This window comes from Acinonyx jubatus, chromosome E3 (assembly GCF_027475565.1).
Source record: "Acinonyx jubatus isolate Ajub_Pintada_27869175 chromosome E3, VMU_Ajub_asm_v1.0, whole genome shotgun sequence".
Classification (NCBI taxonomy): Eukaryota; Metazoa; Chordata; class Mammalia; order Carnivora; family Felidae; genus Acinonyx; species Acinonyx jubatus.
The window spans coordinates 24,296,944-24,368,277 of NC_069398.1; the positions used below are offsets into that span (position 1 = coordinate 24,296,944).

General features: G+C 50.6%; 1 long non-coding RNA gene across 1 annotated transcript; it reads left to right on the plus strand.

The window, feature by feature from the left end:
- The first annotated feature begins 8,548 nt into the window (after nt 1-8,548).
- On the plus strand, nt 8,549-23,706 carry LOC113594590 (uncharacterized). Its single transcript, XR_003414992.2, has 5 exons — nt 8,549-9,223; nt 14,999-15,155; nt 17,410-17,544; nt 19,211-19,364; nt 23,436-23,706. It is a non-coding gene; the product is annotated as an uncharacterized LOC113594590 (long non-coding RNA).
- Nucleotides 23,707-71,334: the final 47,628 nt, after the last annotated feature.

Here is a 71,334-nt window from a genome sequence, read left to right on the forward strand (position 1 = left end):
TTCCTGCCCTGCACGCCCCGATCAGAATTCCTCTCAACCCCCACCTGCCCTTCAGCACCTATATTTCTGCCTTAGCACTGCCTGGGGCTGCTGGGATCAGCCCCGGGGGGGGGGGGGGGGGGGGGGGCAGTCGGCTTGGAGGGTTGCCATGGAGACAAGCCCCGCCCCAAGTAGGAGGTGGGCTTAGACAGTTTATGCTAATAGTTGCCATCCCTGGGTGGTTCTCATTGGCTCAGGGGCTGACGTCATCCCCGGTTCTCACAAAGCAGATCTTCTGACCCAAGCAGAGACCAGGACGCAGATACTGGGATCCGTGTTTGTAGATGAAGGAGTTGAGGCCGAGAGAGCGCGTGTTCCAGGACCCAGTTTCCACTACAGCGGGGACTCAGGTTTTTAAATTTGGACATCAGTGGTCTTTCATTCTTTTGCAAGGCCTCTCTAGACAGAATTCTAGAGTTTCTTCTGGTTTCTGTGAGTGCGGCTTGGAACGAGGCGTTTCTAGGGTAGTCGCTTGTTCTGTTGCCGGGCACCCCTTGTTGGCATTCTAATGCCAACTGTCTTTGTCACCGGCGGGAAGGTAGGCGGCTGGAAATGCTCTGGAGGGTTGAGGGCCCCGTGTCATTTGTTTTGCTAATGGGGCTGTTGTATTCTAGGGGCTGCTTCATCCTGACATAATAGGCGAGAGATTAAAATTGATTTCCAAGCCGACACTGTCAGGGAACAGGTCTGAACTGTCTTTTGGGATCTAATCTCTCTGTCCACTTCCGCAGAGAGGTTGGATGTCGTTTAAAAAGATGTCAACAAGTTTGTCCTTGATGGATGAGCTGACGTAACAAGAGCCTCACGCTCCGTATGGGCCGCGGGGTGATCAGCGCCTGAAGAAACCTGTGCCACTCTGGTCGCATTAGTAGGAGCACGGTGCCGGTCCAGGGAGGTGATGGGCTGCGGGGCTCACCGGCCTGCTTTAGCGGGTGCCCACGGGGGGATGTTAACACGATAATGTCCATTTAGAGGAGGGTAACAAACGCTGTGAAGGATCTGGAATTTGACGTGATGAATGTTTGAGAGGCAGTTAATGAGTCTGCATCTGGGAGGACCGAAGAACAATTATGTCCTCTTTGAAGTTTGGAAGGCCTGTCTTGAAGCTGAGCGTTGTGGATTTTATTCCGTGTGTCTTTAGGAGGCTATGGGTGGAAATCACCGGAAGGCAGACTGTTTTTCATACAAGGAAAAGGTTTCTAACTGTCAGGACTTCCTGACATTGAAGTATTTGGCTTGAGGGGGATTGAGGCCTTCGTCCATGGGGACCGTGTGGAGTCCCTTTCTTTGCTCATCCCCCTCCACAGGGGCACGCAACAGAGAGAGCCTCTTTGTATCAGGGAATTCACTTGGGCCTCATCTACCTACACCCTCTCTGGCTTTCCTTGGGCATCAGCCCCCGTGGTTCTCAGCAATCCCATCCTGGCTGCTGTTGAGTCTCTTTGATAGCTATCCCTTTTGTAGGCCAGTGAGTTCTAGAAGTGGGTGCCTGAGGGCTGCTGCCAGCTCCACAAGGCCATCCGGGACTCAAGCACTCATCCTTCTGCCCCAACAGCCTCAGAGCCTGACTTCTACCTCATGGTCAGAGACGGGTCCTTGGGGCTCCAGCCATCACATCTGCATCCCAGGCAGCAGAAAAAAAAATAAAAAAACTGACAGGTTCCTTATGTTTTTGTTCTATCTCCTTAACCAAATCTTAAAAAGCTGGAAGAAGCACTCTTTTGGCCAGATTCAAAGCTGCCTTGAAAAGAAATGGAGATACAGAGACAGCAACTGACATAAATCTGCCGTGGTTCCCAAATTTCCCAGAACCCTCTGCTGGCGTCCATCATTCCCCATGGATGGCTCCACCTGGCTGTCTCACCAGCACCCCAGAGCCTCCCCACTATGCTACTCCCTTAGGCCCCTCTACTTGCCTCTTTCCCAAACTGAAGCCCGGTTGCCATAGTGATGCTTCCCTCGCTCTTCCCGGAACTGAATCGCTTAGCAGGCCTAGATGCGTCCTGGATTTATCCACTTCTCCCTGTCTCTTCTGCCTCTTCGTCCACACCGCCACCACCTCTGGTCTGGATTCCTGGAAAAACCTGTTCGTGACCCTCCCTGCTTAAACGGAAAATGGTAGGAGAAAGGTCCTTGCTGACCTTTCCATGGAAAGCTTCCTCCTTCCCTCCTCCCCCTCCTTCTTGAGCTGCCTCGACCCAGTTTTTAGCCTTTGCTTTCTCTTGTCTGTGAACATCATCTCTGGCTTTCCTTTTGTTGTTGTTGTTGTTTCCATGTTTATTTATATTTGAGAGAGAGAGAGAGACAAGGCATGAGCGGGGAGGGGCAGAGAGAGAGGGAGACACAGAATCCGAAGCAGGCTCCAGGCTCCGAGCCGTCAGCACAGAGCCCGACGCGGGGCTGGAACCCACGAACCGTGAGATCGTGACCTGGCTGAAGTCGGACGCTTAACCGACTGAGCCACCCAGGGGCCGCTCTGGCTTTTCTTTTGAGTATTACACCTCTTCCCCCCTCTTTCCTCTGTTGGTCTGACTCAGCCCTATGACTCATTCGTTAGGTCTCCCAGTGAACGTCACTTTCTATTTTTTTCCTGGGCTAATGTGTATTGAACCCTTACTACAAGCACGGCCGGGTGGTTAGCATTTATATGGATTTTCTCATTTGGGTTTTCTCCAGGACCCTGAGAGGTGGGAACTATTCTTTTTGTCACTTTACATACGTGGACATTTGAGATGTAGGTCACGTAGGTGACCAGAAGTCGAGCCTGGGGACATCGGACATCTTTCTGCTCCTCGGCACCTTCGTGGATCCTTCCATCCCTGGAAGGTGGCAGCGCTGTGACCTCGGGGTTCCCGAAGCGTCCCAGATACAGGATTCGGTGCATGTGTGTCCATACAGAGCTGGTTGTGGGGACCAGACAGCCTTGGTTCTTATCTGCGCCTCGCCATTTTTTGTGACCCGGGGCAATTATCCAACCGTTCTTGGCTTGTGTGAAATGTGGGAAGAGCGTACATTCTCTGTTTTTTTTTAATGTTTGTTTATTTTTGAGAGAGACAGAGACAGAGAGAGAACGAGCCGGGGAGGGGCAGAGAGAGAGAGAGAGAGAGAGAATCCCAAGCAGGCTCCGCACTGTCAGCAGGAAGCCCGATGCAGGGGTCGAACTCACAAACCATGAGACTATGGCCTGAGCTGAAACTAAGAGTCAGACGCTTAGCCGACGGAGCCATCCAGACGCCTCATGAAAGGCAAGTATCTAATATTTAAACGAATGACTAACTATCATTTAAATGAATAAGTAAGCGAATGAATGTAGTGTACCTATCGCACAGTTAACTCCCCCTTTATTTGAATTTTTTTTAATGTTTTTATTTATTTTTGAGACAGAGACAGAGCATGAGCAGGGGAGGGGCCGAGAGAGAGGGAGACACAGAATCCGAAGCAGGCTCCAGGCTCTGAGCTGTCAGCACACAGCCCGACGGGGGGCTCGAACTCACGGACTGTGAGATCATGACCTGAGCCGAAGTCGGATGCTCAACCAACTGAGCCACCCAGGTGCCCCACTCCCCCTTTATTTGAAGGGCGGATGTCTGCTGGTTGGAGCTGACAGATAGCAATCTCTCCTTCTCTCCAGGACAGCATGCTGTTCTCCTGTGTCTGTGCCTGGTGGTGATCCATCATTCCCTACAGGGACCCTGGTCATCCACTTCCTCAGTTACTCAGTAAAGTCCCTCCCCTAAGAGCAGAGGATTGGTTAAGGAAAAGATATGAGACCAGAATTGTCCAATCAGACTGAAGCCGAGGACATTTGCTCTAGACGGATGGAAGGAAGGCTGTCCCCACTGGAAGGGCAAGGAAGCTACTCACATTGTCCAACAACCACAGATCCTGGGCTTCCCACCCAGAAGAAGGAATTAAAATGCCAGTCTGCAGTCTCACAGGGAAAGAGGGGGTGATTGGCACGAAGTGTTCTAAGTCCGTCTCCCTGTTTAGGAGGAGGGTAGAGATACTGAATAACTTGAGGTCTCGGTTAGCCAAGGAGGCACGTTAAAATTTTGACCCCTGAACACCTAGAAATTGCATATGTCACTGCTAAGTATCAGAGGGAAGTAAAAGTATAAAGGATAACTGATTAGTCTCAGGATGCGGGAATGGAAATGTGAAAAAAGCATAAAAACAGTGAGAAAGCACAGAATAGTAAAAACTGAAGGCATAAAAATCGGTTTGCACATTTGCTGTAAGTGGACTCAACTCCTAAGTTGAGAGGCAGACGCTGAGTTGAGATCGAATGAAAAAAGAAAAATCAATCTGAGTGCACAATACAGGAGACGTACCCAGAACGTAAAGACACGGAGACATCGAAAGTATTCGGATGGAAGAGCGACGAGCCAGCTGCTAAACAAGACAACGTTGTCACATTCACATTGGACAACTGCTTTCCAAGGAAAGGAGAAGAATTAGGCATAATGATGCGGTCTCCGTGATGTGAAAAGTAACCATTCTTTGGAAATACGTGACGATTTTAAGCTTGAAGTGATGATACAGTCTCAAACAATACACAGGGAAAACTTGATTGAATTATATGGAGAATTGGACAAATCCATAATGATTCTGGGAGATTTTGCCTCACTGTCAGTATCAGATCCAATAGACTGAAACATAGAAAGACATAGATTATTTAAACATCTTTTGGGACGCCTGGGTGGCCCAGTCGGTTAAGCGTCCGACTTCGGCTCAGGTCGTGATCTCACGATGCGTGGGTTCGAGCCCACGAACGTTAAAAGGATTTTAAAAAATAAACATCTTTTGAAACTCTCTAAGATACAAAAAGCATACTCTGTACCCAGTAATTAGTGAATATATATTTATTTCTAGTATACGTGGCCACATTTGCAAAAATTGACCATTGATTAACCCATAAGACAAATTTAAGAAAATATGGAAGAATAACATACAGACCGCAATTTCTATCTACAATACAATTAAATGAGAGGATGGCCGCACAAGGGGCATGCGTTGTTCCAAGACCGCAACCCGAGAGGAGGATCCTTTCTGTCCCTGGTGTAAGAATCACGGGTGACAGGCCTAGAGAGGTCTCGCTTTTGTGGCTGGTTTCATTCTGTCGGTGCCAGCAACAGGCTAGACCTAATACGTGCTGGTGTCTACCTAGGGGTTGATCGTTGTCATTCACTTTTTTTTTTTAAGTTTATTTATTTATTTTGAGAGAGAGAAAGAGAGCGCACATGAGCTGGGAAGGGGCAGAGAGAGAGAGAGAATTCCAAGCAGGCTCTGCACTGTCCGAAAGAGCCCCACTCGGGGCTCGAACTCAACAAACCGTGAGAACACAACCTGAGCCGAAATCAAGAGTTGGACTCTTTTTTTTTAACGTTCTCTTTTAACGTTTATTCATTTTTGAGAGACAGAGACAGTGCAAATGGGGGAGGGGTGGGGGGGGATACAGAATCTGAAGCAGGCTCCAGGCTCTGAGCGGTCAGCACAGAGCCCAACACGGGGCTTGAACTCATGGACCTCGAGATCATGACCCGACCGAAGTTGGACGCTCAACCGACTGAGCCACCCAGGTGCCCCTGTCATTCTCTTTGTGAAGAGAATCCAGGAGGAGGAGGAGGAGGAAGGCGGGGCCGTAGCCTGGCACTATGACATTGGAGAGGAAGAGCTGAGATTCCAAAAATTCACCCAAAGCACATGAATTCCTATAGTTTCTGCCCTTGCACGACTGAGGCGTGAACAGGAGCCCTACCCAAAATACAGAAACCCCCGGAGTTAAATTTGCAGAAAACAGGCAGGAGTTGAACTTACTCAGAATAAGTCCTCGGGAAATATCAAGCCCACAAAACAAACGGACTGAAAGTTTTCCCCTTGTTACCAAGCTGGTCTAGCATCATTCGGCAGGAATCAGAACAGGCCTGGACGCTGCTTGGGAAGCACAGAAGGGCTTCCTCTGGTGGCCCTGGGTGTGACGGGAAAGCTGGCCCTGCTTTTCCTTTGGGGGAGGGACAGGCAGTCTTGTACACCTGCTTCAGGGTCCGGGATTCAGGACTTTCTAAAAAAACGTGAAAGCCTTGAGGGGCTTCCCTGATGCGGCCTCCGTGAATCCCCATAATTATGGCAAAGAGGTTTTCAAAACAAAACCTTATTTTAACGCACCATGTAAACATATTTTATTTCCACGCATAATATCACCTATTACCGTGCACAGGCTAACATGCTTCGAGAAGATGTGTTACAGAAAAAGTGAAGTTTGGAGATCCTGGCCGTAATGTGTGTGTGTGTGTGTGTGTGTGTGTGTGTGTGTGTGTGTGTGTGATGGTGTGTGTAAAAATGGACTCTCTTTACAGCCTTGCCTTTCCTTTAAAAACAGGGTGTTCTCTGCGTGCATCAATCTCTGCTCCTACTTGGTGATCCCTGAAGTAAAAAAAAAAGCCCTTGGGGTGCCTGGGGGGCTCAGTCAGTTAAGCATCCAATTCTTGGTTTCGGCTCAGGTCATGATCTCGCGGTTTGTGAGTTTGAGCCCCGCGTTGGGCTCTGCGCTGACAGCTCAGAGCGTGGAGCCTGCTTCCGATTCTGTGTCCCCCTCTCTCTCTGTCGCCCCCCCACTCATGGTCTGTCTCTCTCTGTCTCAGAAATAAATTAAGCATAAAAAAGAAAAAGATGCAATATCAGTATCCATTCTTTTTTCCTTTTAGATCGGCTTTTTTTTTTAAGAGCAGTTTTATGTTCATGGCAAAAATGAGCGGAAAGCCAGAGTTCTCCTATGCCCCCCAGTCTCCCACCCCCACACCTGGCGCCCCCACGAGGAACATCTTGCACTAGACTGGTACGTTTGTGGCAGCCGAGGAGCCTACGTTGGCCCATCATCACCCCACCATAGCTGACACTGTGGTCCACTCTTGGTGGGGTCCGTCCTGTGGGTTTGCGCAAACGGGCACCGATGGGTATCCACCGTTGAAGTATCGTGAGACGAGTTGCACTGCCCTGAAAATCCTCTGCTGTGTCTGTTCACCCCTGCCCGCCACCCACCCCCTGGCGACCACTGATCATTTTACTGCCTCCCTAGCGTCGCCTTTTCCAGAAGGTCACGTAGCTGGTAAAATACAGTGGGTAGCCTTCCTCGATTGGCTTCGTTCCCTTAGGAATATGCCTCTAAGACGGTTTCATTTTTAGAAGTTCTTAAAATGTCCTTCTCACCCCCCAGCCTGGGGGAGGGGGCGGGCTTCCTCCAATTCTTACATTTCTTTGTCTCATTCCCACCCCTACCCCCCCATCTCAGGACTTCAGTCTGTAGTTCCTCGTTATTATTATTATTTTTAATGTTTATTTCTTCATTTTGGAGAAAGAGAGATAGAGAAGGAGTGGGGAAAGGGCAGAGAGAACGGTTAGACAGAATCCCGAGCAGGTTCCGCACTGTCAGCACGGAGCCCGGACGCGGGGCTCGAACCCACGAACCGCGAGATCATGACCTGAGCCGAAATCAGCAGTCGGACTCTGAACTGACTGAGCCACCCAGGCGCCCCACGACAGGCTCGTTCTTTTTTCCTCGGTTATGCACAGGTCTGCCTGCAGCCAGAGCTATGTCCTTGGGGAGGGATTCTGTGAACACAAAACTCTCATCTGTGCACCCTCCACAACTGCTCGATGCGGGGGAGAGTTGGGAACTGACACTTGTCTGACCTGCCCTTCCCCTGCCCTTGCCCCGTGACCTTCAAGAGCTCTCTGTTGTCCAATGGAAAAAAACAACAGCACCTTAGTTAGGCTTTCCCGGCACTCATGACGGGCTTTCAACCAGCCCTGCTAATAACCTCATTCGCTTCCTTCCTTTCCGTGGAAGCCAACCAAATCGGGTCGCTCGGTGTGCTTCCTCGCTCGGCATCTTTGCTCACACTTTCCTTTCTGTCCGGGATGCTCTTACCGGCCATCTGTGCCATCAGAAGCCACCTACACCCGTGTCACGGCTCAGATGCCCCCTTTCTGCACAGCCTTCCCTTCTCACTTCAGGGAGCGATCCCCTTTTCCTTTTCTTAAAAGAAGGGTGTTTCGTTTTTATTTTTGTCCTCGATGTGTTCCAATGCATAATTGCGTGTAAGGATCCCCTGCCTCTGAGATCGAAGGCTCCCGAGGAGAGAGCTACGACGTCTTGTTCACCTTGGGTATCTTTTAGAGGCGAGTAATATGTATTTAAACGGAGCACCTCGTAAGATTGACGGAAGGCACACTGAGCCCCAGAGGAGTGGAAGGCGGGTTTGGAGGCTCTTGGGGGAGCAGAAGTGGTCGGAACATGCGGCATCAGCCCTGGTGGGTGACGGCAAGACAAGTGAATAATACAGTCACCTGGGGCAGTGGGGGGCAGCCCCAGGGGAAGAGGAGAGGTTGACAGCAGCCTTCTCCAGCTTTACAATGTTGTCTCGGGCTGGCCCCGAGTGCGGGCACGGGGAATTCTGCTGGGGAGAGCGAGGGAATTTGCTGGAAGCCCGTGTTACAGCTCATAACACTACATCTGAGTCTTTGGCGGAAAGTAGCCCGTTACCATTTCCCTTGGGTGGCTCAGAGTCACAGCATTGTGGAATGTTAGAACTGGAAGGAAATTGACAGAGGATGTTGCCAAGCCCCTCAGGGTTATGGGCAGGGAAATTCAGACCCAGAAAGGTTAAACCGCTCTCCCAAGGTTACACAGAGGTACGTAGCAGAGCCTCAGTGCCCGTCACTTGCCTGCGTTTAGGCTTCCATTACCCAAAATCGAAGATGAAGACACACTGATTGCCCAGAGCTTGGTTGTTTTGGCCACTCGGTGACGTTTACTGTCTCGTCCTATGAGCGTCGTCTTTTAAAATCTGTGCCGGAAGAGGGTAGGTGCGTTGCGGGGAACCATGACGTCTTTCTTTCGCAGGAGACCGAGGACGGGGAGGTGGTGATTCCAAGGATCATTCCTCCTGACACTGGGTTCCGGGAAGAAAGCTGGATGTGGACACTGTCTAGGCGGGTGACACCTGCGACTATGATTTCCGGTCCATTCCGAGGGCCTCTGGGCTTGGCATGAAGAACAGTCTACGAAGGTGGGACTATCCAGGACTGCCGAGGAGGGCGGCTTTAGAATGAACGTGGAGGGGGGTGGGAAATCTCATCCCCATGGAAACAGCAATGGTGGCCTTGGATCGTGAGCAGAGCCCAGGTAATTAAGCGGATCAGAGATTAAAATAGAGCCACACAGGGATCCGCCTAATGGGTCGGAAGGGGCTCGGGATGAGAATGTGGTCATGGCCTAAGACCACATCCCAAAGAAACAGCTGTGTGAACCGGTTGACCTTCGAGGCCACTTTGAAAGTCGTGGCCCCGGATCGCACACCCCTGTGCACGGACGCACAGCCCAAGTGTGTTCACGACGAGGGCACTGCCTGCGTTTAACCAAACTCCCCATTTAGCTGCTGAGGACTGTGGGGTATACTCCACGTTTCGTACCCTAACTCTCCTCGGATAACCGGAGGACCCCTAAAACTAGTGGGTACCAGATATCTAGAACCTTCGGTTTGATTTGCAAATAGGTGCCTGGTTGGGGTCTGGGGCATCGTCCTCTGTACCTGCCCTCCGTCCCACTTCTGAGCGGAAACTCCTGAACTCTGTGTCTCACTCAACCTTCAAACCAAGTTGGTAACAAGGCAAACAAAACAAAATCCTTGCTGTAAAACACCTACCCACCCCCATTTTATTTGACCTTATTTTAAATGTTTATTTATTTATTTTGAGAGCGAAGGTGAGAGAGAGGGAGAGTGCACATGAGCGGGGGAGGGGCAGAGAGAGAGGGAGAGAGAGAACCCCAAACAGGCTCTGAGCTGTCAACCTGGAGCCCCACGTGGGGCTCAAACTTGCGAACCGTGAGATCATGACCTGAGCCGAAGTCAAGTGTCGGTCGCTTCACCGACGGAGTCACCCAGGCACCCCCCCCCCCATTCATCCCCATTTTAAAACATGTAGTTTGGATTTGGAAGTCAGCTGGCATCGAACAGCTCTTGGTCAAGTTGTCCAACTAGAATGGTAACTAGAAATCATCGGATTCTAGTTGTAACGAATCTAGAGCATATGCAAATTGAAAAAAAAAAAAAAACCCACAGAACAGAGATTTGTGTGGATCCGAATAAATTGATTAGCAGCAACAGGTAAGCCAATTCTCCTTACCTGCACCTTGCATTTTGGAAAAAAAAGAAAAAGAAAGGATGATGAATTTGCATGTCTTGTACGAAACCAACAAAGACCCTGCTTGTGACGAGGGGACTTACTTCTCACAAAAAGAAGGGGGAAATTAGAACATCACTGAACAAAAGCCCGATGATATTGGTTTCACACCAAGGTTCCAGTGCAAATCAAAGGTGTATTCCAATTTAATTAATATTACAAACAATTAGGGGATTTTATTAGCAAATGCTATTTGTGGAAACTCGTACAAATGAAAACAACTTTCTAGATCTCCGGGAGTATGTTTGAGACTCTCGCATTTCCTGGTTTTTAGAAAGTCTTTCGGGGAGCAAAAAAAGAGAAAGAAACTAGATTTTTTTTTTCATTTCAATGCTGCCTGATGCTCTCAGGGCTGTAACATGAATATCTCAGATATCTGCCGTGAAAGCTGACTTTTGGTTAGAGAACTATCTCTCCCTCCGAACAATTTTTCCGCGCCCCGCCTACCCGCCCCGCTTTTCTCTTTATTAGAATGTTAACCTGCAGCTTTCGGGGGGGGGGGGGGTGTTGTTGTCTTTTTTCCTTATCCGCATTTACATAAGTTGCTTCTAAAGTCAGAGAAAAACACAAGCCGCTCAACTATCTTGACATCTTACCAGCAGGAGAGCGCAGAAGTCGCCAGAATGAGCAGGCTCCCCGCTTTCCCTGCTTTTCAGCGACGCACATGCTCTGTGTCGTCTGCACGGACCCAGGCCTCTCCACCCAGGGGGCCGCCCTTCGCTGAATGTTCTGCTCAGGGTCACGCAAGGGTGGCCATGTCTTTGCGTGGCCTGCACAGTGTCTCAGACATCAGCCTAGATCCCAGAAAATTCCAAATCGAGGGCTGGTCGTTCAAATATCCAATTTGGAGCCGCGTTCCTGGGTCGCAACACGCGTTTTCTCCGGAGTTTCCCTGCTGCTTGTTGTTCTAGGCCGGGGGGGGGGGGGGGGTTCTCGAAGGGTGGTGGGGGCCCAGCAGCATCCGGGCATTTGTCAGCCATGCTGATTCCCAGGCCCCAGGCCCACTGAATCAGAATCTCCGGGGTGGGGGCCTGTGTTTTAAGAAGGCCGGCATGTGGTAACCACCCATTTAATGTTTATAAGAACCCTGTTCTACCAGGGAGGAAGATGAGACTCAGAAAAAGCCAGCAATTTTCCCGAGGCTTCCATAGCTAGGGACTGGGGGAGCTGGGAAGCCAGATCAGGCGGCTCAGCCTGGTCTGTGCCCCCGAGCACGCGGCAGGACGCCTCTTTGCTGGGCAGGTGCCCGCGATAGTCTGGAGACAGTATTCGGCCTCCCCAGGTTTGGCCTTGGGACTTCCGGTATCTGGCTCCTGTTCACCTTCTGGATGGTTCGATTACGAGACATTTTGGGTGACCCGTCACCTTTTCTATCCCCAACAAGGTGCCCGAGGGAGGACCGGAGGCACATTCTGTGGGCATCTTCCGTGATGTAAAGGCTCGTTCACAGGGTGACCTGGGCTTTGTTGGCCCCTGCAACACAACTCTTGCCTGGATAGGGACCCTTGCTTGCCAAGATCCTAGTCTCTCTCTCACCCCTGCCATTTGGCTGTCTGGGTCACCAGCATTTGCTGGCTCTTTACTTACTGTGATGTGTGCTGCGGTCACACTCTGTCGCCCTCTGAATTTCCCTTTCAGCCGAGAGAGGGAGTGTTCTCTCTCGCCCATTCCTGTATTTCTCAGCCGACCACCTTCATGCAGGGGAGGTTCGTGGTTAACCAAGAGGGACTGAGAGCCAAGTGGTTCTGCCGCTCCTAGCCATGTGACTGTTCTTGGGGACGCTGTTTAACCTCTCTGTGACTCAGTTTCCTCATCTGTAAAATGGGGTGATATTAGCAACCGTCTCCCGTGTTTGTTATGACTCAAGTCCAGAGTCGTCCACGGTTTTGCTGGCCCCCGTAGCCCCGGCGGTGTTTAGGGGCATTGTGTCCCCGCCGTTTAGTCCGTCAAGGTTGTGATTTAAGTGAACGTGGGGGCAACGCGTGGGATGTCACGGAAATCCCCTTTCCCGGTGACCTCATGTGACGCAGTTGGGAGGCTGCTTCTTTGTGAACTCTTCTTCTTGGGGTTGGTTTTGTTTGACCACAGATCTCCACCGCAGGCGGGTGGGAGGCTGGACCCACAGGTAGGGGTCAGAGATGGCTGCGTCAATGTCATGTTGGCAGAAGAGCCTAGAAGGCGGCCAGCGCCAATTGGGGTTTATGTTTAAAGACCAGGCTCTCCGCTGCTCTCTGTGTCTGCCTCCCACGCCTTCACTCCCACCGTCCCTACTAATAAGACAAACCCGGGGGCTCGCTCTGAGCCAGGCATTGTTCTCGAAGGGGCACAAGGGACCCTGCCGTGGGCAGGTGTCGTGGAGGAGAGGCGAAGCCAGCAGAAAGGGACTCCCAGAAATGAGCCGCCCCTGACGTTGTGTTTCTGGGACTGTGGAAGTGATCTCCCCTGCACCTGTGACTCAGGCTGAGCCTGTGTGACAGTGGGGACGGGCGATGGCTCCCGGGCTGCCTGGCTCCCAGGAGGGTCCGTTTGTGTCCTGTGTCACATGTAGGCAGTTACAGGGATGGGTAAAGTCGACCAGGTATGTCCAAATATGCCTGCCTGCTTGTATCTCCTCCTTCCTGGTCCTCCCCGACCCTCCTCCCGGGTGTCTGGAAACTCTGTGCCCCCGACCTGCACTTACGTGTGCTTGGCACAGAATCAGCCCCTGTCACGGTCCTCTGTTTTGGGAACCACAGTGTGTCCTCCATAAAGAAACCAATTCCAGCCCCTAGGGACGGGACGTGGGGGGCAGACACTGGGGAGGAGCCCTCCTGGGACCCCAGAACTCACACCAGTGGGTGGCCTTTTCTTCCTGTAGAGAGGAGACCAGCCCCTTCCCTTCCCCTCAAAGTCTGCTGGAAAGTCCTGCCCTTGAAACCCTCCCTCCCACCCCCTACCCCGCCGCCTGCCTGCCGAGCTCGCTTCCCCTCCCCAGACCCCGGTAGAGCAAGGACGGGGACCTGATGAAAGACCTCATCGCGGTAGCCGGGCCATCGGGTGTTCATCATCTCGTGACACAGGCGTACCGAAACGGAACATTCCCGTATTTTAAACTTGCAGAGAATCGTGCTTTAATATAATTATTTTTGAAAGATTCTTCACCAGAAAGGCTAATAACAGCACCCGGAAGCGGACAGCCTCTGATCCTTGACCTCATTGATATGTAAAGTGCCCTGTGCCCGCACCTTGGGGTGTGTGGCCACTTCCCCAGGCAACTGAGTCCCCTTGGTGCCTGCTTTACCGGGCAGGTGCGTCTGGTCACCTGCAGTTCCCAGGCTCCTCCCTGAGAAGGCGCCCTCCCCGGGACGCCCGCCAGCCCAGCCCGTCTCTAGCTTCTCCAACAGGACAGCAGGAAACCAGAGCAACAGGACGTGACATTTTTCAAGCCCGGGACCCTGGGCCAGCCCTTTGCTGCCAGGATCCGGGGCTCCCGCTTCTCCAGAGGGTCCTTGCGGAGTGGAGAGAGGTCCGTGGAAATCCGTCCGGAAGCACAGCTTCCGCCTGACTTCTTGTTACCCGCTTTCGGCCTTGAAGCTGATCTTCCTTTGAACACTGGTGCCGACGGCTTAACGGGCCCCGAGGGGCTGGCGGGGTACAATTAATAAGCCCCGCAGGAAGCGTGGTGCTCGGCAAGGCGATGCCACTTGGCCAAAGGGCCGAGCTGGGAGGTTAGCTACCGGCCCTTTGGCTCCCTCCTCGGAACTCGGAGAGCCCGGCTGTCGATAACCCCAGTTGTCGATAACTCAGCCCTCGCGGACGGGTCGCTCATCAGAGCCTTGTCTGGGACCCCGCCCCCTTGCGCCCCACTGAAGGGTGTACCAGGGCTGTAGGACCCACCTGTCCTAGGTTTCTGGGGGAGATATTTGGGGAGCCCGGCGGGGCTCGTAGGGGGCACGGGGCCGACACTCTCTGCCTGTGGCTGGACCCAGAGGTCTGAGAGATCGCCATGGCTCAGGGCACGTGAAGCGGGGGGTAGGAGCGATGTTGGCCAATGTCCACATTTCAGAGTCAGCGGAGTGAAAATCCAGGGAACCCGTAACCTTGGGGAGTGAGAGGGGTTTGTGGCAGGGACGGCTCTTAGTAACCGAATGGCCGTTTTTTTCTTTTCTGAGATGGGACAGGGGTCTCGGCCCGCGTCCCTCTGTTGCGACGGTCGGCCAGTTCATCAGGGTTCACCTAGCACCCGGGTGAGCAGGAAGGAGGGAGACACCACGAAAGAGGGGGCAGGCGATCGGAAGCCATGTTCGACCGGGCCTCGGAACACCTGGGTTTCGATCCCGGAAGGCACATTTCCAGCTGGGTGCTCTGGGACAAAGCTGTTGAAAACATCTGCTTCACGGTCACGTTGTGGAGGTTAAACAGCCCTGTAAAAGGAACACACCTGATGTCGAGTGAGGAGTACATAAGCTCCTTGCTTTTGAGAAATTCCTAATTTCTGAGTTTGAGAGATAATCTGATCAAGAGCCTCATGCCTGGGGCGCCTGGGTGGTTCAGTCGGTTAAGCGTCTGATTCTTCATTTGGGCTCAGGTCCCGATCTCACGGTTCATGGGTTCATGGGCCCTGCATCAGGCTCTGCACTGGCAGGGCAGGGCCTGCTTGGGATTCTCGGTCTCTCTCCCCGGTTCTGTTTGCCCCTCCCCGGCATGTGAGCACTTTCTCTCTCTCTCTCTCTCTCAGAATAAATTAGAAAACAAGAACCCCGTTCCCTCCAATATCCGTTTATTAGAAGGACTCGGTGACGAAGGAAGATTGGAGGCAATGCTGCATTTGAGGAAGCTGGTATGATGGAGTGGGTGGTTTCGAGAGGGTAATCCAGGCAGACTTCCTGGAAGAGGTGAGTTTCTTTTCTTTTTTTTAACGTTTATTTATTTTTGAGATGGAGAGAGACACAGCATGAACGGGGGAGGGGCAGAGAGAGAGGGAAACACAGAATCGGAAGCAGGCTCCAAGCTCTGAGCTGTCAGTGAGGCTCCAACCCACCCTCCCGGCTCCTGGCCGCCCGCCTCGGGCCGGTCTCCTCACCTCCCACTCCAGCAAGGATCAGAGGTTCAGTTGAGGCTATTTTCAACTAGACGGCCTGATCTGGTTACAATAAGAAAGCGGCCTGAAAATGGGGGAACATGGGGTGCGAGGCGACTGCCCCAGGCCCAGATTTGTTTGAGTGAGCCTGGAAGTGAAAGCCGCAGGGTCACGATGGGTTTAGAGGCATTTCCCCAGACCGCTGGGGTGTTTCTTTCTCTAGCTGCCTGGCCGGGATAAAAGCAGCCTTGGGCGGGGGCCTGCCCAGCCTGGGGAGGCCCGTGACCCCCTCCGGCACTGTTCGTCCCCCAGCACCAGAAAGCCTGCATCACTGTGGGTCCCCGTGTGTGGGTCCCACTTGTCTCCCACTGACTGGTTCAAGAACTGCCGTGAAGGCAGAGACAGACTCCCCACTATGGAGTTGGTTTCATTGCGCCGTTAGAGGCCGTGCCTCCTCCCCGGGCCTGATAGAGCAGCTACTGAATAGACTCCCCTCGCCTCCTCCCCCAGGAGGCCTCCCCTGCCAGGAAGGGGTCCCATGCTGGCTTCAATAATGAGCCGACCGAGGCGCCACAGATTGTAGTTCGTCCTGAAGTCCATGGTGGGTACGGGGGACGAGAGAGGGTTGTAGCCAAGACTGACGTGGCTTGGGAGCTCCACCTCTCTGTTGGCGCAATTCTAGAGGCCAGGGCGGAGGGGCAGCTCTGGAAGATTCCATTGGTCCAGCAGTGGGCAGCTGTGACACAATAGGGAAGAGGTATTTGGTCTCTGCTTCTGGTTCCTGGCACACAGATGATGTGATGAGGCAGGCTCCGGGTCCGAGCCGTCAGCCCAGAGCCCGACGCGGGGCTCGAGCTCATAAACCGCGAGATCGTGTCCCGAGTTGAAGTCGGATGCTTAACCGGCTGAGCCACCCGGGTGCCCCCAACAGGTGCCCTCCTTAATGCCCATCACCCATTTAGCCCAACCCCCTACCCACCTCCCCTCCAGCAACTCTCGGCTTTTTCTCTACAGTTAAGAGGGTCTTATGACTCGCTTCCTTCTCTGTTTTTATATTATTTTATTTTTCCTTCCCCTTCCCTGCGTTCATCTGTTTTGTTTCGTAAACTGCACCCAGGAGTGAAATCATATGGTATTTGTCTTTCTCTGACTGACTTATTTCGCTCAGCATAATACCCTCCAGCTCCATCCACATCATTGCAAATGGCAAGCTTTCATTCTTTTTGACGGCTGAGTAATATTCCAATGCGATATATACCACATCTTGTTATCCATTCATCAGCCGATGGATATTTGGGCTCTTTCCATACTTTGGCTGTTGTCGACAGTGCTGCTATAAACACGGGGGTGCGTGTGCCCTTTCGAATCAGTATTTTTGTATCTTTTAGATAAATACCTAGCAGTGCATTTTGAACTTTTTGAGGAGCCACCAAATTATTGTTCGCACGGGGGTAGGCCATTTTACATTCCCACCAGCAGCGTTCGGAGTTCTGATTTCCCCACATCGTCAACAACACTTATTATTTTCTGTAATTATTACCCTCCTGGTGGGTGCGAAATGGGAGCTCACCATGGTTTTGATCTGCGTTTCGTACCTGTTGCTTATCTGCGCGAACTCGACTTTCTATGACGGACACATTGGAATGACGTTTAACTGGTTCGGAGTACTCTTGTCAAGGAAGATACTGATAATACCACGTGGCTGACTTGTTGGCTAGTAGAAAACTAAGCGTCCATTTTGCTCCCGTGGCAGAACCGGACCTTGGAGTGATACCTGGGAGCCGGAAATCAAGGATAGTTGTTGGGATGTTCATTTAGTCAACAGACACCAACCGAGCATGTCAGGTGCCTGTGGCATTATGCCGGGCACTGGGGACGCGACAGGGAGATTCGGTCCCTGCCCTCCAGGTGTTCAAAGTCTAGTGAAAGAATTAAACTCTGACCTGAGGCTAAGCTACAGAGAAGGGCAATGGGTGTCCCATGCGTTAGGCTTCCCAGGGCTCGGGTGGAGATTTGTGCAATCCTGTCTGTTGACGTCTTGTTCCCTCCTCTGACCCTTCACGTCATAGCTCGTGCAGGGGCACCCGAGTCACAGGTGGAAGATGAGATCGGGTCCGGGCACGGCTGGAGATCATTGATCCCACCTTGGGGTGGAAGAGTCTGGATTCCCATGACGAGTGTCCGGGTTGGCAGAAGAACCAACAGTGGATAGAACTGGCTTTGCCCTCACGTTCCCAGGAGATCACGTCCAGTGGGTGGAGCACGGTGGAAGGTTCTAGGTTGCGGGGTGGAGGAACGCTCAGGTGTCAGTGGCTGACAGGTACTGGCCACCTGGGAGACACGTGGGACAAAGTCTGGCCACCAGAAGAGAGCGGTAGCAGACCGAGTTAGGGCGGCAGGGTTTTAGCCGCACTGTCCGCAGCTCAGAACCGGGTTCCTCAGCCCCGGCAGAAAGCCAGGGGACAAGATGGGTTGGAGAAAGTTACCACCCAGAGGGCTGTGTGGCTATGGCAGGTGCACAGCCAATTGCGTCCTTACTCGCCGAGAGCGCTAAAGTGAGGCATGCCACACACACGGCCGAGCTGGTCGGTACTGGTGTGGGGACTGGCCGGGGTGGAGTTGATAAGGACGTCCGTGCTGACACCGGGGTGCCATCCTGCGCATTCTTGGTTCCATTACTTTGGTGTTTGAGCTGACTTCTAAAAGTCCACCTTGCACGCAAAGGTGAAGTGCAGTGAACGTGCAAGTTGCTCTCATGATTTTTTAAAATATAGGGGCGCCTGCGGGGGGGGGGGGCTCCGTCGGTTAGGCGTCCGACTTTGGCTCAGGTCATGATCTCACAGTTCGTGAGTTCAAGCCCCGCGTCGGGCTCTGTGCTGACAGCCCAGAGCCTGCTTTGGGTTCTCTGTCTCCCTCTCCCTCTCTGCCCGTCCCTCCCCCCCCCCCCCCCCCGGCTTGTTCTCTCTCTCTCCCTCTCTCAAAAATAAAAGAATAAACATTAAAAAAATTTAATATCTAAATTATGGCTTCTTAGAACAAGGGATCAAATGCTCCTTCCTGCTCCCAACACACACACACACACACACACACACACACACACAGTGACATAATAGTCAATGCATTTGAATCAATCTTAAGAGATCTTTAAAAAAATGTTTATTTATTTTTGAGAGAGAGAGAGAGAGAGAGAGAGAGAGCGCATACATGTGAGTGGGGGAGGGGCAGAGAGAGGGAGACAGAGAATCCCAAGCCGGCTCCACACTCTCAGTGCAGAGCCAGACAAGGGGATTGAACTCATCAACTGTAAGATCATGCCCTGAGCCAAAAATCAAGATAAGGGTGCCACCCAGGTGCCCCCAACAGATTTTAACACATAGTAGCAATAATCATTATAATACTGATAATAATTGCCAGCTAATGTATTTTAAGAGCCTAGGGCATGTCAAGCACTATGCTCAGCACAAATCCCAAAGGGAATGTTTCCAGGGGCCGGAACAGTTGTCTGGAAATCAAACCACATAGAGAGCTGGGTCAGCCCTGTTCCCTCTAAAAACAGATCGAAGGTTGGCTTTCCAACCTTCTATGCCTTCAAGTTAGTGCGAGGGAGGCGAGAAAACTTTACCTTCTTATTTCGGGCAAGAAAATGGTGGGGGTGTGTACAGAGTTCATTGCGAATCCCAAGTGGTCCCCCATCATGCGTAAGGGGGCAGATGATCCAACCATCAGTTGTTTTTGGAGATTAGTCTTTCTTGCTGGGGGAAGATCATGAGCCCTACGGGACATTTTATTTTATATATAAATATAAATATAAATATATATCTATTGTATTTATGTTATTTCTTAGGGAAATATTTATTTATTTTATTTCAGAGGGAAAGAGAGAGAATCTCAAGTAGGCTCCTTCACAAGGAGCCCAACACAGGGCTCGATCCCACGACCCTGGGATCATGACCTGGGCTGAAATCACGAGACGGACGCTCAAGCCACTGAGCCACCCAGATGCCCCAAAGAAAGGCCCTTAAAGGTCATTTTAGCCTAAGTCAAGAAATGATCACTATTAAGTGATCAAGGCATTTGGGAATGCTAAGTGTCAGAACCCTGAAGAAGGAAACGAGAGTCATGTTTTCTAACAGTGGCAGCTTAGGGACCCCGAGGTCTTTTCCAAACAAGGCGGTTGAGCATAAATGATGAGGGATGTGTTGAATTGGCGAACAGTTGGGTGTAGTGGAAAAAATTTCGCCTTTGAAGGTAGAAGGCCAGAATTCAAAGAACATGTAGTTGGGAAAAATCCCTTTGTGGTAAGACCCCAGTTAGCTTGATGCCTGCCGTGTGTGTGTGTGCTGAGTTGAAACCACGGTCTGGGGACGCCTGGGTGGCTCAGTCGGTTAAGTGTCCAACTCCTGATTTCTGGCTCAGGTCATGATCTCATGGTTCGTGAGTCTAAGCCCCTTGTCAGGCTCCAAGTTGACAGGGCTGAACCTGCTTAGGATTCTCTGTCTTTCTCTCTGTCCCTCCCCTTCTTGTTCTCTCTCTCTGTCTCTCTCAAAATACGAAAGAAAGAAAGAAAGAAAGAAAGAAAGAAAGAAAGAAAGAAAGAAGAAAGAAAGAAGAAAGAAAGAGAGAAAGAGAAAAAGAAAGAAGAAAGAAAGAAAGAAAGAGAAAGAAAGGAAAACTATGCTCTGGAAAACCCTATGTGACCACTGAGTTTGACCTGTGGGCATGGTTCTCCCTCAGAGTCTCTGAGTTTGGTTCATTTGCTGCAACAACATGTCTGAGGCTTCAGATCTCCTAGGATTTCTGATGCTTTATTTACTTATTTTTTAAATGTTTATTTATTTATTTTGAGGGAAAGAGAGAGAGTGTGTGTGCACTCATGAGTGGGGGAAGGGCAGAGAGAGAGGGAGAGAAAGAATCTCAAGCAGGCTCCACGATCAGCACGGAGCCCGATGTGGGGCTCGACCTCACAACCCCAAGGTCACGACCTGAGCCCATATCGTGTCTGATGCTTCACCGACTGAGCCATCCAGGCATCCCAAGACTCCTGACGCTTTAACTGGGGTGTTGCTTCACGGTGAGGTCATCTGGGGCTTCCAGAGCCAGAATGAATGAGTGCAGTCAAGTGGGAAACTAGGGCACGGTGAAGGTGTGCGTTGGGTAGACCTTGTTGATGGGTCATGAAAGCTAAGCCCAGATATAGGTGGGCCAGGCTTTGAAGGACACATCGAGCTTAAGCAAGCATGGCGGTCAAAGAGGTGCTCAGATTCTAGAACAAAGCCCACGGACGTCTGACAGGGAGGAAGGAAGAGTTTGGGAGCAAGAACGTAGGAATCTGCACCACGGGGTGGGTTGCGTGCAAAGGGCTGATAACCTGCACTTACGGACGCCTTTGGGTGAATCCTCAAGGCACACTCCTTAGAAGCAAGAGGGAGGAGGGGGACATGGCCATCAGTTTGCTTCTGGAAGCCCCTCCTACCTCTGAATTCCGAGGCCATGTAAACCTGGCACACAGAAATATCAATACGACTGGACCTGGCTCCCTGTTAACGTTGACGCTTCATGGCCGCCAAATTCTATAATACATGAGATGTGATATCAAGAAGTTCCGAGCTACTGCCTGGAGGTCCCTGGGCTCAATCTCGTTGGGCTCCTAGCGTCAGCCCTGGGAAAAGATGAGAGGAAGGCTGTAGAAAATCAGCCCCCTTGTTCAGTTTGCTGCTTCCAACGTGTACTTGATTGTACGGGTGCCCTGAGATTTTAAAACGTTAGCTACCTTTAAATCAAGTTGGGCACCTTATAAATCAAAATGATAAATGATTGATAAATAAATTGTCATTGCTACAATTAGATTTTCCATTATACTTGTGCGCTATAATTTAAAATGTAATTTCCCTTGAAGGCCATAAAGGCACGGTAGTAATAGGGTGTCACAACGTATTAGGGGGCATGTTCAGGTGTTGTGGCTGCGATCGTGCCTTGATGAAGTACAGGACTGAGCTGTAGGGTTTAACACGAGAGCGCGTGTTCGGCTGTGGGTTCGGGGGTGGACCGGATCACGTTCAAGGCACCGGGTGTCGCAGCCAGACAAGCAGGAAATTTAAGGGGAAAGAGACCCTCCAAATGGAGAGGGGGGGAAAAAAACGGATTAGCGAGGGAATGAACATCGGACGGGGGTTGAATATCTCTGGGCCATTCGTGGCTTGGTCCGGAACCAGCTGCCTTGTTTTCCGAGGCAACTCCCCTGCCTTTCCCAGGAAGAATTGAATGAGCTCTATCATGAAATATGAATGCCTTTTCCACCACTCAGTTTCCCCAGTGAGCAGTGGGGAGACCGAAGCGCTGGTAACCCGCTAAACCCAGATCTCTGGCAGTGAGGTTTAGGGCACCTGTGAGAAATGGTGATTGTGACGCGGCCGCGTCTACACCGGCTTTCGAACGTTTGGCGGCAAGGACGAAACAGTGTGCAATCTTCAGACGTGTTCTACAAAGGCAAGGCTCCCTAAACTTCTGATTCGGCGCCCGAAGGAAAGTGGCCAAACGAAGTCATATTTGAATACCCACGTGGGGGCTTCGCCTTGACGTGGGGATGAATTTTTTCCCTACGCTCGAAAGAGTTGAGGCCTCCCCTTCACCGTGACCACCACATGCTGTCAGGTTGGGGCGTACAGACAGACAGACCGATTCTACTTTCCGGTTCCTCAGGCACTTCCTTTGACCCCTTGGACAAAGTCCCCTCCTGGATGACTTCCAGTCCCCATGGACGACCATCTCCGTCAGGACCCGGTGTTCCCCGATCGTGACCCATCAGAACCCACAGGGTGTCGTCCCTGAAACAGGATAGACGGTTCAGAATTGAGAAGAGAGCCCTGGGCTGTCAGAGAAGGGTCAGGTTTCCGCAACCACTTTAAATCCTGATTTTCCCCCTCGCAGCTCATTAGTGCCATATCTCCACGTTGAGAGTCCGTTCCTAGGACTGGAGCAGAATGGATGTCACCAGGCCGGTGTTAAATCAACAGTCCCTGTGCTCACGGAGCCCCTTTGACCCGCGCTTTGGGGAATGACCTGAGATCATTACGGACTCAGCCGTGTGTGGCTGTGAGGGTCTATTTGGTGTCAGAAATCCTTATGCCTATTTATAATTCCTCATGTAACTCTCTCCGTGTCCCCAAATTGGCCATCAAGTGGTTCAATTGACCTTGAAATGTAGATTGTAAATTGTGACTTGAGAAAACCAGAGGTTCCAAGGTGATTTCTTACCCCCCAATCATGCCTTTTTCTTTCCTTTTTTAGTTTTCTATGGATTTTTTTTTTTTTTTTCCTACTCAGAAGGATACCTGTCATCTTACTCAGGCAAGGGTTTTTTTAGCAAGGGCTCTTGTTTGGGTTGTTCTAGCGACTCATTAAAATTAATGAATCTAGCTTCCTAGACGTTGATTAGAAGCTCTCATGGTGTAAGGGAGTTTATCAGAAGTGCTGTGGGGAGCAGGAGAATTTTTCCACCCTCTCTGTCCAGGACGGCAGAAATCTATGGGGAATCTATGGGGAATCTTCCCTTAAGATCCGTCGGAAGGTTCGACAGGACGTTTTTCGAATGAGTTAAGCTAGGACGGCACATTAGTGAGCACTGGGGCAGATCTGACCCTGTGTTTAAGGTTTCCAGAAGACCGTGCCCTTCACCGTGCCCTACCTTGTCTGCTTTGATTCAGAATTAGCTCCGATGTATTCTGATGCACTCTCTTATCCCCCCAAAGTGGCGTCCATTCTCTCTGCTTTGGTCTTTTTTTTTTTTTTTTTTTTAATGTTTATTCTCAAGAGAGAGACAGAGAGAGCTCGACTGAGGAAGGGGCAGAGAGAGAGGGAGACACAGAATCCGAAGCAGGCTCCAGGCTCCGAGCTGCCAGCGCAGAGCTCGACACGGGGCTTGAACTCACGAACCGTGAGATCACAGCCTGAGCTGAAGTCGGACGCCCAACCGACTGAACCACCCAGGAACCCCAATCTGCTTTCGTCTTTAGACTGCTTTCCATATTCCTTAGTCTGTTTCAGCTTCCAGAAGCAGTCTCCAAACCGTATTCCTCTCTGTCTCCCTTGCACCCAGAGCCTGGAAGATAAATTCTATTCGGTGGAAATGGATACATCTCTCCGGGCATCCTGTCCTTCCTTCTGAATTAATGCAAGGGAGAAAAATCACAAATAGGAACTTGGATGATAATGAATGCAGATTCGTGGACCTGGGAGATCCAGAGACTACCCAGGACTACCCCATCATGTTCCAGAGAAAGCAGCTGATTCGTACAGAGGACACGGGATTTGCCCAAGGCCCTATGAGCAGGTGCCTGGATGGACCCCAGGCCTCTCCATCCAGCTCTCTCCCCATCTTTTAATGGAATGTAGGGACCCCGAATCCTGTGCCACGGTGACGTGAGCCCCAAAGCACTGAAGTCTGTAAATTCCGGCGACTTGTAATTCAACAGTTATTGGATAAACCCCCTTAGGGTTGGACCTCATTTTGCCTGAGAGAGGTTGCATGTAAATCTAATCCCGCTTGAAAAAATAGAAGGAAAATTCTCTACTTCAACGAGCCTCATAGTCAGATCTTTCATGAAGCCAGGGCTCTTTCTCTTATGTGAAGAATTACAGCCAAATTAATCCGTTTTTATTCTCAGGTTCTGGAAAGGAAGGCGGTCCGGCCCTGAAGGGTCCTTAACAATGACCCAGACGGGAGGCGGCAGGTTTAAGAAGCTCAGATACCCTTTCAGTAGTGTGTCCTGGGATTGGGGTATTTATTTGGATTCCCTCCCCTCTCCCCACTCCCCTCTTCTTCATTCCTGTCTTTCTCTCTTTTTTTAAAAAAATTTTTAAACATTTATTTTCTTTTTTTTTTTTTAATTTTTTTTCAACGTTTATTTATTTTTGGGACAGAGAGAGACAGAGCATGAACGGGGGAGGGGCAGAGAGAGAGGGAGACACAGAATTGGAAACAGGCTCCAGGCTCTGAGCCATCAGCCCAGAGCCCGACGTGGGGCTCGAACTCACGGACCGCGAGATGGTGACCTGGCTGAAGTCGGACGCTTAACCGACTGCGCCACCCAGGCGCCCCCATTTATTTATTTTCAAGAGACAGAGAGAGACAGAGTGCGAGTGGGGGAAGGCCAGACAGAGAGGGAGACACAGAATCTGAAGCAGGTTCCAGGCTCTGAGCTCTAGGCACAGAGCCGGACGCAGGGCTCGAACCCACGAACCGTGAGATCATGACCTGAGCTGAAGTCGGACGCTTAAGGGACTGAACCACCCAGGCGCCCCCTGTCTCTCTTCAACAGCACGAAGGTGAAGGTGTTAATGAAGCCTTGATTATTTCCTGCCTGTCATTTGAAGACTATGCTACCGCTGTATGTTAACGAACTTGAGTTTAAATTAAAATAAATAAATAAGTAAATAAATAAAAATAGCCCCCTGTTTTCAGTTCAGCTGAGGGACGAGGAAGGGTGACATTTCCAGGCAGCCGGTGACTGGGCAAAGTGCCAGGTTCCCGGGGAGCCTTTGGTAAATATTCATCAGTGCTGCTGGCCATCCAGAAAACTCACACCCACCTCCAGAAAACTCCAGAACTGGCATCTATTAAGCGTCTCGTTAAGCCCAGTGCGCTGCTGAGAACTTTAGAATGAAAGGCGCCTGAGGCCCCTTTGCGGGCCCTGTGGTTCCGTCCCCCTCGCTGGGGCCAGCCCAGGCTCCAGAATGACATCTGTCTGCCTTCCTCAAAGCCACAGGCCAGGCCAAGGGCCCTGGAAAAACTCAGGCCGCGTGTGCGTGGTGGGGAGAGGCGCTCGCCCCGAGGGGACGCAGGAGTGAGAGTGTAAACCCCAAAGCTCCCCGTGAAACTCTTAGTGGTTCCCTCAATTCCTGCGGGGGCCCCAGACTTCCAGCGGCTTCGGAGAAACTTGGGTCCTTGAAAGTGTGCCTGCTTCTCTCCCGTCTTCTCCTCCAGCTGGGGACCGGGCTGCCTTCCCGCTCCTTTAAAGCACGGGCCTGCTGCGGCTGGGGGCTGGGATTTCTCGTTTCCAAGGAGGGTTCGGGGTGCAAACCCGCTGGATCCAGGCCCCGGGGTAATGGCTCTGTTGCTTGAGAATTCAATTGTTTCTCTTATTCATTCGCAGCTTATTCATTAAAGGACAAAGAAGGTCCTTTGATCTCTTGGAGGGCCTAGGGACTCCATTGCTTTTCCTAAAAGCAGAACCTTTCGGTGACTTGACCCGCATTTTTAAGTGACTTGGAGCCCAGGGAGCTTGGCCCTGGGCTGGTAATGCATATGCAAATGGCCGAGGGCTCTGACCTTCTGGCCCCAGGCCTGTTGGTTTATTTAGTCTTTGCTCATCTGTTTTGCTTTGCCGCTGAGCTCCACCAAGGCTGGTTATACAGCGGGAAGCACGGTGCAAACCTCCTAGAACATCCCATAGGAGTATTTTTTTCTGGGATTGCTTAACAGAGCTTCTCAAATCCCTTTGTCCAGCTCCTAAGGGCTGGCCTTTTTTTTTTTCCCCCCGCACAATCCATTTTTTAAAAAATTTTTTACAAAATGTTTATTTATTTTTGAGACAGACAGAGAGAGATAGAGCATGAACGGGGGAGGGTCAGAGAGAGAGGGAAACGCAGAATCGGAAGCAGGCTCCAGGCTCTGAGCTGTCAGCACAGAGCCCACGCGGGGCTCGAACTCACAGACCGCGAGATCATGACCTGAGCCGAAGCCGGAAGCTCAACCGACTGAGCCACCCGGGCGCCCCAACAGTCCTTTTTTTTTTTTAAATATACATTAAATATAACTTATCATCAAATTGGTTTCCATACAACACCCAGTGTTCATCCCAACAGGTGCCTAAGGTCTGGTCTTCAAAGGTACAGCGAATCTGGACGTCTGCCTTTCTCAGAACCAGGCCCTGAGGGCAGGAATCTTGAGGCTGGGAGGGGCGCACCCGGACTGTCAGGCTGTGCAGGGCTGCAGTGGGAGGGAGGGCGCCAGGGCGAGCATCTCGGGGATCAAGTTTAGAAGCCACCCTTAGATCCTAGAGAGCACGGGGAAGAAGTTCTGAGCAGGACTCCTCGGTGGGCAGACTGGGGCACTGGGATTTTCGAGACAGGAGCCCGGGGCAGGGAGGAGACCTGGATGCCTGGCCGGACCCCCTGGCAAGCTGTCACCTGCTACAAGTGCAGACTGTGGTTTAAGAGGCACTAGGTCTGCAGGGATGAGACGCTCGGCCACTGCACCAGGTTGGGGATCCCCTGAGTTTCCCAAGACCCCCAGCAGGACTGGCTCTCCAGCCTGCATCACCCGGGGGGGGGGGGGCAGGCAATTGAGTTTTGAGCTTGCTTCTGCCACTGAGTATATGACTGACAGATGGGGAGGGAAGGGAAGGAGAAAGACGCGATTATTAAGTATATGCTATGCTCCAGGCACTGATTTTAAAGGCCGGTCCTCTTCCACTCTTGGCAAAAACCCCGAAGCCCCCATGTTAACCTCCCTAGTGAAGAAATAAGGAAACCGAGGCTCAGAGCAGAAGAAAGACATAAGACTGTAGATCGTCAGCGAATGTAGTGTGGGAATGTTCTTTGTTTACCTGAAGATTTTTTTTTTTAAGTTTATTTATTTTTGCGAGAGAAAGAGAGAGAGAATGAGCAGGGGAGCAGGGAGAAAGGGAGAGAGAGAGACAGAATCCCAAGCAGGCTCTGCACTGTCAGCGCAGAGCCCGATGTGGGCCTTGAACCCACAAACCTGCGAGATCATGACCTGAGCCGAAATCAAGCGTCGGACGCTTAACCGACTGAGCTACCCAGGCGCCCTGGAATGTTCTTTTTAACATGATGTTCTTTCACCAAGCAATCACAACAACAAACAATGGTCACGCGAAGAATAAAAAAAAAAAAAATAGAATCAAAATGTCAAAGCCATTCTCCACCCCCCCCCCCCGCCCCCGCCCCGGTAATGACGATTACCAACATTTATTGGGCACATTCAGTATCCCAGGCACTGTCCCAACCACTTTCACCTGCTTTATTTAATTTGCTTCTAACGCAACCGAAAAAGACAAGGTTTTTGTTTTTCGTTTCTCCCCCTCTCTGTCACCCGCTCTTCACCACAGATGGAAAATCTGGAGATTAGAGACATGAAATATCTTGCCCGGGGCCACAGCCGGCAAGGGATGGAATGAGAATTTGAACCCAAACAACACAGCTCAAGAGCTCAGACTCCTAAACGCCATGCAGTTTATTGTGTGTCTACTGGGGAGAATACGAAGATTAATACACGCTTCCCTCCGTCCAGAGTTTACAACCCGTCAAAGGGAAGGGTATGCAACGTGTTACAATTGTATCTTTTCCCATATTCCCTGTTTTCCAATCCCGCTTATTTACAAAGCCATATTTTCCCTGGAGACTCAGATGGGTCTTTATCATATACTGAATTCCCATACGTAACTTGACTTCTAGGCTTTTTGTTCTGGTTCACTGATCGATCTGTGCATTCATTTGCAAGGACCCCACTGTTTTAATCATACAAGCTCTACATTATGTTTTCCTACGTACATGGTAGAGTTAGTCCTTTGGGCTGAAATTAATGGAGGTGTGATTAGGGAAGGTACCTCCAAGGAGGGTGTTATTTTAAGTTGGATTCTGAAGAGCGAGACGGAGTCAGCCGTTTGGAGAAGATTCTCTGCAAGGAGGAGACGCTAGAGCAAAGACAGGAAGCAGAGGAAAAGCCTGGGAAGGATCTTGGGGTTGAAGTCACGCTCAGCGATCACAGCGACTCCGGAGACCGGGCGCTCCAGAGTTTGGATTTTATTTCAAATGCAGTAAGAAGCCACTGGACGGCTGTTTTAAACAAAGGGAGCTGGGATAGGGGAGGAGGCGGGAAGTGACACAGCCTGGCTTGCGTTTTGCAAAGCTCCCTTGGGCCGAAGACTGGAGAGTGGCAGTGCTGGAGTAGATCCGGGGGCACAGGACACACGGACGGTTCTGAGGACAGCTCCTCGGTCCTGGTTGAGCATCAGGGAAGACCAAGGAAGGACAGGTTGGAAGATGAGATCCAGGAGTTCTGTCTTGGTCACATGAACTCTGCGACTCCCCCTGCAAGTGAAAGTAGCAACCGCCAGCCTCAGTTTACCTAGGGAGACTTTAATAGTTTAATAGCTATATTACTATAGCTCAAGATTGCCTACACAGAGGGATTATCTCATTCATGCACCGTCATTCAGTGTATTTGGATGGAGTGTATATATATATATATATATTTTTTTTTTTTTTTGCCTGCAAATATTTATCTAAAACCTTTTCTTTCTTTTGTTTAAAAAAATTTTTAATGTTTTATTTATTTTTGACAGCGAGAGAGATAGAGCATGAGTGGGGAAGGGGCAGAGAGAGAGAGAGCCACAGAATCCGAAGCAGGCTCCAGGCTCCGAGCTGTCGGCACAGAGCCCGATGCGAGCCTCGAACTCACGAACCGTGAGATCATGACCTGAGCTGAAGTCGGTCGCTCAACCGACTGAGCCACCCAGGCGCCCCTGAAACCTCCTTTTCAAGAGAAGACGCCTTCCTAAACGTCTGGCCCTCTGCTGACCCCTGAAAGCGGGAGTCAGGAGGAAGACACCAAAGAAATGTGAATATGTATCCCTGTCCTTAGGAACTTATATTCTATTTAAGAACTTGAAACGACTCGAAAAAGCGCGGTCACGTTGTATTTTTCTGCGTGACTTGATCTTCCAAGGAAGAAAAACGGGTCATAAGTTCTAGAAATAGAGGAACATGTGTTTCCCTGACTCTTCTTGGGTTTGCGTAGGGAAGGCCACACATGACTATCCCAGGGCACTGATAGAGTCAAGGGCCCCCAAGGACCTCGGAAGTGGCTTCCTGTCCCCGGTCCGTGAGCTCCCCTGAGCCAGTGGGTCGAGGCAAAAGGCGTTCGATCCGGCCGTGGTGGTAATGGTGGGAGTGGAGATTGGCATGAGTCACATGAGGGTCTGCCAACACGCAGACTAATGCTGAGTCTCCAGACCGAACGCTGGTGAGTCACCGGCTTCTCAAGTTGACTCCGTGTCCCTTTCATCCTTTATGATTTCAATTCACTCTCACGGTTTTGAACACCCGCCACACAAATGCTTCTTCCCAAATGTGGATAGCATCCGCTTATGTCTGAACTTGGAGCCCACTGAAGAGAGAGCTTGCTCTGCACAGAACCTATTCGCGTGAAAGTCACACGGGCCTCTCCGGAGTGTGTCCTATCCACGACGAAATTAACCATCTCCTTCCAAGTGAACAGACAGACGGTCTGCTCCGAAGCTCCCAGATTCCGTTTCTGGAGTCACCAGTTAGCTTCCCCATCACCAGAGCCTGGTGGGGCCCGCCTCCTCCTTCCCCACAGCCGGTTAATCACCAGAGTTAATTCCTTGGGTTTCTGGATTCTGTGGCTGACTCTGCGTTTCCAGGCACTGCTCTAAAGGCGGCCTTGACTGCTTACAGTTGGTCAAGCATCGCACCGACTAGTTAGTCTCATTGCCTCTAAATCCATCCTTCCCACTGTAGCCAGAGTCAACCGGTCTCGATGTCAACCTTGACCGTGCTTCCCTCCCCTCCCTCGGTGCCTTCTGTGCTTGTCCGTTTTGCTCAGGATCGCCCCAGGCTTCTCAGATCGCCTTTCAAGAGCTCACAGACGGGCTCCTGCTTAACCACCCCCGTTCACCTTTGGTCCCTCCCAAGTAATACCACGTGGTTGGCGGACTGTCCTGGACAGATCGTGAATTGCTGCAAAGCTACCCTTACCCTGCAGGAGTGAAGTGAATGGCGGGGGGCTTATGCCGCCACCTGCTTCCCCCCTTGCCTCTGTGTTCTTCTTTGTCCTTTGAGACCAGACGGGGCCGGCAGGGAACACCCCCCGAGAGTCTGCCTCGGGCCACCGGTCTCACCTTGCCATCCTCGCACGGTGGCCCTTTGCTAAGCCGTGGGCTGAAATCTGCCTTTCGTGTGCCTCACAGACTCCCGAAGACCTGTGCTGTTCAACGGGATTGCACACCCCGCAGGTCACTTTAGACGGTCTGGTAGCCACATTTTACAAGTCAAAAGGAAGGGGTAGAATTCACGTTAGGCGATCTACCCCGTGTAACCCGGTAACGTCCCTCAATATCATTTCAGCCTGGACCGCTGTCCACACATTTCGCCGGGCTTCGCTAGCCAGATTAACTGCCACACTGTCGGCCCGCTCCGCTCCAGCCGGTGAATTCGCAAGGGCTAGGAGGCACGCCGGTCATCTTGGGGCCCCAGATTCTAGGGACGATGTTTCTCAAATTGTGCCTCCGCGGCTCCTTGCTTCGGAATCACCTGGCTCTCAGTCCGCTTCCCGCTTGATTAAACACGACGATGCTTGCGTCACCGCCCACATCCCTGAATCTAACTGGGGATCTGCATTTTACTTATTCTTAAAAAAGATTTTCAGGTTATTTATTTTTGAGAGAGAGAGAGAGAGAGAGAGAGAGAGAGAGAGAGAACGCACAAGCGAGGGAGGGGCAGAGAGAGAGGGAGCCACAGCATCCGAAGCGGGCTCCAGGTTCCGGGCTGTCAGCACAGAGCCCGAGGCGGGACTCGAACCCACGAACCGTGAGACCGGGACCTGAGCTGGGGTCAGACGCTTACTCGCCTGAGCCACCCAGGTGCCCCTGGGGGTCTGCCTTTCAAACGAGTGACTCAAGAGATTCTTCTTTAGGATCCCTGAAAGCAGAGACTGAGAACCACAGGTCATTGGAGGCGTTTGTTTATGGGTGGGAGGCCTCATGTGGGTCTTTCCTAGTTGTTGGACTTCGAGGGTCAGGCGTGAAGCGACGTGTCCAGTTCCCATAAGTGGGGGCGGTAATATTTCCCCAGCTTATCCCAAGAGATGGTTATGAGGATGACCTGAGACGGAAGGGTACGGAAGCTCTTGGTGTAGAAGAAAGGGCCCCGGAGAAGTGAGTTTTTACGAGACTGCCAGCTCCCGGTGGCCAGTGACAAATATTCAAGTAGCGACAGGGCCCTTGCTGTTCGCTCACCTTGTGCATGAGCCCTGTAGAAAGATTAAAGGGCAGAGAAGGATGTGGAGTGGGTGGCATTTTGTGGCCCAGCTCTCCGTAAAGGGTCTTTCCAGAAGTCTCTGGGGGAGCCCATCTCTTAACCCTTTGCCCTCCATTGACCCCCCTGAGGGCTGCCCTCAGCCAGCGGCGGCTGCGTCGGGTCCTTGGAGGATCTGGTTCCACCAGGCGCCCGCTGGCCCCCAATGGCCTCCTCTGGGCCCAGAGGCTTTGCCACGTGCGACGGTGGTCCTCGCCAGGGAGACGAGAGACGCGGCGCTGCCGCCTGGGTGACAAGCTCAGTGCCGAGTCGCGCCGAGCGGGGCTGGCAGGCCGCCAGCTCCTGGTTCCCCCCGTTTTGTGTTCCTCCCTCATAGCTGTTTATTGTGACAGGTAAACACTTGCTTTGAAAGCTTGCAGGCATACTATTAAAACACAAGTGTGCTTGACCCAGTCAAGCTGGGCTGTAAAATGTTTATCTTTTTGAATGACAAACGCTGGCGTGTCTTCTCTCTCTCTCCCTTCTCTTCTTCTCCTTTTCCCTCCTTCCCTTCTTCTCCGTCCATGCCTTCCCTCCCGCCGAAGCCGGGTGGCCACCGGCTGCCCATTTGTCCCGTGGGGAGAGGATGGAAGAGGAAAGGACAGAGGGGCAGGGGATACCATTCAGTTACTTGTGACTCCAGGGATCTGGGGCCTGGGTAAGTGTAACTGACAACTGGACCTTTCGCTTGTCAAAAAGGTTTGTAAGCACTCGCGGAAAATCGAAGGTAGACGACACATGTGGATTTAACTGAAACCGCGTTCTTGATCGTTTTATGTTATGTTATTTTATTATTTGAGAGAGAGAGAGAGAGAACGCAAGCAGGGAAGAGGGGCAGAGGGAGCGAGAGAATCCCAAGCAGGCTCCATGCTCAGCACGGGGCCCAACGCGGGGCTCGATCCCACGACCCTGGGATCAAGACATGAGCCAGGAGGATGCGGAGAGCAGGGAACCCTCTTGCCCTGTCGGTGGGAATGCAAACTGGTGCGGCCCCTCTGGAAAACAGTGTGGAGGTTCCTCAAAAAAGTAAAAATAGATCTACCCCATGACCCAACAGTAGCACTGCTAGGAATTTACCCAAGGGATACAGGAGTGCTGATGCTTAGGGGCACTTGTACCCCAATGTTTATAGCGGCACTTTCAACAATAGCCAAATGATGGAAAGAGCCGAAATGTCCATCCACTGATGAATGGATAAAGAAGTTGTGGTTTATATACACAATGGAATACTACGTGGCAACGAGAAAGAATGAAATCTGGCCTTTTGTAGCAACGTGGATGGAACTGGAGAGTGTTACGCTAAGTGAAATGAGTCCTACAGAGAAGATAGATACCATATGTTTTCCCTCTTCTGTGGATCCTGAGAAAATTAACAGACGACCATGCGGGAAGGGAAAGAAAAAAAAAAAAAAGGTAGAGAGGGAGGGAGCCAAACCATAAGAGACTCTTAAAAACTGAGAATAAACTGAGGGTTGCTGGGGGGGTGGGAGGGAAGGGAGGGTGGGTGATGGGCATTGAGGAGGGCACCTGTTGGGATGAGCACTGGGTGTTTCATGGAAACCAATTTGACAATAAATTTCATATTAATGAAAAAAAAAAAGACATGAGCCGGAATCAAGTCAGATGCTCATTGACTGAGCCACCCAGGTGCCCCTAAAATCGAGTTTTGTTTTGTTTTCTTTAAACTTACTACTTTGAAATAATCACAGATTCGCAAGAGGCTGCAAAGAATTGTACAGGAAGGTTCTTTGCATCCTTCACCCAGGTTTCCCCAATGGCGGTATCTTGTAGGACGACAGGCCAGCATCACAACTGGGAAAGTGACACGAAACAATCCACAGGCCTTCCTCAGATTTTACCTGTTTTACATGCACTCGAGTGTGTGTGTGTGTGTGTGTGTGTGTGTGTGTGTGTGTAAGGTCAAGGGGTTCGTAGAGCAACTCATCTTGGAATGGGAGAGGATGGAACAGAATCCCCTTTTGTCCACAGATGGGACTTTGAAGGAGGGACCTTCGATGGGTCTTTCTTACTGAATATGTTCCTTCCCCCCACCCCCCCCCCCAGCACACCCCACTTTGCAGTTGGCTCTAAGGTGTATGGCGGGGCATCCCATTCTTGGGACCCATTCTGTGGCTTGCTTTCTGCTTTCACAGGTGGTTTGCGAAACCAAGTAATCTATGCAAACGTGTGAGTAGAAGCTAATGGTTTGAGGTGTTCTGCTTTTCAGATGATCATTCATAGGAACCGTCCTACCTTGTCCTGAAGGAGTGATGTGAATGGCAGGGATTTCAAGCAACATGGAAGGCCACTGGGGACGTATTTGAAGGAGGCAAGTCTTAATGAGACTCAGTCTCTCTCATATAGAACCAATTGGCCCATTGTCTAACAGCCATCACCGGTTTTAGCTTGAATTTCTGCAGATTGATTTAATCTTACTTCTGCACGACAGCTCTTGAAATCCGAGCAGACAGCTCCAAAGCCCCATTCACATCTCTGTGTCTCCAGATTAAATATTTCCTCACCGGTGCTTCATGGTGAGAAATCTTGTCATTCCCCTTGGTTTCAGCTTCTGTTAATTGATGTCCCTCTCAAACCCTGCTGCCCTCCATGGAGGATAAGGATTCTGTGGGCGTAAACAGGTTTAGGATGTCAACCGGCCCTGGCCTTTCTCGCTCTGGATGAGCTTTGTTCTAGGCAAGCCCTGCTGGGAGCTGCCTGGTGCAGTGACCCGTGCGTGGCTTCCACGGCTGAAGTCCACGTGTGCTCCATGTTACATTTGACTCTCAAAGATGCCACCCCACGCTCCAGTCTTTTGAAATAATTTTCTGTTGTATTTTGTGGAATTGCATTACGGGAGTTCGTTGGGGTAACAGTTTCAGAAGTCGTAAGCAAACAATGATTTCATAGGACAAAAGTAGACCGCTATTTCCCGTACGTAGTGGAGCGGTATGTCATTATGTGTATGTAGCCGCCAGCGGAGTCCATTCTAACTTACAACAGCACAAGGGTACCATCTCTAGGGTCTAGAGTCTTCCACGAAGATGTTAGCAGGGCCATGCTCCCTCTGAAGGGTTTAGGGGAGAGTCTGTTCCTTATCTTCAAACTTTTAGCTTTTGGTGTTGCCTTGGTGGTCCTGGGCTTGTAGATGCATCGCCCCCATTTTTGACTCATTGGTCACATGGACGTCTCCCTCCGTCCTTGTCTGTCTCTGAATCTCTTCTCCTCTTTTCCTGGCAAAGGATATGTCCTCCTAACCCCTCTGTTCTCAGAATGTGATCTTATTTGGAAACTGGGACATTGCGGACGCAATTAGCTAAGATGAAGTCTCACTGGAGAAGGATGGGTCAGTCGTCACAGGTGTCCTTATTCGTAAGGGCAAAGAGTTCCTAATTTGGTGAAAACAAATGTAAACAGCCTGCTGAAAAAGGAGGACACTTTCTAAAAACTTAGGTTCAACTAAAATGAAATTTTTCAAAATTCTCTTCCAATAATTACAGATTGATTCATAAGAAGTTGCAAAACATAGTACAGAGGGATCCCCTGTGCCCTTCGCCCATTTCCCCACGGCGGTGACGTCTTGCATGACTGCAGCATCACAGCTAGGAGATTGACATTAGGGCAATCCACAGGCCTTATGCATACTTCACTCATTGTCATGCACTCATTTGCATGGGTGTGTGTCCGGTCAAGTGCTTTGAATGCTTGAGCTCAGGCTTCGCGTGGGCACCTGTTAGATATGACCTCTGCCCGATTCAATGGCATCAGCGCACCAAGACCCAGGAATAGGACGACCGTGGGTGTCCCCAAGAGCTTTGCTTGTCCCCTCCTCTGTAAAAGGACTGGCATTTCTTTGACGGTCACTCTTCACAGGATTGAGATCATGAGTCGATGAGGACTTCGTAAAAACGTGAAGCTCCATGTACAACTGGTCCCTACTATTAGACTACTACTCTCTCAAAAGGCAATAGGCTCCCTCCACACCCAACGTAATACATTATACTTGTGTTTAGTGTAGGTAAGCGTATCACGTTTCATGCTACTGAAGGCCATGTGGTTTTCAGCCTGCTTTCCCAATTCCTCTCATGTACGTTCCACGGCTGAAGCCCGCGTGTGCACCATGTTACATTTGACTTTCAAAGATGCCACCCCATGCTCCAGTCTTTTGAAATAATTTTCCGTTGTATTTCATGGAATTGCCTTATGGGGGAATGGCATTCCTCTTCAGCTGGTAATTAAAATAAAACATTCAAAGGAACAGAAAATAAAAGTGCCCTGCTAACATAAAAGAGTGGAATGAAGAAGGTTGGGGCCAAGTGGAGTGTTGAGGCTCTCGTGGAGGTGAATGAAGCCTTTGTGGTAGAGATGTTCTCAGAGCAATTAAACTGGAATATCAAGTCAAGTTCAATGGCCACTCTAGGGAGACCAAAAGAAAAAAAAAAAAAAAGAAAAAAAGGAAGGAATCGTTCTTTCCAGTATCGCGTTGCGAAGTCTTAGGTATTAGTCCTTCTATGAGAGAGAGGAGTAGGAAATAGGCCAGGAGTGGCTGCTGGTATAGGACCTGCTCTCAAGAATGGAGAGAAATGAACATGGGACATACTCAGAGTGGATGAAGGAGGCTCCGGTCAGGGTCCAATATGGCGCCTTCAGAGTTTCTGGCACTTTGTGACATGACTGGACGCTGAGGGAGACCCACAGTGGAATTACTTGAATAAGGAATTTCTACAATGGTCCAAACTGCCTTCAAACTTGATTATCTTCTAAGAAACATGACTACCTTAGAGGCTGCAAATTTAAAGAACTTCAAGAAAAGCTTTAGTAGAACTGATGAATAATAGATCTACTGTGTGTGATGAAGGGGAAATTGAGGATGTTCACAGGGCTACCTTTGAGGTTGACATCAAGAACGTCCACACTTTCCCACAGCACATCTCTGGGGGGCCCCGTCAAACAGGGAGCCCTAGATGGGAGGCCCAATGTGCTGATTATGGAAAACTGGAGAGAACTTAGGATGCTCTTAAGTTTTAGCCTTTCAAATGTAGTCATAGTGGAGAACTATAAAATAATCTGTTGATCTATGGATTTAAAACTGCTTTCTCAACAAAGGAAATCTTCAAAGGAACCCCTCCCTTTTTTTTTTTTCTGTGTGGTGGGACATATTTTCTTAGTAATCTCTCCAGGCTGGGTGGGAGACCAAGAAGGGGGAGATCCAGGCTCTGGGAGGAGGAATGGGGCCTGGGTCTTGGTAGCCCTGAGATGCTGGGGGCTGCTTTGTAAAGTATCTGAGGACTTCAAGGCGGTAAATGCTCCTTGAACATTAGATCAAGACTGAGTGGGTTTGGTAGGTTATGAATCTCGTTTATAGAGCTGATAATGGTAATTGGTGGGGTCTTAATTCTTGGGGAACCATAAGTCTCTTCCCCTGCCCCCGCAACATACATGAAAATAAATAAAGAGGAACAACAAAGTATTTCCCAGTTTCTCCTCATTCCCCAAACACCTTCCATGTTTACTCTGTTTTCTACCAAGAGCAGAACCCACAGAAGATGGGCGTCCTCAAGGTCTGGCCCAGACCCAATGCCGTGAAGATGTGCTGACAGCACATGTGGGACGGGCTCACTTTTTAGGAGAATGTAGTGGGAGGGTGTGGCTTAGGGATGAATTAAAAAGAAGCAAGGGCTGGGAAGATTAGAAGGGAAGGAGGCATGAGGAGGAATGGAGGGAGCCCATGGAGATACCGGCTGCCATATTAAGTCCTCTTCAGGGGGACAGTCTACAGGCTTGAGGGGGGGACCCCACAACTCTTGGACAATGCAAGCTAGATGAGGGTGAACCACACCTTTATGTTCTTGCCTCCACTGCTAATCCTATACTTTGGGTTTTCTCTTCAGAGAGCTGGCATGGAGCCAGAACAAGCACGGGGATGAGAGAAACGCCACTGAATTTTCTCGAGTTAAACTTCCCTTCTCTCGCGAGCCACCCCATCCCGCCACATGGCAGGGTGAGAGCCCTCCCCAGATCAGCTTCCTGGACGCCAGTCAGGGGATGGCCTTGCCAACAGACCTCTCTAAGGAAAGCGATCTCGGGACTGGCATAGCTTCTCCATCTCTGTGGCATTTTGTGCCAGGTCTGTGCCTGGGCACCCAGGAAACCCAGCCTTCCCCGCGGGGGCTCTGAGCCGAAGGAAAACCCTGAGACTCCCTTAGACACATGGGCGAGATGTGTCAGGCAGGCTTTTGTTTGCTAGAGTCTTACTGCTTTTCCGAGCTCCTGCCGGGAGGGGAGGAGGCAGCCCAGGACCCTCTGGTCTCGGATTCTCCAAATGAACCTGCTGATTTGGTTGTTTCTCCTCTTCTTCCACTTCTGGAAGGAGGGAGGCAGGTTGTAGATGGGAACACCACCAACATCTGAGGTGCCTCCTGTGTCTCAACTATGTTCTTTTTTTTTCAGTTTAGAGATTTCTTCTTCTTTTATTCTTATTTATTTATTCTTTTTGTGGGGAAGGGAGAGGGGAAGAGAGAGAGAGAGAGCAGGGAGAGGGGCAGAAGGAGAGGGAGAGAGACCCTCAAGCAACTTCCATGCTCAGCACGGAGCCTGACGCGGGGCTCGATCCCACAACCCTGGGATCATGACCTGAACTGAAATCGAGAGTCAGACACTCAACCCACTGAGCCACCTGGGCGCCCTGGGCTGAATCGTTAATCTCACAAGTGACGAACAAATCCTCTTAAGTGGCGGAGATACCCTAGGAGGTTCCAGAAGCATGGGCATTTGGAGCTCTTGCCCAGGTTTTAGATGAAATTTTGATTTTGCATCAAATGATATTTTCCCCAGGGCTTGAGCTCAGCGTGTCCATTTTTAAAGGAGCCTTGCAGCAAGGGCGAGTTGAATAATAGTCGCCGAGAAACTGAACAGTTGTGATTAATTCCAGTTGCTTTGCTCAGGTGCAGCATATTCATCATCTGCATCAGGAGTTAGTGTATCTCTTAGAAATATTTCAGCAAGGATGAAACGATCGCCTCTTTCCTTGGGTGGGGCCAAGATGCTGTCGGCGATTCAGAAGTGATAAGAAGCAATCAAGCCTTCAGAATCCGGTTTAGATAGAGTCAAGCCATAAGATAGCCTATCTGAAGTATCTGGAACTTTCAGATTTGATACACGCGAGAGCTAGCGTTTATGAACCAGTCATTCGGGTCAGATACTGTGCGGAGCAGCAGAGGAGAAGACTGACGCTCCAGATGTTGAGTGTCAGCCCAAGGTCACATGGCAAGGGTCCTTCCCCGGAGGCTGTGCGCGGGACATGACTGTAATCTACCTTCCCACGCAATCCCATTCCGTGTAACAGGGGTTGGGTTCTAGGACAACCACAAGAGCTGCTAAGTGAAAGTGGGACTAGTGACGTGAGTGGCTCTGGGGCCATTGCTGACTGCTGATCGCCATGGTGTTGAGACTTGGGAGCCAAATCAAGGCCATAACAGGTCCAGGGGGAGTTTGGGGGCGGCCCTCAGTTGTGTCTCATTCCGGCCATCTCCCTTTCCACCCTGGGGTATAATTCTGCCTGTTTGACAGCTGCCCTTGTCTGAGGGTGAGAACCTCAGCTTATCTACATGATCAAGGGCTCAGGATGCACCCACCCCTGTCCTCCTTTCTGCCCATGACAGGCCCTGGCTTGTCTCTGTGATCAGGTTATTGGGCTTCCTCCGAGCTGTTCATATGTCCACAGGATTTATGTGCGTATGTATGTATGCACGCATGTATGCGTGTGTGTTATCAGATGGAGAAACACCACCCTAGCGATGGGAACAAAGAGTACCACAGAGAGAGTAGTCTTTGGAAAAGACATATATGGGGAACTGGGTGGCTCAGTCAGTTAAGCCTCCGACCTCAGCTCAGGTCATGATCTCACGGCTCGTGAGTTCAAGCCCCACATCGGGCTCTGTGCTGACAGCTCAGAGCCTGGAGCTGCTTCAGACTCTGTCTCCCTCTCTCTCTGCCCCTCTCCCACTCTCTGTCTCTTAAAAATGAATAAATGTTAAAAAATTAAATATATATATATACATACATATATTTTTAGAGAGGGAGTGTATGAGCAGAGGAGAGGGACACAGGGAGGGAGACAGAGAATCTCAAGCAGGTTCCACACTCAGCGTGGACCCTGACGTGAGGCTTGATCGCATGAATCTGGGATCATGACCTGAGATGAAATCAAGAGTCAGACACTCAACCGACTGTACCACCCAGGCGCCCCTTAAAAAATATTTTTAATTGAAGCATAATTAATGTACAATGTTATATTAGTGTCGGGTATACAACATACTCAATTCCATGCATTAAGGAAAGAATAGTCTTCATGGCAATTTGTGACATTGAAACATTGGTCCTCAGTGGCCCCAGTGATGTTCTGATCCTTTCCGTGCTGTTGGCACCTCTCGCCCCATTTTAGATTCCATGACGATCTAACACAACGAGTTTGAGCATTATAGCATGAATTTCACTCCCAAGGGGTGCATGCAATTTCCAATGTGATGGTTGCAGGTCTGTTTTTCTCTTTCATTTGACAAAGCAAGTAGGATGGCTAAAAAAAAAAAAAAAAAAAAAAAAATCATGAGTTTTAACGTTATTGTAAGTAACAAATTACCTGCGGCCGAACCCAACAATTCATCAGGACACATCAGCATGTTAGGCAGTCACCAAGGAGACCTGCCGGTTTAGAGTGCAAACCATAAGGGACCTGAGATCTCAAGATCCAGTTCCAAGGTCCTGCTGTTGACCTGACATGAGTCGCTGGCCCTGGGGTTCCTCCTCCATAAAATGAGATGGCTGGACCATTGAGCGGAAGTTAGCTAAAGGAGTCTGGGACTCTGGTAAGGACCAGAATGACAGGACATCATCCATATCCGTGGGTGCGCTGTATTTTCTGCTTGCTCTAGAGGTTATGTCTCGCTGTAGAGGAATTTGTTTGTTCTCCATGGTGGTAGAGCTTCAGCCCAGCATCAAGGCATTTAAGTCAGCAGGTTGCCTGACAGGCGTTGGCCCAGGCGTGATGGTCAGGCTGTAGGTGAATTCCTTCCCCTCTTTTGGGGATTGGTCCTACCCAAGACATTCAGAGCCTGCCAAAGGGATGGGTAGACCACGATCGTAGATAATTGCTAGCACCTTTAAACAAAAGCAGATTTGCTCTCCCTTCCCCAACCGATGGGGCAATGCCATGGCCAAAGCTACAAGGCCATAGTAAAGCACATTATGCCTCAGCCATTCTGCCAACATGCTGGGTTAATTGCCTTTGCAGACCTCTGTCTGATGCAGAGTGAGAAAGAGAAAACAATGATTTGGACTTTCAGTAATCTCTGGGGGGGTGACGCCTTCAGCCACTTAAAGGGAAGAAAAAAAATTCTGGAAATTTAAGTCTCTTTTCGAATTCTTCCCAGGCTCTCTCCATCTATCATCCAAGCTGAAACTGCTCTCATGATATATTGTACGTGGAGATTACACTACATCATTGGAGTTCTGACATTGCCACGGGTTGTAGTGGGTTATAATGCAACGTAACAAATTACAATGGCGGACATTGACAAATTCAGTTTTGGGGGAGTTTAAATTAATTTTGAGCTGCTTCAAGTTGGTTTCGAAAGTAATTTTTAAATAAATCAGAGGTGGACGGGGGAAAGAGAGCTCCAAAGACTAACGTGTGCTCGGGAAGTTCGGGGCCAAATCTGGTCTTAGTCTTGGAGAAGCGTGGGTTCCTCAGACCCAGGCGCCCCACTTTGGGTGTATTTTAGAAGGCAAGGCATTCTGATTTGAGGAGGACTGCGCTAGCATGATGTAACATACGCATCCATATTCCTCAAACTTTGTGTTGAAGGAGCGATGGTGGGAGCAGAGACGGGGCATTTTGTGACGTAAGGAAGACGCTGAGATGGAACGGAGTGGAACATTCTAACAGAGATACTGCATGGATTCCCCGCACCCTAACAAGGGAACGATTGCCCACCATCTTGGAGAGACTCCACTCCTTTTACACAGAGAGAGACAAAGAGAATCCAAGTCGATGAAGCTTCCTTTTTTTTTCCTCCCCACAAAGAGATAGTCATTTCTCAGTGCATGGGGGAATCAATTAGCCACAGCGCTGTGTTCAGGTAGACTTTAGATTAGCTCGAGACCACTCCACTATAGATAATTAACCTTCGTACCCAAATTAGCAGTGAAATAAGCCAGTTATTAGTTTTCATAATGAACAAAATTGAGTATTTTGGAAAGTTAAACCCCTAGAGCTTAAATTAAAATAAGCATCTGGGAGAAATCCCGAAAGTATACTTCAATTCATTAATACTACAAATTCCACAGTAGATTGAACTGACAATGTGCCTTCTCTAAAGGAAATTGAGTCTCTCAAATAATCATCTGGACTGACCTCAGAGAGTGATTCTGCTCGACGCTCAGAATCTCAAAGACCGGCGGAATGAGTCGATGTCCTTTTCTGGTGAGGAGGCAAGAGGCAGGCAGAGAAGGCGAGGAGCTACACGTGGCACTAACGCAAACAAACGGTTTTATTAAAGGTTTCAAAGAAAATTGTCTTGACTCCAGCCTGGAGGCTAGGCTCCTGTTGGCTTGACTTTTCCTTCGAGGGCCAGCATGCTATGGATCATTGAGCTAAGTGTCAGATGGATGGGTGCTCTCTCTTACTGGCCATGTGGCTTTGGAAAAACCACTGAACTTCTCCAAGTCTCAGTTTCCTCCTCGGTCAGCTGAGAGGCCTAGTGGCTGCCTTACTCGTCTGACAGTTTACAGGATCAGTCCACCAAGCTCTGACCATGGAGAGGTGCTAAGAACACGAACACGTTCTTCTCCTTTAGGGGGAAAGAACCTCATTTTCCCCACCTCCGCCCCACCCCCTCCTAGGAAAATGACATGTCAAAATAATCAAGGACTTAGATATTAATAAATATTTATTGAACATATTTGCTGAATATCTCACATGGATTATCTCTTTTAATCCTCGCAAAATCCTATCCGTTCTAGTATTTTGCTCATTGCCTGCCAGAGATCACTCAGCCATCCAGGGGCAGGAGTGAGATCTGAGCTCCAGAGCCACGCACCTCACCACGGTGCTGGAGGGGGGATCCACGTCTGTGCAAAGGGGGGCCTTGCCCAAATCCACGATGCCTAGAAGATTCTCTGTCCTGGCGAAAGTCCCGCAGGACCACCACCTGCAATGCCAAACCCAGAAGGTCATCACCAGCTCAGAAGCCAAGGCGAAGAGCCAACACCACAGTCAAATACATCCCCTCATTTCCTTTGGAAGGCAGTCCTGTTACATGACTCTTACTGTTTCCATTTTATATATTGAGGACACGGAGGCTTGGGGAAGTTGAATAACCTGTCCTGGATTATGCAACTCGAATTGGTAGAGTGTTGTGCAGACACGAGGGCCATGGTGTTTTCCCCTTGGCCTCTGGGCTGTGTGTATCATCCTAGCTTGCCCTGGTGAGGGTTTCTGTGAAACCAGGTCACAAGGGAGATGCTCCTCAGTGTTACGCAAGGGCAAGGACAACTTTCTTTACCCAGTCTCTCTTTGGACTGGCAAAAAAGAAGATCCTTCCTTCTGGTGTCTTTTGGAGTATACGGGGATATGATCCCAAGGGATGTGAACGGTGGTTGACCCTTGAATGCTGCCCAACCTTTGCACGCCGCTTGCATTGTCTCGTCCGAGTGAGTATCACAAAACACTGGTACTATCTCTCAGATTTGTAACCGGAACGATACTCAGTGTCTAAATGGGCGTCCCCATCGGCCTCAGGCTCAGGGCACCCGCACGGGATGGGGACGTTCTGGGATAGCCCAGGCCCAGACATGGCAGCTGGGGCCGGAAGGGCCCTTCGAACCGTTCCGCTCATCTTTGAAGCCACCCTTCCTGACATGGGTGGAAACGGGCCAACGAGTTGGTGAGACGTGGCTTGGGGCTGCTGACTGTGTGTGGCATAGGGCTTCCAAGGGCTGGGGCTGCCTGAGTTCTTCCATGCTTGGGCAGAAGCCTATTCATGCAGGAGGGAGACTTTTATCAACAAGGAAGGAACAAAGTTAGCAAACGTTTCTGGGGGCGACCCAGCGCATTAATATCCGACAGCGGCAGGAGCGTGCCGACTCTGGAAAATAATCAAGGTGAGGCTGCATTGGAGATGGAGATAAATTCAGAGGGATTTTTCATGCACACGAGGAGCCTGGAGTTCAGTAAGGGAGACGTGGTGGCCTCTAAGAGGAGACAGGATAATTTATGGAGAGAAGAGGAAAAAACAATGCAACAGAAATTCAATGAATATTTGCCTGAGTCTTCAAAAGGAGGCTGGGAGCAGATGCTTGGATTGAACACACATCCCCCAGGGAGAAAACAGTATAGAAAGGAATCAAGACCGAATCGGTAAAAAGATGATGAAGAAATTAGAAATTCTAAAGACAAACAGAACTCGGATGCCCATAGAATCTGGATGAGCTCCAAGGGTCTGGGAAGAAAAAGACAAATCAGTAGTCCCTCCCCTCACCTCCTTACAGGCTGGTCCTCGGTCCTTCGAGCGGGATTGAGGTAGGGGCGCCATTCAGCTCCAGTTTGAGGGCATGAAGTCAGGGCCAGAGCGGAGCCAGGGTCTGAGAGGGGGCATTAGGGTCACCACCAGGCTGGAAATAGGGAAGGGGTGGGGCACACACACAGAGAACCCAGGGCAACCCCGGGCAAATCATAGGTCACGAAACCAGGGGTTCGCCAGAAAGGACGTGGTCTTCTGGATTTTAGGGGTACACCAAGACTCACGAGAATGGCCCAATCGGAACACGTATATGATCAGAATTTATGGCCCATTTCTGTGTTGCTGAGGGACACTTAGAAAAGCTCAGAGATCGAAAAACTCGGTCCACAGCTCAGAGTGCAAATGGTTGGGGGGCAGAAATGGAAGCCGACTTCTGTACAAAGCCCCTTCTCATGGTCTCCTTCAAACTACAGGAGTTTGGTTTGTGTTTTCCAGACCCCCTTTGTCGCCATTGTGTTTGATTCGCAGTGGAGGCTTCACTGATCTCATGGGGGAGAAAACTAGGAGGGCAAGGCTGGTAGGGAGCAACCTGAAAGTCCCTAGAAATATTTTTTAAAGAAAGGGAAAATGGCGGGGCGCCTGGGTGGCTCGGCCCGTTGAGCATCCAACTTCAGCTCAGGTCATGGTCTCACAGCTGGTGGGTTCAAGCCCCGCGTTGGGCTCAGTGCTGACAGCTCAGAGCTGGAATCTGCTTTAGATTCTGTGTCCCCCCTCTTGCTCTGCTCCTCCCCTGCTCATGCTCTGTCTGTCTCTCTCTCTCTCTCTCAAGAATAAATAAAACATTAAAAAAATTAAAAAAAAAAAAAAAGAAAAACAGCTCACCAAACACAGAGAACATCAATCGAATTTTATACGCCCTCATGCAGCAATACTGCGACAATTTTCATTTCTCATCCTTCTGTGCCCTGGAAACTTTCTAGAGACCGCCCCCCTCCCCGCTTCTTCTGCGCCTTGAATGGATTTGTTTTGCTTTGCTGCGGTTAACGTACGGGCACTTACTCCAAGTAGGACCCTCCACCCAAATGTTCAGTATGTTCACGATTTTGCTGGGTGGGGGTCTCCCTTCTTGGATCTCGTGGGAGCCCCTGAGGAGCCTGGATGCTGGAGGTGGTCAAATTCCACGTAACCTTGTCTTAGAAGTCTTCCTCCAACCTTTGCTTCTCATATGCATGTTTACATGGTAACTCGGAGCCAGAACATAGGCTGGCGGGCCCTTCGTGCCCGTATCAACTCACTGTCCCCTACCAGACAGCATATCTGAAGCCTGGGTTTATTTCCTCTCTGCTTCCTCTGTATCCCGCTCAGATTATTGCTACACATGCCACACTTCTTCTACCATCATGGTTCTGTTCCGGCCTTCAGTGCCCTCATTTTGAATCATCTCCGGTGCAGGTCATTATGGCACAGTGTTCTGAGCAGAGCCTACACCTTTGCAACAGGCAGATCTGATTTTGGAGATCTGGCTCTGCGTTCCAGGGGACGTTTGTCTTGGTACCTGCTGTATCAGTCATCTGTTGCTGCTGTAACAAATTGCCCCAAAGTTGACAGCTGGCAACAACACAGATTTATGACGTCTTCATTCTGGAGGGCAGGTGCGCAAACTGGGTCACTCTCCCCGGGTTAAAGGAAGGTGTCGGCGGGACCACGTTCCTTCCTACAGGTCCCGGGGAAGAGTCTCTTTCTTGCCTTGTCCGGCGTTGAGAGGCCACCCACATTCCTTTGGCCCGTGGGCTCTTTGCTTCGTGTTCAAGACCAGCAGGGGCTGGTTGAGGCTTTTTCCTACTCTATCACTCTGATGCTGACCTTTTCCACCTGGAAGGACCCTCGTGATTACGTGAGATCCATTTGGATCATCCAGGGTAATCTTCCTGTTTCAAGGTCAGTTGACTAGCAAACTCAACTCCACCTGCTTCCTTAATTTCTCTTTGCCAGTTAACCTTAACCGTATATATTCGTAATTTCTTTGACCATCTTTGGGGCGGAGGGCATTTTTCTGCCTTCCACACTTGCCGGTGTTTCAGAGACCTGGTGACGGGCAAAGACCCTCTCCCACTGACAGGCTGACGGTACTGGAACATGCGTTTTCCCAGGCTTGGGCTTGTGACTTAGGTCCAGTTCATCAGAGGTGCCCAGACCGGACTTGAGCTTGGGACGCACAAGAACAAGGTGGGGGGGGGGGGGGAGCTGCTGAGTGAAGTATGGGGCATTGTTCTTGGGCTTCTGCTTCTCAATATTTCTGTGAGCCTCCTGACACCCCCCCCCAAACTATTGTTTTCAATACTTAGTAGTATTGCCCTCATCGTTCATTAACAATTTTTGATACCTTTTTAATAAATCCCTTTCCCGCCAGCACACATTCATCATTTGTTACTTATAGCTATGGTCCCCAAATGACACAGAAACCTGCCAGCTAGGTGACCTCAGGCAAGACGCTGAACCTCTCTGGCCTCGGTTTCTTTATGCAACACCTACCTCATGAGTTTGGGGGACAGCGAATGAGGTAAGGTGTAAAGTTTGGAGACGGAGCTTGGCATCTAAAAGACACTTAGTGGGGCGCCTGGGTGGCTTAGTTAGCGGACCGACTTCGGCTCAGGTCATGATGTCACAGCTGTGAGGTCGAGCCCTGCGTCGGGCTCTGGGCTGACAGCTCGGAGCCCGGAGCCTGCTTCGGATTCTGCGTCTCCCTCTCTCTCTGCCCCTCCCTGCTCATGCCCTCTCTCTCTCTCTCTCTCTCAAAAATAAACATTAAAGAAATTATAATAAATAAAAAAATACTTGATAAATGGGAGGGAAAGGAGAATGGAAAAATTCCTATGTCCTGCATCGAGAAGTTAAGATCTCAGAATGGTGGAAGGCATTCAGAAGTAAATTGGCACACGGAAGCTGGAACACAGCATGTCATCTGTAAGTTTTTGTGCATTTTCAAAAGCACAAAGTGCCATTCAGAGGTTATATATAAGCCCACGCTCTAAAGACAATTGACTGAGACACAATTGTAAAGATAAGGCTGAATCAATTGAGACGTAATGGAAAAGGTCAAACCAACAGGTTATTATCATGTTCACAAAGAGTCTGCAGAAAGCAAGCCGGATTTCTGTCTCTTTGGGGACCGCAGAGCGGAAAATCTAGAGGACTAGTCCCAAGGTAGGCACAACTTCCCACATACTTCCCTCACACATGCCAGCACCATCTTGAAAGATAAATGGTTCACACCCTTGAAAGTGACTCAGATATGAGCTCTTGGCTATGACTGATGCACATGGTCAAATAACGTGACGTCGGGAAGTCTCCTCGGAGATGGCATCTTCTACATTGTATTCTGTTATGTTATTTATTTTTTATTATTTTTAACACTTTTTATTTATTTTTGAGAGGCAGAGAGAGACAGAGCATGAGCAGGGGGTGGGGGACAGAGAGAGAGGGAGACACAGAATCCAAAGCGGGCTCCAGGCTCTGAGCCATCAGCACAGAGCCCGACGTGGGGCTGGAACCCACAAACCGCGAGATCATGACCCGAGCCGAGGTCGGACGCTCAACCGACGGAGCCACCCAGGCACCACCGAGATGGCATCTTCTCAAATGGCTGACTGGTAGAAGGAATTGGTTCCATTGGTTGATCACTCAACAGCACTGCCTCCTCTCCTCCAAGCACACAGCAAGGGTAGCGATATCTGCAGTAGCTGATGTTTATTGGGTAACTTCCCAGGTGCCAAGTCTGGACTCCAATCTTCACCCATATTGTCTTAATGGTGGTCCTTCTAGGCAGGCGCTGTTGGTGATAGGCAGTCTCTGGAAGCAGATGGCCTGAGGACGGAAGGAATGTAGGTTTGCTGGGAGTAACATCCCTGAATGGGAAGGTGGAAGGAAGTTGGATCGGTCAGAGGGGAGCTGTTGGGCCAACGCAGAACTCGCCAAGTCTCTGCCAGCCCCGTGGGGAGTTTGAGAGCACAGACTGCCCTCTTGAGGAGTCCTTCATGAGGCGGAAATGACCTGGCCTGAGTCCCACTTCTCCATTCAGCCACCGGCCAGGGGACTCCTTGAGGCCCGTGTGACCACAAGGCCCTAAGCTGAGGCGTACCCCAAAGGCATTAAAAACTAGAGGTGTCGGCTAAACCTCTACATTCTTCACTGCTTCCCCGAGTCTGGCGGGTGAGGTCAGGGAAGCATGGACCAGGAGAGACACTTGCCTGCAGTGTTCAGCCAGGAGGAACAGACCCCGAAGGTCGAACCCCCCGGGTCCCTAACCACCTGCTGTACCACGGAGGCCTCTCGCGGAAATCTCCCAGAGACCTCACAGAGATTAAGTGCACTTGAAGGCACTTGAAGTTTCTTTGAAAAGAATAAAGGTCCATAAACGTTCAAAGGATTTGACAAATGGATATTAAAAAACAATAAGCAATATCCCATTTATTAATTTTCCTCAATTTTCCCTGCCTGCTGTTTGAGACATTTTGTTCCAGTTCCCAGAGAGGCATTAAGGAAGACTTTTCACAGCATATGAGAAGTATTAATAATTTGGGATGGTCTTAATTCATTTCATGATTCAGTTCTGCCAAATCTCCGGAGACCGCTTCTAGCCTAGTAATTATAAAAGGTGCTTCCAAATCAGTTCTGACTTGATCTTACGCTATTTGATCATTTTATTATTCCGTTTTACTTTATTATTCGGTTTGATTTGGTTCTGTTAAGAAACCTAAGGCTACATAAACTGTATATTTTATGTCGTTAAAAGTTCTGTTGAGATACATTCTTATATAAAAAGGCCCTAATGATAAATCGATGTCATTTATTTTTAAATCCTCGACACCGCCCACAGGCGCACGCACGGACACTGTGGGTAGAGTGGGTATGACTCGATTTGAGCTGCTCTGTCTTCATGCTTTATTTTTTATTTTTTTATTTTTTATTTTTATTTATTTATTTATTTTTATTTATTTTTGGGACAGAGAGAGACAGAGCATGAACGGGAGAGGGGCAGAGAGAGAGGGAGACACAGAATCGGAAACAGGCTCCAGGCTCTGAGCCATCGGCCCAGAGCCTGACGCGGGGCTCGAACTCACGGACCGCGAGATCGTGACCTGGCTGAAGTCGGACGCTTAACCGACTGCGCCACCCAGGCGCCCCTGTCTTCACGCTTTAAACACGTAGGTTACTTTGTGCCCATGCCAGATACGCTACGATAGGATTTTATTTTATAGCTGGTGAGTTTGCTGTAATTGCAAAAGTCAAGAGGGGACTTCTAAGGTTCATGAAGGCAGGGAGGGCGGCGCTCTTATTCCTCTGCCTTCTGCATGGGGATTTGTGTGTAGAAAACAGTCAACAAATGACTATGAAGTGAGCGGATGGAAAGCTATGGAATCATACAGGCCTAGGCTCAAACCCTCAGCATGGTGCTTTCTAGTTAGGACAGCGATAAAACTCATGTTGAGTTCCACGCTCCTTGGTTTACCAGTAACCTGAGGTGAAGAATCCTTCCTTTCAGGGCTGTGGGGAGGACTGAAGACTGCATAGGAATGGAACCTTCCTTATCCTTCTGTTGCCAACGCCAGTGGCCCCATATCCATTAGTTGAAATCCTAACTCCCCCAAAACGAGGGTATTAGGTGGGCCTTTGGGAAGTGCTTCGGCCGCGAGGGAGGAGCCCTCCTAAATGGGAGTATTCCTTAAAAAAGAGGTTCCAGAGAGATCCCTAGCCCCTTCCTGCGTGTGAAGACACGGGAAGAAGGTGCCGGCTGTGAACCTGGAAGAGGCCGTCACCTGACCATGCTGGTACCTTGATCTTGGACTTCCAGCCTCCAAAACTCAAAGCAATCACTTCCTGTCATTTATAAGCCACCTGGTCTGTGGTATTTTGATGAAGACACCAGCACACGGGAGCTTTCAACAAATGACACTGTGCACAATCCTACCCACCCCATTCTACCCTCCCTTTCCCTGCCCCCGTGGGATGAAATGCTTTAGCAGAACTGACGGGTCGTGATCCTGACCTGAGTGAGTCTTCGTGGAACATCGGTTTGGTTTCTTTGGATGGGATGTACATCCTACCAATCACTCTGGTGCTTTGTCGAGATTTGACGGCTTGTGTTAGTATTAGCCGGGAGCATATCGTTTTACGCACACGCACACTTCACGAGCACACGTGCGATGCTGGGTTCTTAGCACTTTCTTATCATCCTCACCGTGGTAATGCACCCGTTCGATTGAGATGTAGACACGGTTATCGTGATCTCCATTTTACAAAAGAAGGAACCGGACCACAGATAACATGTTTAATTGCTGCTGCTGATACAGATGGGAGTCACACAGGGTGACCTGGTACCGGGGCTGTCCTAAGCTCCATCCTCTCCTGCCTTTGATGAGTAAAGATACCCCGAGAGGTGTTTTGTAGAAATTAAAGTCAAACCACTAGCATGAAGGCTCACATAACTTTTTTAAACCAATTCACTAAGTCATCCATTTTTTTTATTTTTATTTTTATTTTTATTTTAGAGAGAGAGAGAGAATCTTAAGGAGGCTCCATGCTCAGCATGGGCCCAATGCAGGCCTTGACCCCACGATCCGAGGATCGTGACCTGTGCGGGAATCAAGAGTCAGACACTCAACTGACTGAGCCACCCCGGGTGCCACTACATCGTCCAGTTCTATTGGAAGTGGGTAGACATAATTCTTTTTATTCTAAAGTAAGTAATACCTTTGGCTTGGAGGCTCGTGCACAGAACACCCACACACACACACACACACACACACATCATCATCATCAATCATCATCGTCATAGGAGCCCAGGTAGCCCTGGTTCATCTGGGAGTTGCATGTGACCCGTTCACTCCATCTGTCATGCGTTCATCCAACAAACAGGTCTTGAGTCTATCCAGTGCACAAAATATGATGCTAAGTACTGTAGGGCACAGAGGTAGGTAAGACCTGTTCCCTGTTCGTAAGGAGGTTATTAACAAACTAATAGGGGCTCCTGGGTGGCCCAGTCGGTTGAGCGTCCGACTTCGGCGCAGGTCATGATGTCGTAGCTATGAGTTCGAGCCCTGCGTCGGGCTCTGTGCTGACAGCTCCGAGCTTGGAGCCTGCTCCAGATTCTGTGTCTCCCTCTCTCTCTGTCCCTCCCCTGCTCATGCTTTCTCTCTGTCTCAAAAATAAATAAACATTGAAAAAAATTAAAAAACAAACAAATAGATCACCCAATCAGTTCTACATTTTGATATCTTTCTTTCCCTCCAATCACGGTCTATCTCGTTTAGCATTTCACAGATGAAGTCCACTCAGTTCAAAACAGCAGGAGTCAGGTAGGCCCGTTAGGGAAAGCCACCATTTGAATTACATAATGCTGTTGAGTGGCTTTAGACAAATGGCAGGTCAGTTAAAGTCCGATCGGTGACCAGGCTGGGTTGGTGCAGTCGAAGGCAGAGGGAACGGCAGAGAGGCTGATGTTTATGAAATGCTTGCAAAAGCTATTTGACAATGGGCACACTGGCTTTCTGATTGCTCTGGGTTTGAACGAGCCTTTGTTCGGATAACAAAGGAAGTTCTGATATCATGACAGGAAGAAAAGCTGCCTGTCCTGAGTTCTGTATTGCCCTGGATGTGTGTGGCTACTTGCTCAAGCACCTGTACTCCTGGGAATATACCACTAATATTTGATCATACACTGACAGTAAGGGTCCTTTTTTTAATGAATCAGCATGTTCTTTCTTTTTTTAAAAATTAATTTATTTATTCTGAGAGAGAGAGAGAGAGAGAATGAGAGTGCGAGCAAAGGAGGGGCAGAGAGACAGGGAGAGAGAGAATCCCCAGAAGGCATCCACACTGCCAGTGCAGCGCCCGATGCAGGACTCGAACTTAAAAACCGTGAGATCGTGACCTGAGCCGGAGTCGGACGCACGACTAACTGAGCCACGCAGGTGCCCCCGGATCGCTGTTTTCATCTTCAAAAACGAAGCACTACCAAATGGGATTCAGAGCAACTATCACCGCCCGTGTCCGGGGCAGAGGGCGCTAGCCAGCTTGGCACTCTTCTCCCTCGAATCTAGATACATCCTTCAGAAGCCCTCTCAGCATGGGGGGCCAGGCAGCCCCTGAGCCAGGACGGCGCTGCGTCCCTGAGCCATTCCTGAAAGTGTTCAAGCAGAGGCTGGCCGCCCACCCGTCACTTAATGAGGGAATTTGCGCGTTGAATCAGAGGTTCAGGATATCAGTGGCTTGCAAGCATGCTTATACCACAGAACCTTCTGGTGGCCTTCAGACAGGTGTTCACTTACTAATTTTTAGCTGAGACGGCTGAGGTCCAGCCAAGACCTGTGGAACCCCCGAGGCCGTGACCCCGGGAGGCCGTCATTCACACATTGTCCTGAGCTGATTAGGATGCTTGGGAACGGGATCACATGACCTCTGAGGTCACTTCTGAATTCGAAATCTGGATTTCAGGACTTAGCCCAGCCCGGCGCTGGGGATTCGGTGCATCATGCGGACGGCATCAAGGGCGTGGAGTTTCTAAATCACCCGGAACACAATTAGCCAGAACAGGTAAGACCACCAACTGGCCTGCCATCCTCCTATTAGGGCCAAATTAGACTCCCCACGTTAGCCGTGTTCTCAGCGATATTAGTGTTCCAAGCCCTAATGTATTGTATTTTATACTTTGGAGAGCTGGAAGAGAGTACTAATTACATGCAAGTTTCCCCAGATTTCAGCTGGGAGTATTTCACATGGAAGTTAATTGTTCTTTGGGGGTTTTACCACTGGTTTATCCAATTAACGCAGAGTTTGCCCATATATCATGGTTTTGCGTACAGAAGGGAAACCATATTATTCACTTGGATAAAACGGGGCTTGTTCTGAGGGTGTCGTGGAGCCGGGCCGGACCGCTTCTGGAACACGCGCACAACTGTCTTCACCTGCTGTTTTCTGAGCTGGAATGAGGTCTGTTCTGTGGGAGAGCAGCAGACATTGCTGACGAAACCCAGCGATTTAAAAAAAAAAAAAAACAACCCAAAAAGGCCAAGCAGGTTTGCTTCCAAGGCTTTCTGCTTACAGTCGTCCCCAGAAACTTGGAAATGGCCTTAGATCAAGGGCAGGAATCGTGCCAACCATCCTCCCGTTGGTATTATTCACAGGTGTGGGGTGATGAGGGACCGCAAGGCAAGTTCAGGGCGGAGCACAAGCTAGCACCACCCCCTCCCCAGGAGGGACGTGTGTGACCTTCCTCCAGCACACGGGACCAAAAACAAATGGTTAAACTGCTCCAGTCTCCATCGGCTTACAAATACCTTAGTAAATTACAAGAAAAAGGCAGTCCTATCAGTCGTCTAATCTCCAGAAACCTGTCGACTCAATTTCCTGGAGCCCCAACATCACCCTCCCTTCCATAGTGATGTGGGGAACAAAGGTCAGAGGAAATGGCAGATAAAATTGAATTTCTTTGTAACCTGCAGCCCATTGGCAAATACTTGAGGCTGGCAGGGTAGTTTCTCTGGGAAATCCCTACTGTCTTAATGTTAATGGCTTTGCCGGAGGAGGGAAAAAACAACCTTGGCTAGACCACCGCTAGGCCTCCAGTCATCTGTGAGCCCTTAGCATATGGAAGATCCCTTTAAGAAACTTCCTCTGGATTTTACCTCCCCGAACTTCATAGGATATAACCAGTCAGTCTGCACAACCCCAGGGTAGCTCTTTCCGCCCACGGGTCCTGTCCCTGTGCTTTAATAGCCTCACCTTTCTGCACCAAAGACGTCTTCGAGAATTCTTTCTTGGCTGTCAGCTCCGAACCCCACCATGGCCCCAAATACTCACCACGGGGTACTCGGTATTTCTCTCTGTCCCTGTAGATGTGGCCTATACCGTTTAGCTAACGCCAGCGTCTGGTATTGTTTTCTGATGGGCCCTATTGTTTTCCAGAGAGAGTAATGGCCTTGAGGTTAAGCTTACCAGTCTAACCAATACCATTTCTGCCGAGCCCTGGTCAGAGCTCTGCTTCTGCCCCAGTTCCTTCCCTCCTTGGAAACTCTTGAGATCAACATGGTGTTCACCAAGAGCTGTGGGCCTGCTCTCTCAAAAAAAAAAAAAAAAAAAAAGAGGGGCGCCTATGTGACTCAGTGGGTTAAGCGTCCAACTTCAGCTCAGGTCATGAGCTCACAGTTCATGGGTTCGAACCCCGCCTTGGGCTCTGTGCTGACGGCTCGGAGCCCGGAGCCTGCTTCGGATTCTGTGTCTCCCTCTCTCTCTGCACCTCCCCAGCTCGTGCTCTGTCTCTCTTTCTCTCAAATATATATAAACATGAAAACAGTTAAAAAAGGGGCGCCGGGTGGCTCCGACGGTTAAGCGGCCGACTTCTGCTCAGGTCATGATCGCACGGTTTGTGGGTTCGAGCCCCGTGTTGGGCTCCGTGATGACAGCTCAGAGCCTGGAGCCTGCTTCAGAGTCTCCCTCTCTTTCTGCCCCTGTCCCGCTCATGCTCTCTCTCTCTCTCTCAAAAATAAATAAACATTAAGAAAAAAAGAAAAGGAAAACAAAACAGGACAAGAAAGGGGAAACCCAGATATCACGAAAGGTTAATTTTTCTTTTGAAGATTGTTTTGTCCTTATTCGACGAAGAAAGGATCCGAACGGCTGGTGTTAGTTACTTCTGGAGTCTGGTTAATGGAGGACTCCAGGCAGAAGAGGACTGTTTGCTGTCATTTGCTATTTTAGAAGTCCCCACTAAGAACTTGGTGATTGCCAACAGGGACCGGCTGTTCATTATCAGACTGACTGAAAGCCAACTCTCACTTTGTGACTGCCAGTGGGAGGGACAGACAGAGACAGCCAAAGAGAGGGGCAGAGGGAGAAAGGGGGCTTCCTCCCTCCTCGGAGAGGTTTTCTTCGCTTTTTGCCAGGGGAAGGGCCTCAGGTGGGTGAGCCAGCCCTGGATACACTTTTTGTTGTGGCCGTGACTCATTCCTAACCTTGGAATGATTCTAACTCCCGACTCCAGGGAATTGCCTGGAAACTGCCAGCTACGGATGGAAGTTGGGAGATTCTGTCCTTGCCCCAGCCAAGGCAGTCTGACCAACGTGCTTCTTACAGATCCCCACTTGCCCTCACGAAACCAGTTCGCTTCAAAGACCTCTGTTGAGCTCCCTTTCCGGTAGACGGGGATGCTTTGCAAGACAAGGTGGTTTCTCCAGCAGAAATGACCAGCTGGGCTCCGTGGCATCTCTGCTCTCGCGTCGGCAAGATGCATCTCGGTGCTTTGAGGCACCTTCCAAAGAGGTGGGGCTCCTGGTCACGTGATCTCAAGGTGGGGAGTTGGGTAGGGACACATAAAATTCAAATTAAAAAAAAATATTTAGTTTTGAGAGAGAGAGAGACAGAGCATGAGCAGGGGAGGGGCAGAGAGAGGGAGACACAGAATCTGAAACAGGCTCTAGGCTCTGAGCCATCAGCACAGAGCCTGAGGCAGGGCTCGAACCCACGAGCCGTGAGCTCGTGACCTGAGCCGAAGTCGGCCGCTCAACCGACTGAGCCACCCGGGCGCCCTGGAAGCATACAATTTTAGAACAAGGGGAATGCTAATCTAGTCCCTTCACTAGGGAATGTGTGCTTAAATCTAGAAATGAAGGGGAGGGAGTGCTTCGAAGTGATAGCCATTATCATTATTCTTATTCTAAATCTAAAAAAAACACGGGACCTGGAATTAGCTCACATTTTAATAGCATGCATTGTTTCTTCTTATGATGAAAACCGTTTTCCATTGTTAGACATTTTGAGGACAAAGGAATGATTAAAACGTTCCCTGGAATTTTTATCGTGAAGAGATGCACACTGTTAATACTTCGGCGTCCTTCTTTCCATTGTCAGGCCCTAACCTAAGGGGGAGGGGGCAATATCAGAATTTTGGGAGAGGGCTTGTGAGAGATCTAGAAGGGCAAGGACCCCCAGAGAGTAAATCGTGGGATGAAGGCTAGAAACCGGGTCTCCTGGGTCTCCGTCTGGTATTCTTTCTGCTCTGCCGTGCTGCGTAGAGGCTCGTTCAGACTGTCCCTCGAGGGGCGCCTGGGTGGCTCGGGCCGTTCAGCCTCCGACTCTTGGTGGCAGTTAAGGTCGTGATCTCAAGGTTTGTGAGTTCAAGCCCCACGTTGGGCTCTGTGCTGACGGTGCAGAGCCTGCTCGGGATTCGCTCTCTCTCCCTCTCTCTCTCTCTCTCTCTGTCCCTCCCCCCCCTTGTCTCTCTCTCTCTCTGTCAAGAATAAATAAGTAAACTTAAAAAAAAAAAAAAAGACCGTCCCTCAAAGCAACAGGCCTCAGGACCTGCATGGTAGGCCTAGAAAAGGAGTTTCAAGGAGGCCCACATACCCTCGGGAGGATGCCAGCCCCGCAGGGTGACACAGCTTTGCAAACTTCTGTGAAGGTCAGCGTGCCCCCTCCTTTGCTGGTGCTCGTGCCTCTACGTTATGCCAGGCCCTGTGCCAGGCCCCCAGGGCGGGCTGGGCTCACAAACCAGACCCAGTTCCGCCATTTATAGAGCTAACGTTGAAGGGGGCAGAGCTCATGTAGAAGTGTGTGTGTGTGTGTGTGTGTGTGTGTGTGTGTGATGCCTGATTCTTCTGGCACCTTCCATTCCCTTTCTTGTGACCTACCTATGGCCTGCATGCCTGAGAGAACACAGCAGGTTCAGGATCTTTCGTGAAGGGAGCCGGGTGGAGCGTTCGTGCGACGCCTTAGCCTTTTCTCTTCCATCCCTGGTTGCGATGATAAAAAGGAGCGTCCAGGGAAAGTTTGAAGCCACCGGGGTTGTTGGGATGATGATTTGGGTCAACGCCATTGTTTCACCCCCGGGAAAACCAAAGCCCACAGACCCGCCCCTAAGTGACTTACCTAGAGAGAGACCGGCAGCGAGGATGCTCCTAGAACGTGATGCTTTCGGACTTTCTCGCAATGCTTTTAATCAAGGGAAGCAAATAGGTCACAACTGTGCCCTCAGTGAGGTCGGTGAATAATAACAGATAGCGTGTATGGAGGGGGTCCTGGGCGGCAAACGTCGCTCTCAAGGTGTTCTATGAGATAATTCATTTAGTCACGATACGAGGTGGGTACACTACTGTCCTCATTTTGCAGACTTAGGATGCGGCGCATGGAGGGTTAAATCAGTCATACAGGTCAGGAGCGGGAGGGTCAGAGGTGGAGCCCAGGGACCTGTGCTCAACCACGACAGGGGGCTGACTTTCTGAAGGACAGCTCCCTGGAAGCAGAGGGCAGTCTTGGAGCATTGCTTCTAGAGCAGATGGAACCCAGTTCCAGGGAACCTTGGCTTGCACCATGGCTTTAATGCATCCTCCGCTTCTGGCTGGTGGCTGGGGACGGGGAGCCACGTGGGCAGGGAGTCACTCTCCCCCCACCCCCAAGGTCCCAGCGATATCACCATCCGATGGCTCCAGGTCACACGGACTCCTCCAGAATAATAAGAAAAAGACGGTTCAAAGGACAAATAGAGACTTCATCTGGAACTTTGTAAAAGGCCCCTTCATCCAAGGGGCCAGCAAACAGATGAAAAAGGCGCTCCCGCTTATCGGTAAGCAGAGAAATGCAAATTAGCACCATCATGTGATTTTACCACACATCCCCCGGAAAGGGGAAAATGTAGAAGCAACTAAAAAATCCCATACGTTGCTGGCGGGGGATGTAAATTGGTTGAAGCGTGTTGGGTGTCTGTTTGCCAGTGTTTACTGATCTGATGCCGGATATACGCGCACTTAGTCATTCAGACCTTCCGTGCCTCGGTATATACCTGACGGAAATGCGTCCATATATTCACCTGTACACGAAAGAAAGCAGAGCCATGCCCCAAAGTCAAGCAGACAGGGAGGCGGGTGGTTTGCTGATGAACAGAGTCGCAGTGGGCATTTGAAAACAGTGGGGGAGAGCCAGACGTGAAGGCGTCCTATCAGAGGTAAGTGACAGGGTGCAGAGTCGGAAGATGAGGGCCTTGAGCAAGGGCTGGGGAAGTCAGCAGGGGAGGGGGGCGAGCCTTGGCTCCCCCAGAGAAGAGGAGGAGGAAGGAGGAAGTAGGAAGGGAAAGCCATACCCTGTGGCGGGTCGTGGGCAGGCATCGGGGAGAAAGAAAGCCTGTTAACTGAAGACCAGGAAACTAAGAGGGAGACAGCCAAAGGGGCCGAATTGGTGCTCCTAACTCTCTCTTTGGAAGTACACTACACCCTTACGGCTGTTTCCTAGGTATGAAGCTAAAAGATGCGTGATAGAAGCCGGGTGAAGGGTTTGAAGAAAGGGAAGAGGACGGAGGCCAACAGCAGACTGGGTGCAGGAAAGGAGGAGGCCTTGCCAGTGACATGGAGACATTGCTCATGGCGGCGTCAGGCCTTCCGAAGACATCATCTCTGGTTCTCAGGGTTAGCCTTCGGCCCTAGGAGAGAGACTAAAACAAACACCCCCCCCCGACCCAGAAATTTTGGAAGTAACATTTACGTTTGGTTCCCCCCTCCCCCAAAATAAGAAGGAACCGATATTGTTGAAAAGTAGAGCTTGTCCTGTCGAACATTTTAATTCATGCTTGGTAGACCAAGCTAATCATGGCGGTCGGCTCTTTCCCTGGTCGTCCGTCCCCAGTAAGACTTTGTCGTGTACCGGGGCGCCTGGGTGGCTCAGTCCGTTAAGCGTCCAACTCTTGGTTTCAGCTCAGGTCGCCGTCTCCCGGTTTATGAGTTCGAGCCCCGCATCGGGCTCCTTGCCAAAGGCGCGGAGCCTGCTTGGGCTTCTGTCTCTTTTCCTTTCTCTCTGTCCCTCCTGTGTTCTCTCTTTCTCTCCTCTTTCTCTCAAAACAAAAAAATAAAAAAATAAAAAAAAAAGAAAGACTTTGTGGTATACCTTGCTGCTAAGAGATCCCTGTGGCCTTTGGTCTCCAGCGGTGGGTGGAATTTGCAAAAACATGGTTAGCTCCTAGGCTCCGACCACAGAAGAATGATAAGATGGCCACGATTGCCATTGTGGGCTCAACAGTGAATATTTCATCCGAAAAGGAATAACTTGAATGTGCTCCTTGGGCACGTTATCGCACTGGGAAATGAGACTGCTAGAATTAGGCTAAAATCTAAGAATTAGATGGAAGGCCTGTCTGTTTTTCTTCCACGACCTTCCACCCTGTGCCTCGCAACCGGAGGCAGCCCCAACCATAAGCGTGCGTTTGGCAACGTACGAATGTGCCCACGTGTGTGTGAGTCACAATGACCGGGGGGGGCATCACTGACATTTCTTACGGGAGGCCACAGATGCCAAATGATCCGCAATTCTCTGTAGAGTCCAGGAAAACAATTGTTTTGTCTCAAACGCCTGTTGAGAACGCCAGACACGTACCCCAAGTTGTAGGTGTAGCACTGGAATGAGGCACAGCCTCCATTCGTGCTTGCCCGAGAGGCCCATAAGTCAGCGGACCGTGACTCAGGGGGCAGCGCTCCCAATTTTTTGCAATTTCTCTGCTGAAATCTACTTGGGGGCTGAGACCATGCCTCAGTTACCTTTGTGTATCCACAGGGCTTGGCGGAGTGTCTCCAACTCAGCAGGTCCTCCTTAAGTAGTTCCCAAAGCATCGGATAGATACATACGTTCGTCAAGGCATCTCCGGTCTGTCTGGACAGGAGGGCCAGAAGTGTGGTCCAAGAACAGCTTTTAAAGACCGGATGAATCTGAACCACACAGAGGAGAAGTAACAATCGTGAATAAGGTGCAAATGAATGGAAGGGACTTTGTGGTGTTTCCCTCTGAACCTTCAGGATTTCATATCGTATTGGGCAAAAGAGTGGTTTTGATCCCAGGACGTGCGTGTCCTAATCCCCGGAACCTGTGGATATGTTTCTACGCACGACAAAAGGAACCTGTTGGTATGATTTGAGCTGGCCATTTTGAGGTGGGAGATTATCCGGGATTATTTAGGAGGGTCTGATGTAATCACGATCATCCTTACAAGAGGGAAGCGGAGAGTCAGAATCAGAGAGAGCCTGAAGATGCCGTGCTATTGTTTTTGAAGATGGAGAAAGGGGCCGTCGGCTGAAGAAAGAGAAGGAAGCAGATTGTCTCCTAGAACCTCCGAAAGAACGCTGCCTTACCAATCCATTTCGACATCTGAGCTCTGGAACTGTAAGAGAATACATTTGCGTTGTTTTAAGCCAGTACGTTGTGGTAATTTGTTACAGCAGCGATAGGGCTCTAATACATACCAAAAGAAAAAACCCAAAAAACAGAAAACAAAAAAACAAAGCAAAACAAAACAAACAAACAAACAAAACAGGAGTTCAGGAGTAGATGTGTTGCTCAAGGTCACAGAAGGGGTTAATGCCCAAATCGGCCAAAACCCAGGTCTGCCGATCATGCCTGGAAGCTATCATTTCTCAGAGCTCTGCTCTCCCATCGGATGCTGTTATGTGAACTTGGAGTTGGGACATGGGTCACAGCCAACCAATGCCCAACCTGGGTGTGTGGGGGTATTTAAGCTGAGGTCTGGGGGAAAATACCTGCTTGTGTTATTTTGAGGCTCCTTTGGAGGGAGCCTCCAAAATTCCCTTGAATGAGGAAATTCCAGTTAAGTGCCTTCTCTCTACCTGAAATTTCTCGTTGTTTTCCCCAAACAGCAGCAGTGGCCATGAGCAGCGGATCCTGAGAGCTTGGTCCTTGGTAACATCAGCAAGACAAAACCCTTGGGACCGTGTGGCTCACCCCTGTAGTCATCATACCATATCTGGACCTCAGAGGAACAGGAGTTTGGAGGGCGTCATAGCATTTAGCCCTGCCTGAGCCCTGTGGGCCACCGCTCAGGTCTGTAGGGAGGGTTCTTGGTAGAATTTGACTTTTAGAATAGTTTGTGTGTGTATGCATGGCCTGGGGGTGCAGAGAGAGAGATCTCTCAGAGGATAAAAGTGGAAGTATCTTAGTATGGCTCATCTGAACCTTCTCTGTTTCCCCATCTCTGGCATCAAAAGCTTCATTGGGGTGATCCAATATGGAAGCAACAATGGCTTCCAATATGGAAGCAACAATGGCTTCATAACAAAGGAATCTGTTCCTTCCTTTTTCTCCCCCCAAGAAATGGAAGCCAGAAAGTAGACAGTCTTGGGGTAGCAGGCAGCTTATCACACCTCCGGGCACCTGGGTTCCTTCTTTGCTCCTTTCCTACCATCCTTAGGGCATGATTTCTATCTTCAAAATCATCTCAAGACCCCAGGAAGCATCTGGAGATCCAGCCACCCCCGGGCTGAGGCAGGAAGGAAAGCAGATGAACCAACATGGACCCCCACTGTCTGTCCTGATCTTAGCGACACCCCTGGGTATCCTGCTCGGTGGTTTCTATGTGCTTTTAGTGATCAGAGCTTAGCCAGGCCTCGCTGAAAGCCAAGCAGATATACTGGGGTCCTGTTACTCAGGAGAAAGAATCAGTATTGTCTAGGCCACCAGGATTCTGTCACCCCTTTTGTGACCACATCTGCACCGTGTGCTTTTAGATCCCCAACTCTCCCAGAAGCTATATGGCTCCCACTCCCCCATATAGAGAAGGTTAAAGTCGCCCTCTTTGCCCCTTTGTGTTCTGGAAAATGGCTCACTGCAGAGACCCACCCTTGTCCATATGCCTTAGAGAAGGACTCACAGATGCCTGCTTTGTTTACCCAGACACAGACCTTCCAGATTCCCATTCCTTGCCTCAGGAGTGATTAGCTGAACTGTTTAGTCCCCACCTGCTGGATTGGCACAAAATACTTGTCACCCAAACTGGGGGTAAGTAAGCCTCTCTTTTTCCGCCCACGGCCCTGACCTCTGGCCCACCCCCTCCAGAGGGAGCCGTGGGGCCCCTTCGAGAATAGGCTGGCCTCAGGCTAGATGACATTCTCTAACTCACTACCCAGTCGTGCGGTCTCTTCATCTCCCTTCCCCACATCCAGTTCTTTCTTAGCTTGAAAAGAAAACCCCTTCCTGCCTAACCCTGGGTGGCTTTGTAGATTTTGTGATCAGAGAGTGTATTGCAAGGGATAATCCTTTTGAATAACAGTCTCTGTCTCCTAAGTCCGGATTCGATTTTATTCGACAGCCCAAAGTATTGGGGCACCGGGCGGGCACGAGGACACTTGTGGATGAGAAGGCCGGGGCCTGTTGGCAGGCAAATCTGAATCCCTGTTCTGCCATACCGCTTGTGTCCTCCTGTGCACCTGCTGTCCCTTGATGACTCAGAGGAGGGGGCGGGGAAGTCAGCCTAAGGGCCTTGGAAGAGCCTCTATAGTTACTAGTAGCTATAACCATATAGCAGGAAGTTCCACAGAGATGTTAGTGCCTGGTATAAAGGGTAGGGAAGGTTCTGTTGTCGAACAAATCCCGGGAGCTCCCGGGTTAAGCAGGATAAGCAGGTCCCCCACCCCCCGCCAGGGAAAGGAGGGGGTGGCGGGGAGGGGGAGGGGTGGTTTCACAGCTACCTTGCAGAGCCTCTGGAGAATAACGTCTAGTATACTTGGCTTCCCCCAATTATGTGACCATGAAATGCTTTCACGAACCAGACACCTAGGAACATCATGGGGGACAGTTTGGGAGATGCGTTTCAAAGCCTCCCCTACCTTCTTCCGCAGTCGCCTGATGCACCAGGCGGAAGACAAACTTCCCTTTGAGCTATTGTGGGGACAGGGGATTGATGTGCCGGTGGCCAGTGCTGCAGGCTGGCTGGCAGTTCCTTTCTTGAAGCAGGAGGTGGGGTTGGTAGCCTCTGTCCCGGGGAAAACGCGCTAAATGGGTCAGATTTCCCAACAGGAAGATGCTCTGTTCCAGACACATGTGATTTACGACAGCTTTTGCTGTGACCTTGGCTTTCCCGTTTGCGAGCAGTGTCACCAGGGTATCGGACTAATGCACGGTTGTGAATTTTTCATGGCAAGGCACGTATCTGTGCTGTTGGCCTCCTGGGCAAGGGAAAGAATGCGTGGCATGTCGAGAGCAACATGAATTGTTAGGTAAATCTTTATTCCCCCCAGACCTCCCTGCAAAGACCCATTATTCGTGCCCCACTCAACCGTTCACTCATTTACAAACATTGATCGAGCAACTTCCATTTCTAAGTACTGTGGGGGCTACAAAGATGTACAAACCAGAGTGGGGACATAAGTGCTGGGGTGGCAGGTGTGAACGTGGAGAGGAGTGAAAAAAAGGCTTCAAGTGGGGTTCCCTCTTTAGAGCGAGTCTGTCGCAGTCTCAAGAGCCTGCGATAAACATGCTCCTCTTGTAAAAATAAGTGTTCCCTGTCCTCTAGGGGCCCCCCGAGGGATCAAATACAGGTGTCTTGTCAGGTTCAAATCCCAGCTCTGTGATCTTAAGCAAGTGTCGGACTGAATCCCCTTTTCTGTAAAACGAGGGGATGGAAACATAGTTTTGAATTTTTTTTTTGAAGTTTCATTTATTTTGAGAAAGAGAGCACGAGCAGGGGAGAGGCAGAGAGAGAGAGAGAGAGAGAGAAGCTCAAGCAGGGTCCGTGTGGTGAGCGCAGAGCCCAACGCAGGGCTCGAAGTCACGACCCGTGAGATCATGACCCGAGCCGAAATTATTAAGAGTCAGAGAGATGCTTAACCGACTGAGCCACCCAGGCGCCCTGAAACAGTTCTTGAAGTTTTTCTTTTTCAGCCCAAAACAGGATAGAGATGAAAATACACACACATCAACACCAGAATGGACAGACGTGATAGAATGTTCACGAACATCCGCAGGCACACGTATATGCAAACACGCGCCACTCAAAATGGGCACAGTAGAGGCTAGATTGCCTTCAGCTCGATGTGAGGGGAGACGTGGGGTCTTTCTCTGTTGCATGGGCTTTGAAAGAGGCCTGAGCGTCAGAGTTGGAGGGGTGGGAGCCCGGGGTGGCGCATTCACGGCGAAACGCCGGGTCCATTGCCCAGTCTGGTGCGGGAGATGTCAGGGCGCCTGGGGGGCTGGAGCCCAGTGTGGCTCTGGCTTCGGCCCCATCCCGTCTCTCCGGCGAGATGGCTGTGTATTTGCACCTGCTCCTCTCTGCCTGACTTGCTCTTCCCCACCTCCTTGGGCGCCTCCTCTGCAGGCTTCAGATTCCCTCCTCTCCCCCGCAGAGCTCCTCAGAGCCTGTCCCATGTCCCCCACTCGCCCTGTGTCTCATTATCCGGTTTATTTTCCTGCAGAGCGCTTCTTACCATTCACGGGAACATACCTACCGTGCTTGTCTCTCAGCTGTCCCTGGCCATAAACGCCGTCTGAATGAATGAATGAGCTGGAATTCATTCATGCAATGAAGTTCCGGGGAAACCTCAACTGTGTGTTTCTCAAGTGCACAGAGCCTGTATGAAAGTTAACGTCGTCCCCCGCCCTACCCAGTGGCCAACATACAGACATACGCATGGGCCACCCACAAACACGCCAAGATTTTTTAACCAAGTAAAGACGTCCAGTTCCCCTGCTTTCCGGGGTTTGGCAAAAACTTCCCTCGATGCCAGGAGTGGGGTGGGGGTAAAGCTGCACAAACGCTGGGCTCTCATTCTCCCAGAGCCACGCCTTTGTCCCGAGGCCAAGAGCACCTCAGTGCCTATCTTGGTACTGTTCCCCCCCACGGCTGCCTTTGCTAAGACTACCCCCCAACGCTGCCCTCTGTGACTCTGGCCCCCTAGATATTATTGCCCCCCACCACCCGCCCAGTGCTTCCCGCCCTGGCACAGTTCCTGCCCCCACTACCCTCTTTGGCCCTGCCTCCCCTCCCCACACCCCTGCCCCCCAAGGCTACCCTGTCCACCCCTAACTCCCCCCCCCCGTATCCCTGCCCTGCTCTCCCTGCTGCTGCCTCTAGAGAGCCTCCTTCCCAAAGTTGGATACCGATTCTGGGCCCTGACAAGGCACCAAGGTCGCCTGGGAAATGGGGAGCTGCGATCTCCTGCCAGGAGCTGCTTACCCTGAGGAGCCCATGACCCCCTTCCCTGCCTGCGCCTTCTTCTCCTTCTCCTTCTTCTAGGTTGCACCTAGTTAGCGGGTCACGGCCCTCAGGCCCTGCCCGGATCTGAGCTCAAGCAGCCTTTACCTTGACAGCTTCTGCCCGGGCAGCTGGTTCCCACTTTGTGCCAAAGCTCCGGAACTGGTTTCCAGAGAGGGCCGAGGCCCAGCTGAGAGTTTGCACAGGTGTCACCCAAATCCCCCAAACTACGAGGATCGGACTCAACCGAGTCAGACATGTCTTGCATCATTTAAGGATGAATGTTGGCCTCTTAAGTGAAGATTGTGGCAATAAGCAAACAAACAAAAATGAAGGCACAAAACAAAACAAAAAACAAATGAAACACGGTGGCCTGAGTTTGAGCACTTGAACTCTCAGTAGTAATTGGCAAAGGATACTCCTAAGCTAATAATAATAATAATAAAGAAAGAATAGAGTTGAATGATATTAACGTAAGCCTTTACTTTAAGAGTTTATACAATACTTCCGTTTCTAGTAAGGTCTCTCCTGGATCCTGAGAGCAGGACTTCATCATCCCAGGAAACTTGTGGCCTGGAGGGTGGCTGGCCTGATGTGGTTCAGCCCGGGAGCAGCGAAGGGTGGAAGTCAGCCCACGACCTCCTCGAAATTCTCATGCGCTTAAAAACGTCTCTGCCTTCCTCTTCCGTGGGATCTCCTTGTGTGGGGAGGCTTGGGTGAGAGCCAGGTGGGGCTGAGAAGACCTGAGAAAAATCATCAGGTAGGACCTCTTGTCGGTTTTTCTAAGGAAAAAAAGAAGGAAGTCCTGGGAGGGAGGAGGCAGAGCACCACTTCTGCTGAGAGCAAGAGTGAACTAATCAGGGCCCTTCTTGAACGTCACTTAACCTCATCATCAGCGTCAGATGGAAATGACTTTGGGTGACATCCCGAGGCCCAGATCTTAACAGGGCCTTGAAGCCTGTGCTTTCGTGCTTTGGAATACTGAGATCACCCGGCTCTGAGAAAGCCCAGAGACTCCTGAAGGATGAGAGACCGGGAGGAGAAGGGAGGCAGCCCAGCCAAGAGCTAGCAGTAGCTGTGCGTGAGGCCATCTTGGATTTGTCGGCCGGCCATCCAGCCAGCAGAGCGCATCTGCGGGGCGGGAGTGGGGTCCGGGGGGAGACCAGCCTAGGGACAGCATGACCAAGCTCGCTGTGATTCTGTGAAGCTCTGGGAAAAGAAGGAATTGTTGGCATCTTAGGCTGCTAGGGTTGGGAAACCAGAACTGAGACAGAAATGGAATGCGGCCAGAACCAGAACCTAAAATATGTGGGATCAACTTTGGGACCAGTGGGCGTCCGGAAGCCGCAGACCGTGGAGGGGGCTGTTAATGAGGCTGGGAGAAAGGGCAGCCCCTGGCACGTAGCCAGACTGAATCCTGAGGGATCTAGGGAGCTCAGAACTCGAGAACTTGGGATCCTGGCTGAGGTGATTTCCAACGGCGGTCTTGAAGCGGTCAAGTTGCTTTCATAATGTAATTTATTTTATCTGCCTATAGGAAGAGATAGGAAGAGAGAGAGGAACCGAGGAAGGAGCGCTTTTGTTTTATTTTATTTTCAGAGGAAATCTGGAAGGCCCAGCACGCGCTGGGTTGAAAATGAAAATTAGTGTCATCCGTGATGGGTCCCAGCCAAAGATTCTCCGAGTCAGAAGCGTCCTCAGACCAAATCAAGGGAGTGGCTGTGAGACCCTTAATTAATCGTTCAGATTGGGTGGCTCAGTCAGTTGAGCATCTGACTCTTGCTCTGGTCATGATCTTGCAGTCCATGAGTTCAAGCCCCACATCAGGCCCGCTGCCGTCCCCTCAGAGCCCGCTTCAGCTCCCGTCTGCCCCTCCCCTGCTTGCACATGCTCAAAAATAAATAAGATATTAAAGAAAAGAAGAGTTGAGATTTGAAGCAGGTCCTGCTAGAACCTTTTGGTCTCACAAGGGCGCTTCTGAGACTCTGAAGGGCATGGCCTTGAACCAGCCTCCCCTGTGGCCCAAAGGTGAGCAAAATAAGCTTGGATGTGGCTTGTGTCGCGGGGGGTCAACCGCCATCGGTTCGTGGGAACGACAGAGTTTTCCAGATAGCTGGCAGTGAATTGGGATGGGAAACAAGTTTTCTTCTATAAAACAGCTGTAAAAAAAAAAATAGCTAATATATACTAAGTGCTTGCCATATGCTGGGGCCTCACCACCGCATTGCTGGGAGACCGGGGCCGTTCGTTGCGCCTTCTCCTCGAGAGACAGGAGGTTCAGAGAGGTGATCTGCCCAAGCCCACGGCACACAGCCGGGAATCCCCTACGCTCTCTGCCTCCTATGCGACCAAGGTGATGACTTGGCTGGTTCACCCTGCAATTCGACTCGACCAACCACACGTGGAGGAAGGTTAAGATGTACTCCCTCCCCCACCATCAGTCAGCAGAGTGACAAGTGCCTGCTGGTCCCCCCCCCCCCCCCCGTGTGCCATTGTCCTTGTCACCCTGGGGGGGCCCTCCAACTCCCCAGAGGAATTTCAGAGGGATTTCTCTGCCGGCTTCTAAGCTGGAAAAGTAGAGTCTTGGCCGGGTTACAGCAAGCACCCCGTTCAGACCTGATAACCGTCTCTTGGCCCTAACCAGCCCCTGCCGATAATAGTTGGTGGGATCCCCGTGGGGTGAAAGACCCTCACACCCTGTTGTCCGAGAGGATAATCCCTCCCCGGGGAAACTGCACTCTCCCCGCCCCCACCCCTGTCCCAGGGTTTCTGCCTCAAACTGCGCGTCTCAAAACAAAATGTTTATTCTCTTTCCATACTGAGGCCCTGGTGCATGTGCTTGTTCCCCGCCCCCCTTCCCTCAGGAACAGAAACTTGAATTGCTGGGTAGAGAAAACCAAATTATTGAAATATAGCAAAATAAAAAAAAAGAAGGGGGTGGGGGGGAAGAAAGAGAGATCTTTCTTTTTCGACTCCTTCAGGATGAACACAGATGCACAGCTTGTGGTCTAATGCATCGATTTGAGTAGTAAATACAGAAAACAAAAATGATATTTGTAGAGAGGAAAGGAATGAAGATATCACATGACCGCAGAGAACAGCAAATGCGAAGAAGGCAGGCTGGGTTGTGAGACTGACAAGGGTGAAACCCCGGGACAAGGCCGGTCCTGCGCAGCGACGTGGCAGGTGGATTTCCACACGCTAGGCATGGTGACTGGATTTGCCTATGCCGTCAAGCACTCAGATGCTTCGGTGCATGGAATTCAGCTCTAGAAAACTCACTTCTTTGGACAAGGGTGGCCACTTATTAAAAAAAAAAAAAAAAGCGAATAGCAGTACCTAAAGTTACCTAACACTTGTGACCTAAGGAATTTACATGTATTTAATCTGGATTTTCATAGTTTTTTAAATTTTTATTTGAGAGAGAGAGAGTGAGCGTGAGTGGGAGAGAAGGGCAGAAAGAGAGTATCTGAAGCGCGACGGGGAGCCCGATGGGGGGCTTGATCCCACAACCCTGGGATCAGGACTTGAGCTGAGACCAAGAGTCAGACAACTGACTGAGCCATTCAGGCAGCCCCTAATCTAATCTTTACAACAAACTTATGAATTGGGTACTCTTATTATCATCACTGTTTTATTGATGGAAAATGCAGAGAAGTAAAGTAAGTTGCCCGAGGACACCCAGCAAAGAAGGCCATAACCGCAATGCTGTGTTGTCTCTCCTCATTTCTGGGGGCGGGGGGGGGGGGGGTGTCAGTCGGGTCTATCTCTGGCTTCTTTGGGTTTTTTCATTTTTTTAACGTTTATTTATTTTTGAGAGACAGAGAGACAGAGCGTGAGTGGGGGAGGAGCAGAGAGAGGGAGACACAGAGTCCGAAGCGGGCTCCAGGCTCCGAGCTGTCAGCGCAGAGCCTGACGCGGGGTTCAAAGTCACGGACGGCGAGATTGTGACCTGGGCTGAAGTCAGACTCCTAACCAACGGAGCCACCCGGGTGCCCCTGTCTCTGGCTTCTTACAGGCACGTGCTTAGGAGAGACAGGAGGGACATCTCCATGGGTGTTGGGGGTGCAGGGTCCCTGAATCCTACAGGAAAGTGATGAGGAGAGCCACCGTGAACTCGCTTCTCCGAGTTTACCACATTGGCCAGGGTTGACTAGGTTTAGATACCCGGCCCAGGTAGAAGTTGATTTTTGAAGACACTTGGGAGGACCCACAGCTGATTTCCTAAATCACAGCGACAGAAGACCGCACCCCGACCGCTGTGTGTTGGGGACTGACGGCCTCTGAGTAGGCAGGGATGTGTTGCCTTTTGAAGCCGGGTTCCCTGCTGGCCATGAAAGGAAGGGAAGAGCACTGATGGGACTTCAGTGGGAATGCTTGTCCTTGGGTCTCGGGCTCTGGGAAGGAAAGGGCTGCAAGTCCCTGTTGGCTGTAAGAACCTGTCATCGCACTCGGGGAACTTGCCTCGGCAGGAAACCCCGGAGGGCAGGGGGCAGAGGCCGCCATCACCAGGTGGGTGGGCTTCTCCCATGTTCTCGTGCTGACTCTCACCAGCTGCTGTATTCGGGAGCCTGTTGCCTTGACCTTCAAACGGCGGATTGCTCAAGCCCAGGGGGAAGGGGGACGACTCACCTCCTTCCCTTCCCGGAGGGCGCCTCGTCGAGCTCCGCCCAGATGCCCCGTGCTGTCTTCCAGACCCTTCTCTTCCCACATGGAGCGAACTACTCTGTACCATGTGCCCTTGGGGGAATTGTGCCTGGGCTCTCCAAGTGGACACTTTCTAAACAAAACCAAAAACGGTCTCTGGTGAGAGAACAGGCCTCCGGATGACTCTACAGTGGCCTTTTGGACACACCGTGGGCTTTGTCCAACATCTCGCGTTGATTAGGAGGAGTCTGGGGTCTTGGAGGAGGGGGGGGTCCTCCGCCCAGCTACACATCGCTCATGCACCTGCAAAGCGTCGATGCAGTTGTTAGCGGCTGAGTTTGGTCATCACGTTTTGAACTCCTTGAAGGGGAAGATTAGGTCTTCCGGTCTCTGCTGGGTAGAGGGAGCACAGTATCTTGTGTTCAAGAGCACAGAGCACATGTTCAATGAGATAATTTAATGTCAGTTTTTCATAAACGTGTAGAATATCAGCCAGCAATGAAAGGCCAGCATGTCCACGGCTGGGCCCAGGGAAGCACGTGGCAACGTGTTCCCCAGGAAGGGGCCGGGCCACGCACAGCCCCGAAGGGGGAGGAGGAGCCAGGAAGGTCAAGGCACCGTGAAGGGCGGTGAGAGCTGAGCGGACCAGCTTGGCTGGAGCAGGAGTTTTCGAAGGGGAAATACGTTTAACCATATAGTTTGGGGCTAGATGTTTTTTTCATGTTTATTTATTTTTTGAGAGAGAGAGAGCAAGCAGGGGAGGGACAGAGAGAGGGGGAGACAGAGGATCCAAAGCCAGCTCTGCGCTGACAGCAGAGGTCCTGGGGTGGGGCTCACACTCGTGAACTGCGAGATCACGATCTGAGCCGACGTCAGACCCTTACCCGATCGACCGAGCCACCCAGGCGCCCCTGGGGCTGGATTTTTCAGGCCTTTTAGGTTAAGCTCGTCTTACAGATGGTAAGTACCTACAAATTCTAAGGACGGGAGTGATAGAAATAGTATTTTTTAGGAAGTCTGGAGGACAGATGGATAAATAAACAGATAGCCTCTATTTTTTTCCAGATCACAGCCTTCTCTTGAAAAATCGCCAGCCCACATGCCTCTCTGTCTCTGTCTGTCTGTCTGTCTGTCTCTGGAAAGGAAACTTCAACCCATACGGGGTGTATTGAATGAAACCAAGTGATAGAGCCGCGGCCCTTGGGGAATCTGAGCCCTCCGGGGGTCTGTCATCAGAAGCCTTCCCCTGGGAACCCCGGTGAGGTTGCTTCTGAACTTGGTCCTTCACGGGTCATGTGATGCTGCTGGTCATCTGGGGTGATAACCCTGTAGCCTCCCACTTATGGAGGAAGACAATTTGATCCCGACTCTTCAGGAGACACAGACTTCCCATTTTTTTGGCGGAGGGGGAAAAGGGGGATCACAGAGTCTGTAATTGGGAAGCAACACCTGCTGGGGGCAGGCTGTCTGGTAACATCAGCCCAGGGAGACGCCCAGCCTGGCCGTGGTTGCCCTCGGCCTTGATGGTATTGGGACAGGCAGCCGTTCCCACCCGTGGCGTATCTATAGTTTGAAGCAAAAGTCAGGATGGCTATTCCGGAAGCCTCTTTGGCTTGAGAAATGAGCACCTGTTTCAGGTTGGGCCAGCCCAGGTTGGATGCTACGAGTCCTATTGAGGAAACCCTTCCTGTCTCTTTTCTGAAATT